Source organism: Triticum urartu, chromosome 7A (assembly GCF_056163025.1).
Source record: "Triticum urartu cultivar PI428250 chromosome 7A, HENAU_Tu73, whole genome shotgun sequence".
NCBI lineage: Eukaryota > Viridiplantae > Streptophyta > Magnoliopsida > Poales > Poaceae > Triticum > Triticum urartu.
Window position 1 is genome coordinate 154,992,715 of NC_141879.1, and position 72,089 is coordinate 155,064,803.

The 72,089-nt window shown below is 43.7% G+C and overlaps 1 protein-coding gene across 1 annotated transcript; it reads right to left on the minus strand.

Moving 5' to 3' along the window:
• Positions 1–20,843: 20,843 nt before the first annotated feature.
• On the minus strand, positions 20,844–23,421 carry LOC125521699 (putative trehalose-phosphate phosphatase 8). Its single transcript, XM_048686755.2, has 10 exons — positions 23,060–23,421; positions 22,789–22,929; positions 22,551–22,700; positions 22,378–22,431; positions 22,176–22,277; positions 21,979–22,056; positions 21,795–21,864; positions 21,628–21,698; positions 21,392–21,484; positions 20,844–21,293 (listed from the first exon to the last, which is right to left on the minus strand). Exons 1-10 carry the CDS (start codon positions 23,306–23,308, stop codon positions 21,216–21,218), a joined length of 1,086 nt encoding a protein of 361 aa, XP_048542712.2. The 5' UTR covers positions 23,309–23,421; the 3' UTR covers positions 20,844–21,215.
• Between the last annotated feature and the right edge of the window lie 48,668 nt (positions 23,422–72,089).

A 72,089-nucleotide genomic window follows, 5' to 3' on the forward strand; every position in this document is an offset into this window, starting at 1 on the left:
GATGGGCCTAAGGCCCACCTAGTGGTGCGCCCCCCCTCTCCCCCCTTGGCCGCCCCCTAGATGGGATCTAGGGCTGGCCGCCACCCCTAGGGGTGGAAACCTAGGTGGGGGCGCAGCCCCTCCCCTCCCCCTATATATACTTGAGGTATGGGGCTGCCCAACACGTGTGATTTGCTCTCCCTGTTGGGGCAGCCCTACCTCTCTCCCTCCTCGTCTCTCGTAGTGCTTGGTGAAGCCCTGCCGGAGGCCCGCGCTCCTCCACCACCACCACGCCGTCGTGCTGCTGCTGGATGGAGTCTTCCCCAACCTCTCCTTCTCCCCATGCTGGATCAAGGCGTAGGAGACATCACCGGGCTGTACGTGTGTTGAACACGGAGGTGCCGTCCGTTCGGCACTAGGATCATCGGTGATTTGGATCACGACGAGTACGACTCCATCAACCCCGTTCACTTGAACGCTTCCGCTTAGCGATCTACAAGGGTATGTAGATGCACTGTCCTTCCCCTCGTTGCTAGATTACTCCATAGATTGATCTTGGTGATGCGTAGAAAATTTCGAATTTCTGCTACGTTCCCCAACAGGCACATCCTCCGAAGCAGACGGCATCTCCCGGCACGTGACCACTGGGGGCGCGGGGGAGAGCGAAACCACCTAAGGCTCCACCACCCCTCCCCCCCTCCAAGGTCGTCGCCGAGTGCGTCCTCACCAAGCCTCCCACCACGGGACTATCAACATCATCAAAATCCAGCACCGGGAGCGAGCACTTAAAAACATCATTAGTGTTGGGGAACGTAGTAATTTCAAAAAATTTCCTACGCATAGGCAAGATCATGTGATGAATAGCAACGAGAGGGGAGAGTGTTGTCTACGTACCCACGCAGACCGACTGCGGAAGCGTTGACACAACATAGAGGAAGTAGTCGTACGTCTTCACGATCCAACCGATCAAGCACCGAAACTACGGCACCTCCGAGTTCGAGCACACGTTCAGCTCGATGACGATCCCCGGACTCCGATCCAGCAAAGTGTCGGGGAAGAGTTCCGTCAGCACGACGGCGTGGTGACGATCTTGATGTACTACAACAGCAGGGCTTCGCCTAAACTCCGCTACAGTATTATCGAGGACTATGGTGGCTGGGGGCACCGCACACGGCTAAGGAATAGATCACGTGGATCAACTTGTGTGTTCTAGGGTGCCTCTGCCTTAGTATATAAAGGACTAGAGGGGGGAGGCTGGCCGGCCAAGGTGTGGCGCGCCAGGAGAGTCCTACTCCCTCTAGGAGTAGGATTCCCCCCCCCCCCCAATCCTAGTTGGAATAGGACTCCTTGGGGGGGGGGGGAAGAGAGAGAGGGGGCCGGCCACCTTGGGCTGCTCCTTTCTCCTTTCCACTAAAGCCCACTAAGGCCCATATAGCTCCCGGGGGGTTCCGGTAACCTCCCGGTACTCCGGTAAAATCCCGATTTCACCCGGAACACTTCCGATATCCAAACATAGGCTTCCAATATATCAATCTTTATGTCTCGACCATTTCGAGACTCCTCGTCATGTCCGTGATCACATCCGGGACTCCGAACAACCTTCGGTACATCAAAATGCATAAACTCATAATATAACTGTCATCGTAACCTTAAGCGTGCGGACCCTACGGGTTCGAGAACAATGTAGACATGACCGAGACACGTCTCCGGTCAATAACCAATAGCGGGACCTGGATGCCCATATTGGCTCCTACATATTCTACGAAGATCTTTATCGGTCAGACCGCATAACAACATACGTTGTTCCCTTTGTCATCGGTATGTTACTTTCCCGAGATTCGATCGTCGGTATTCCAATACCTAGTTCAATCTCGTTACCGGCAAGTCTCTTTACTCGTTCTGTAATACATCATCTCGCAACTAACTCATTTAGTTGCAATGCTTGCAAGGCTTAAGTGATGTGCATTACCGAGAGGGCCCAGAGATACCTCTCCGACAATCGGAGTGACAAATCCTAATCTCGAAATACGCCAACCCAACATCTACCTTTGGAGACACCTGTAATGCTCCTTTATAATCACCCAGTAACATTGTGACGTTTGGTAGCACCCAAAGTGTTCCTCCGGCAAACGGGAGTTGCATAATCTCATAGTCATAGGAACATGTATAGGTCATGAAGAAAGCAATAGCAACATACTAAACGATCGGGTGCTAAGCTAATGGAATGGGTCATGTCAATCAGATCATTCAACTAATGATGTGATCCCGTTAATCAAATAACAACTCTTTGTCCATGGTTAGGAAACATAACCATCTTTGATTAATGAGCTAGTCAAGTAGAGGCATACTAGTGACACTTTGTTTGTCTATGTATTCACACAAGTATTATGTTTCCGGTTAATACAATTCTAGCATGAATAATAAACATTTATCATGATATAAGGAAATAAATAATAACTTTATTATTGCCTCTAGGGCATATTTCCTTCAGTCTCCCACTTGCACTAGAGTCAATAATCGAGTTCACATCGCCATGTGATTTAACAGCAATAGTTCACATCACCATGTGATTAACACCCATAGTTCACATCGATATGTGATCAACACCCAAAGGGTTTACTAGAGTCAGTAATCTAGTTCACATCGCTATGTGATTAACACCCAAAGAGTACTAAGGTGTGATCATGTTTTGCTTGTGAGATAATTTTAGTCAACGGGTCTGTCACATTCAGATCCGTAAGTATTTTGCGAATTTCTATGTCAACAATGCTCTGCACGGAGCTACTCTAGCTTATTGCTCCCACTTTCAATATGTATCTAGATCGAGACTTAGAGTCATCTAGATCTGTGTCAAAACTTGCATCGACGTAACTTTTTACGACGAACCTTTTTGTCACCTCCATAATTGAGAAATATTTCCTTATTCCACTAAGGATAATTTTGACCGCTGTCCAGTGACCTACTCTTAGATCACTATTGTATTCCCTTGCTTAACAAAGTGTAGGGTATACAATAGATCTGGTACACAGCATGGCATACTTTATAGAACCTATGACTGAGGCATAGGGAATGACTTTCATTCTCTTTCTATCTTCTGCCGTGGTCGGGCTTTGAGTCTTACTCAACTTCGCACCTTGTAACACAGGCAAGAAACTTTTTCTTTGACTGCTCCATTTTGAACTACATCAAAATCTTGTCAAGGTATGTACTCATTGAAAAACTTATCAAGCGTCTTGATCTATCTCTATAGATCTCGATACTCAATATGTAAGCAGCTTTACCGAGGTCTTTCTTTGAAAAACTCCTTTCAAACACTCCTTCATGCTTTGCAGAATAATTCTACATTATTTCCGATCAACAATATGTCATACACATATACTTATCAGAAATGATGTAGTGCTCCCACTCACTTTCTTGTAAATACAGGCTTCACCGCAAGTCTGTATAAAACTATATGCTTTGATCAACTTATCAAAGCGTATATTCCAACTCCGAGATTCTTGCACCAGTCCATAGATGGATCGCTGGAGCTTGCTTATTTAGTTAACACCTTTAGGATCGACAAAACCTTCTAGTTGCATTGTATACAACTCTTCTTTAGTAAATCCATTAAGGAATGCAGTTTTGTTTATCCATTTGCCAGATTTCATAAAATGCGGCAATTGCTAGCATGATTCGGACAGACTTAAGCATAGATACGAGTGAGAAAATCTCATCGTAGTCAACACCTTGAACTTGTCGAAAACCTTTTGCGACAATTCTAGCTTTGTAGATAGTAACACTACTATCAGCGTCCGTCTTCCTTTTGAAGATCCATTTATTTTCTATGGCTTGCCGATCATCGGGCAAATCCATCAAAGTCCATACTTTGTTCTCATACATGGATCATATCTCAGATTTCATGGCCTCAAACCATTTCGCGGAATCTGGGCTCATCATCGCTTCCTCATAGTTCGCAAGTTCGTCATGGTCTAGTAACATGACCTCCAGAACAGGATTACCGTACCACTCTGGTGCGGATCTCACTCTGGTTTACCTACGAGATTTGGTAGTAACTTGATCTGAAGTTACATGATCATCATCATTAGCTTCCTCACTAATTGGTGTAGTAGTCACAGGAACAGATTTCTGTGATGAACTACTTTCCAATAAGGGAGCAGGTACAGTTACCTCATCAAGTTCTACTTTCCTCCCACTCACTTCTTTCGAGAGAAACTCCTTCTCTAGAAAAACTCCGAATTTAGCAACAAAAGTCTTGCCTTCGGATCTGTGATAGAAGGTGTATCCAATAGTTTCCTTTGGATATCCTATGAAGATTTACTTCTCCGATTTGGGTTCGAGCTTATCATGTTGAAACCTTTTTCACATAAGCATCGCAGTCCCAAACTTTAAGAAATGACAGCTTAGGTTTCTTGCCAAACCATAGTTCATATGGTGTCGTCTCAATGGATTTAGATGGTGCCCTATTTAACGTGAATGCAGCTGTCTCTAATGCATAACCCCAAAACGATAGTGGTAGATCGGTAAGAGACATCATAGATTGCACTATATCCAATGAAGTACGGTTATGACGTTCGGACACACCATTATGCTGTGGTGTTCCATGTGGCATGAGTTTGTGAAACTATTCCACATTGTTTTAATTGAAGACCAAACTCGTAACTCAAATATTTGTCTCTGCGATCAGATCGTAGAAACTTTATTTTCTTGTCACGATGATTTTCCACTTCACTCTGAAATTCTTTGAACTTTTCAAATGTTTCAGACTTATGTTTCATCAAGTAGATATACCCATATCTGCTCAAATCATCTGTGAAGTTCAGAAAATAACGATACTTGCCGTGAGCCTTAACACTCATCGGACCGCATACATCAGTATGTATTATTTCCAATAAGTCAGTTGCTCGCTCCGGAGAACGGAGTCTTAGTCATCTTGCCCATGAGGCATGGTTCGCAAGCATCAAGTGATTCATAATCAAGTGATTCTAAAATCCCATCAGCATGGAGTTTCTTCATGCGCTTTACACCAATATGACCTAAACTGCAGTGCTACAAATAAGTTGCACTATCATTATTAACTTTGCATCTTTTGGTTTCAATATTATGATTATGTGTATCACTATGATCGAGATCCAACGAACTATTTTCATTGGGTGTGTAACCATATAAGGTTTTATTCATGTAAACAGAACAACAATTTATTCTCTTACTTAAATGAATAACCGTATTACAATAAACATGATCAAATCATATTCATGCTTAATGCAAACACCAAATAACACTTATTCAGGTTCAACACTAATCCCGAAAGTATAGGGAGTGTGCGATGATTATCATATCAATCTTGGAACCACTTCCATAACACATCGTCACTTCACCCTTAACTAGTCTCTGTTTATTCTGCAACTCCTGTTTCGAGTTACTAATCTTAGCAACTGAACTAGTATCAAATACTGAGGGGTTGCTATAAACACTAGTAAAGTACACATCAATAACATGTATATCAAATATACTTATGTTCACTTTGCCATCCTTCTTATCTGCCAATCACTTGGGGTAGTTTCGCTTCCAGTGACCAGTCCCTTTGCAGTAGAAACACTTAGTCTCAGGCTTAGGACCAGACTTGGGCTTCTTCACTTGAGCAGCAACTTGCTTGCTGTTCTTCTTGAAGTTCCCCTTCTTCCCTCCGCCCTTTTCTTGAAACTAGTGGTCTTGTCTACCATCAACACTTGATGTTTTTCTCGATTTCTACCTTCATCAATTTCCGCATTATGAAGAGCTTGGGAATCATTTCCGTTATCCCTTGCATATCATAGTTCATCATGAAGTTCTACTAACTTGGTGATGGTGACTAGAGAATTCTGTCAATCACTATCTTATCTGGAAGATTAACTCCCACTTGATTCAAGCGATTGTAGTACTCAGACAATCTGAGCACATGCTCACTAGTTGAGCGATTCTCCTCCATCTTTTGGCTATAGAACTTGTTGGAGACTTCATATCTCTCAACTCGGGTATTTGCTTGAAATATTAACTTCAACTCCTGGAACATCTCATATGCTCCATGACGTTCAAAACGTCTTTGAAGTCCCGATTCTAAGTCATTAAGCATGGTGCACTAAACTATCAAGTAGTCATCATATTGAGCTAGCCAAACGTTCATAACGTCTGCATCTGTTCCTGCAATAGGTCCGTCACCTAGAGGTGCATCAAGGACATAATTCTTCTATGCAGCAATGAGGATAAACCTCAGATCACGGATCCAATCCGCATCTTTGCTACTAACATTTTTCAACACAATTTTCTCTAGGAACATATCAAAATAAACACAGGGAAGCAACAACGCGAGCTATTGATCTACAACATGATTTGCAAAATACTACCAGGACTAAGTTCATGATAAATTTAAGTTCAATTTAATCATATTACTTCAGAACTCCCACTTAGATAGACATCCCTCTAATCCTCTAAGTGATCACGTGATCCAAATCAACTAAACCATGTCCGATCATCACGTGAGATGGAGTAGTTTCATTGGTGAACATCACTATGTTGATCATATCTACTATATGATTCACGCTCGACCTTTCGGTCTCCGTGTTCCGAGGCCATATCTGTATATGCTTGGCTCGTCAAGTATAACCTGAGTATTCCGCGTGTGCAACTGTTTTGCACCCGTTGTATTTGAACGTAGAGCCTATCACACCCGATCATCACGTGGTGTCTCAGCACGAAGAACTTTCGCAGCGGTGCATACTCAGGGAGAACACTTCTTGATAATTAGTGAGAGATCATCTTAAAATGCTACCGTCAAACTAAGCAAAATAAGATGTATAAAAGATAAACATCATATGCAATCAAAATATGTGACATGATATGGCCATCATCATCTTGCGCCTTTGATCTCCATCTCCAAAGTACTATCATGATCTCTATCGTTACCGGCATGACACCATGATCTCCATCATCTTGATCTATATCAATGTGTCGTCACATGGTCGTCTCGCCAACTATTGCTCTTGCAACTATTGCTATCGCATAGCGATAAAGTAAAGCAATTATTTGGCGCTTGCATCTTATGCAATAAAGAGACAACCATAAGGCTTTTGCCAGTTGCCGATAACTTTAACAAAACATGATCATCTCATACAACAACTTATATCTCATCACATTTTTGACCATATCACATCACAACATGCCCTGCAAAAACAAGTTAGACGTCCTCTACTTTGTTGTTGCAAGTTTTACGTGGCTGCTACGGGCTTAAGCAAGAACCAATCTTACCTACGCATCAAAACCACAACGATAGTTTGTCAAGTTGGTGCTGTTTTAACCTTCGCAAGGACCGGGCGTAGCCACACTCGGTTCAACTAAAGTTGGAGAAACTGTCACCCGCTAGCCACCTTTGTGCAAAGCACGTCGGGAGAACCGGTCTCGCGTAAGCGTACGCGTAATGTCGGTCCGGGCCGCTTCATCCAACAATACCGCCGAACCAAAGTATGACATGCTGGTAAGCAGTATGACTTATATCGCCCACAACTCACTTGTGTTCTACTCGTGCATATAACATCAACACATAAAAACCTAGGCTCGGATGCCACTGTTGGGGAACGTAGTAATTTCAAAAAATTTCCTACGCACACGCAAGATCATGTGATGAATAGCAATGAGAGGGGAGAGTGTTGTCTACGTACCCACGCAGACCGACTGCGGAAGCGTTGACACAACGTAGAGGAAGTAGTCGTACGTCTTCACGATCCAACCGATCAAGCACCGAAACTACGTCACCTCCGAGTTCGAGCACACGTTCAGCTCGATGACGATCCCCGGACTCTGATCCAGCAAAGTGTCGGGGAAGAGTTCCGTCAGCATGACGGCGTGGTGACAATCTTGATGTACTACAGCAGCAGGGCTTCTCCTAAACTCCGCTACAGTACTATCGAGGACTATGGTGGCTGGGGGCACCGCACACGGCTAAGGAATAGATCACGTGGATCAACTTGTGTGTTCTAGGGTGCCTCTGCCTCAGTATATAAAGGACTAGGGGGGGAGGCTGGCCGGCCAAGGTGTGGCGCGCCAGGAGAGTCCTACTCCCTCTAGGAGTAGGATTCCCCCCCCCCCAATCCTAGTTGGAATAGGACTCCTTGGGGGGGGGGAGAGAGAGGGGGCCGGCCACCTCTCCTAGTCCTAATAGGACTAGAGGAGGGGGGAGGCGCGCGGCCACCTTGGGCTGCTCCTTTCTCCTTTCCACTAAAGCCCACTAAGGCCCATATAGCTCCCGGGGGGTTCCGGTAACCTCCCGGTACTCCGGTAAAATCCCGATTTCACCCGGAACACTTCCGATATCCAAACATAGGCTTCCAATATATCAATCTTTATGTCTCGACCATTTCGAGACTCCTCGTCATGTCCGTGATCACATCCGGGACTCTGAACAACCTTCGGTACATCAAAATGCATAAACTCATAATATAACTGTCATCGTAACCTTAAGCGTGCGGACCCTACGGGTTCGAGAACAATGTAGACATGACTGAGACACATCTCCGGTCAATAACCAATAGCGGGACCTGGATGCCCATATTGGCTCCTACATATTCTACGAAGATCTTTATCGGTCAGACCGCATAACAACATACGTTGTTCCCTTTGTCATCGGTATGTTACTTGCCCGAGATTCGATCGTCGGTATTCCAATACCTAGTTCAATCTCGTTACCGGCAAGTCTCTTTACTCGTTCTGTAATACATCATCCCGCAACTAACTCATTTAGTTGCAATGCTTGCAAGGCTTAAGTGATGTGCATTACCGAGAGGGCCCAGAGATACCTCTCCGACAATCGGAGTGACAAATCCTAATCTCGAAATACCCAACCTAACATATACCTTTGGAGACACCTGTAATGCTCCTTTATAATCACCCAGTAACGTTGTGACGTTTGGTAGCACCCAAAGTGTTCCTCCGGCAAACGGGAGTTGCATAATCTCATAGTCATAGGAACATGTATAAGTCATGAAGAAAGCAATAGCAACATACTAAACGATCGGGTGCTAAGCTAATGGAATGGGTCATGTCAATCAGATCATTCAACTAATGATGTGATCCCGTTAATCAAATAACAACTCTTTGTCCATGGTTAGGAAACATAACCATCTTTGATTAATGAGCTAGTCAAGTAGAGGCATACTAGTGACACTTTGTTTGTCTATGTATTTACACAAGTATTATGTTTCCGGTTAATACAATTCTAGCATGAATAATAAACATTTATCATGATATAAGGAAATAAATAATAACTTTATTATTGCCTCTAGGGCATATTTCCTTCAATTAGAATCCACCCGATCACTCCAAAGTCTAGGAGGGGCAGACGCTGGCTCAAAGGAACCAAACCGCAAAGTACTCATCGGCACCGACGGAGATGGGGCCGGCTCTACCCCGGGCCCATCCCCGGGCAACTGAGCAACATGTCCCGGTCTGTTGGACCTCTCTCGTCCAGCCTCATCAGTCGGTTCCTCAATAGCACCCGCGTTGTCGTCACCCTCGTGCATATCCACATCAGCCCCATTAACCGCCTCAGCAAACAACTCTGTATCCTCAAACTGAATCTCAAGAGGAAACACCTCTCCCCTATAAGTCTAGTTGACCACATCCGGGATGAACTCAATGTCTAAAACACTCACTAGAAGTCGGGCCACCCCATGGGCGCAGGTGAATGCCATATCCACTTTCTCAGTTTTGCCAACCATAATACCCAGACTAGCCACAACTCGAGCATCCGTCAAAGACTCAGAGGGAGCCCCGGAAAACCGCAGCCATACCTGAGTGAGGGGCTTTCCCTTAGGCTCCACTTTCTTCCACTCATGAAACTCTAGAATGCATTTAGTGCCAGGGACCTTGCACAACCCAAAGCTTAGCAACCGCTTCAAATCCTCCACCGTTGGGAAGTCAACCCTGAACACATTGTCCTCGATATGGATAAGCTCCCACTGAAAATCACCTGGAGCTAGTTCCTGAAGTCTCTACACAATCTGAGCCTCAGAAACCGCTCCCTGGGTAGCTTTCACAATTCCAGTAGTCGAGCTCTGCGTCTCTATCGGAATCTCTCTCGCAGCCGGGGACTCAAAGAACATCAGCTCAGCACAATATACTCCATACATTGTAAGAGCCGAAGCCTGATCACGCAGAAGCGGGCAATCCCCCGCGGCATGGGCTGGTTTACCAGACGTATCGCACAACTCTGCCACGCACTCAGCAATGAAGTGACCCTTCTCACCACATCGATAGCATAACATCTTCTCCTTACGCGCCCACTTGGACGCCCTCTCAGACTCAGTCCCGTCGCTTACGTCAGCTGAAACACCAGTTCCAGGAACTTCTGCGTTGGCCAAAGCCGTCACTACCTCCATCGCCTAGCTAGGCAGTGCGGTCGCCTGAATGGGATCGACTGCCACATCAGTAGCATGATGGTCCACAACGGCCGGTGGCGGATGCTGTCTGTGGTATCGACCATGACCACCCCCACGACCACCACGGTGACCACGGTAGCCACCTCTCTTCCGGTAGTCCGGTCCTGAAGCTCCCTCGACAAAACCGCCCAGAGGGCCTAGAAACGGCCTCTCAGCGGAACCACCACTCTGCCAAGCATAACCACGGCCACCTCCCGTAGATGACGATCCACGGTGTTGACTATCCCCATAAGCATCATAGCCATCGTCCCCCACTGTCCTCGGGGTGGATCATTAGACTCTCCAGCCACCACGTTCTGTCTCGTCTACGTTGGGCCCGAGCGCTTTTGCGTCGGCCTCGCGACATAGTGAGGCGGCGGCGCGGCACGAGGCTGCACGCCGGCAGAGGTGGCCTGGACAACCTGCCGTGGGCCATTGGCTTGGACAACCGGCCGAGGGCCATTATGCACTGGCGGCCTCGGCGGAGCAGCTCCATGCCCCACAACTGTAGAGGTCGGTGGCCTCGGCGGAGCAGCGCCACGCCCCACAGCCGAAGGTACCGCCGAAGCCGCCGGCGGCGGCGGCCGTAGTCCCAGAGCGCCACGACCGGCAGCCGGAATCGCGCCCGCCGCCAGCGCCGGTCGCAGGCCGGGCGGGATGCCACGCCCTGCAGTGGCCGCAGGTCGCACCCCCGGCGACGCGCCACGCCTTGCCGGCAGGACCGGCCGCTGCCCTAGCGGACCACCACCACGTCCAGCCAGCGTCGCCCCGGCCCCCACATGGTTCTTTGGATCGGCGGAAGAAGCACTCCCCCGCCCAGCCATGGCGAGAGGAGGAATACGGGTTGCACGGCCAGGTCCGCAGCGAGGAAAACCAGGCACCACCGTGTGTTTGGCAACCCTAGGCGGCGGCAGGATAGATCGATCACGACGATCTTCGACCCTGCATGGCGCGATATGCAATGGAGGCGCGTCCAGGCTCTCCTGGGCCACATACCCAGTCGAAGCCGGTCCACAAAGCCCCTCGTCAGCTCCCCCATGTTGGGCCTCATACCCATGCACGGGCTCACAGCCGGCCCGCTCATCGACAACCCCTTCATGGCCCAAGAGGAAATTCAAACGAGCAGCTCTAGCCGCCCGGATCTCAGCCGCTGTTTGGCTCTCCAGCGCTGGCTCCGATCTCCCCTTCCTCTTCTTTTTCTTACGGACAACCCGAGTCCAAGCATCTCGCGGGAAAAATCTGACAAAGTTAGGGGTTGGATGCATACCTTAGGTAGAGGCCCTTTCCAAGGCCGGATCGCCGTCGCCGCCGTCCTCCGGTGAATGATTCGGCGAACAACCTCCACCCTATCCTCTGAACGCAGCCCGATCCGTGCCGGATCATCGCCCGACACAATGTCGTCGACCAACGCGGCCACCTCTTCCTCCGAGTATCCAGGGCTGAAGGCCTCGCAGATCACGTCGGATGGCGTCGGTGAGTGATCAGCCGGCGATCTGCCGGCGGGATCCCCGTCGTCGTCCTCCTCGTCTTCCGAGCCCACGAGAACCCAGAAACGCCCCCCTACACGCCTCGTAGAAGGGTCCGCAAGCACCGGCGGCCGGCTCGCGGCGTTCGCCGCGGGCGCCTCCCGAGTCGCCTCAGTCCCCATCTTACCCGTCGTAGTCAATGCTGATGATCAACTATTTCCCATCTTAATTAATGAATAAACTATTTCCCAAACCCAAACTATATGGAAAAATCAACCTCAAAAGTATTCCCATACACATATGCTTTTGATATAAACATTGAATTTTTTGAAAGATATATATGCATTCTCACTCGCTATACAAACTCTAGACCTAGAAAAATAGTATCATTAGAATAACAATCAAGAGAACAATTAGTCTCATAATACAAAATTGTTTTAGCTTCAAAAACGATCTTACATTGTGGGGCGAAGGGAGTATAATTTTGATGACATATAACTCATGAGCAGTTTTAACATGGTCCCTCTTACCCCCTCTTTTCACATGAAAGGTAAGAGTATAAAATAGATCTTAGCCGTTGATCTCATCAATGAATGGCTTGATTGACTCTTACCTTCTTACCTCACATGTAAAAAAGAAGGTAAGAGGGACCATGTTAAAATTTGCCATAACTCATATTTTGTTGATAAATTAATGAATTTTTTATTAAAGCAAGTGCGCGACTTATAAACCAAGTTAGAGGAAGTAGACATATTCCTCAGCATTATTAACGAGGTGTTACTGACAAGGCATCTCTTCCTGTGTGTTTTTCAAGCAGCATTCAATCTTGAGCCAGATACACTATTAGAGAGATCCTCAAATTGGATTGGGCAAAAAAGGATAGCACTACGTCAATACTACATGGCCAGATATGGGCTGTGTGTTGCACCACCGAAGATGGCTTTGTGTTAGATGGTGGGGTTATCCTTGCGCCGGTGGTGGTCAGGTGCGCTCCTTGGGCTAAGTCATGCAATCGTGGAAACATGGGGCGTATGCCGATCGTCTAGGATTGTTCTTGGCTCAGTAAGCCGTGATAAACATAATGGCTTGACCAACCAATATATATGGGCATCGCTAGAAAAAAAATCATCCTCCATAAGTATCACAGTTTGCTTGGTGTGGCATGATCTCCTGTCTAGTAGCTTAGACTTCATTCCGATTAGTGTTTCAAGAGTACAATATGACCTTGACAATCCACATTGGTGCGATTAGGGGTTTGGTTGGTGGTGCCTATGGTGGCCAGTGACACTGACACCGATGTAGATGCAAAACTATAAACCTCTAGGATAAGAATATCATCATCCTTGAATCAGATCAGAAGCGCATGGCACCAGATCCCTTCATGGCGCACGTGAGAAACCCTATTCTCGTTGTTCCAAGTAGATGGCAAGCGGAGCACCATTGATGGTTTGCCAAGAAGAGATGCTGAAATCCAAATGATGGTTTGCTTTGGCCCAATTCAGATATTTTGGAGCCATGCATGCAAGTGCAGCAACGAACAGTGCACTACCCACTCAATGATCAACGACGCACAGCTAGCTTCCTTCCATGATCCAATTATCCTCATGGACCATGATCCAATTCAGATATCTCATCACTAATGCGGAGGAATCTTTTTGTTTATTCATATTTTGGAAGCGAGAGGGATCTTTTCACTGGCATGACATGAATATATACATTACGATGATTCTTAGAATATACATGGTCCCAAAGAATCAACTATTGGCACATGATCTGTGATAGAAGAATCAAACATTTTTAAGCAATGTCTCTCTGTGCTAAACTGTTGAGAGAAGTGCCTAGGAAATGGGACAGCGCAGTAGTGTGCCAGGGTGGCTCGTTGAGATGCAGAACCACTTCCCAGGGAAGAGATCAAGAGAACACCGTTCGTTATGGAGGCTGGGAAAACAAATGGACACGAATATGAATAGAGTTGAGCGCGAACAAATGGAGCCTTAGTAACTTATGCTACACAAAATATATGGACCGTTCGGTTTGCACCGCCAGATTTTCAATTACATGCCCCCTTGTGTGATAAAACTTCCGAGTCTCTGACTGACATTAAATATGTTTTCCACACTAATCCTATACCCCCATCGTTTCTTTTTTACTTCGCATATAAGATTTGTTTGAAGACAAACTACGCAAAGTTTGTTCGAATTTATATTAAAAAATAATCAAGACCTACAATACTAAAGTTATATAATGCGAAAGTTAATTTCACGATGCATCTAATAATATTGATTTCATATTGTGGATGTTGATATTTTTTCTATAAAGTTGATCAAACTTTACAAAGAATGACTTCATACAAATTTTATATGCAGGCTAAAACAAAAGGAGGGAATCTGCTATATGTAAATAGGTGGTGGTGCCCATTAACTTATTTCTCTCAATATACACAGTACAACATGTCACCTCAACATGCAACCATATATGGGAAAGTGTAGAATAAATTACATAAATTAACTTATATATATATATATATATATATATATATATATATATATATAGTGATACTATTCATCACCCATGGTGTATGGTGTAGAATAAGTTATTCTTCACCCGAGGTAATTTTACAATCATTTCATAAATAAATTACATTTGAAATACAAAGTTACCTTCATATTGATTTAGTATGTAAAATTTGGCATAGGAAAATAAAAATATAGGTCATAAGACCAGAAAAATCGCATTTTATGCATATTTTACACTATATTTTGACGTTTGTAATTTCACATAGCATAAAATAATTTTTACCGCGAACATATATTTTCTTACATCCTCTTTTTACGTCTGAAATAAGATAAACTTTACGGAATGTAAAATTACAGTGTGTTGATGTTAAAAAAGAGGGGGTGAAGAATAACTATTCTTCACCCAGGATGACGAATAGTCAATCCCTATATATATCAACTGCATATAAAATTTTCATACAACAATATCCAATTGAAATATAAACCAACTGCTGCCTCAACGTGTGGCACGTATCATCTACCGTAAGCATAGCGAATGGTAGCAACAAAACTATTCCTTAAAAAAAGCATGGGAACAAAAACAGGTCCATTATGGATGCCATTGACTTTTCTCATGTTGCACTTTCCTATTCATTTTTTTATTTCTAAAACTGAAAAAAAACTCTATCTAATACTAGATGATATCTGTATGTTTTTGTGGAAATTGGGAGCAATGTATTTCAAAAAGATTTGGGCGTATGGACCATGACTATTTGGATTGATAATATTAGAACTGAAACCGAAGACACATATGATTTATAAGATTTAATTATCATATAGTTTTCAAATATTTATTATATGTCAATTACACAATAGAATAAAAACGGAAACAATAAAAATCTGATGGCATGGCAAATCAAACGGTTTTCATGGTAATTTATATTGGCGCAATAATGGCAAATTGCAAGCACAACAATTTCCTGGCAAAAAAATATTAAAATAAACTGAGACGGATTTGCCCTGCTCGTGAACTAAATTTGTCATTTCAGCAAACATAATTTGCCATGAAAATTGGTTCGATTTGCCATGTCTAAAAGTCTAACGTTCACTAGATATTCGGGTCATATTGACCAAGTCTTTTTTCCTCTATATGGTTGCACGTTATGGTGGACATGTTCACAAAAGTAAATTAGTGGGTATCATCTATTGAATTACATATGATATCTAAAGCAGAAAAAATAAAAAAAATACAGGATACTATATAACCAAAAGCGCAAAGTGGCGGCATCTTGGTTTACATGACACTCGTCAGGGAACAACTGTTCTCTCACGCGTTAAGGTCGTTCCAGATCTCACAAGAGGAGGGCATCCATTAGGAAGAGACCACTTCACCTAACTAATTAACGAACTTTAGAAAGGGCTGAGGACATCAACATTATTTATGCCACCCTATCACGCGTGCACTGGTTGATGTGTATGTATGCCCTTAATATGATATCGGATACATGATGCAACATATAGTTCTCATGCCGATGCGATAGGTTCAAGCACCCATCATGCATTTCAGTTTTTTAATGCAGCTTTAAGCCTTTAACTCAAAGCTTCCGTTAGAACACCAAGAACTAGTTAACAGAACCACACACAATGAGACAACTATCTTGCTGCAAATTAGAAAAGAAAAAGACATAGCTGATGAGACGATCAACGAGACTTTGGAAGCATGCATGATGTATCTCATCCGATGTAATCAATGTAGCTGGTTAATTAAATTATGTGTGTGTATGTATGACAGATCTTGTTGATGACACTTCGGCATGTTAATTAATGGATAAACTATTTCCCAAACCCAAACTATATGGCACAAATCAAACTCAAAAGTATTGACATACATATATGCTTTTGGCCTAAACAATGATTTTGGTGAAAGATATATATGAACTCTCACTCGCTATACAAACTCTAAACTTGACCCGGGCATGGACAGCCCGATCCAAAAGCCCAACATCCGGGCTGGGCTCTGGCGAAGCCTGCCCCAAAAGCCCAAAAAAGCCCAAAAGGGCATAAATCACTATTTTATTACAAATATAGGTATAATGTATTATTTAAGTATCCCAAACTATTTATTTTAATTTAAAAAGGGCACTGTGCACGTGTTTTTTGCTAGGATGGGCTGGGCTCGGGCTTGATAGAGCCTGGCCCGACGAATGCCCAGGTTTACTCTAGACCTAGAAAAATAGTATCATTTGAATCACAATCAAGAGAACAATTAATTGATACCCCCTCCGTCCCAAAATAAGTGTCTCAACTTTTTACTAATTTTAGTATAAAGTTGTACTAAAGTCCGGACACTTATTTTTGGAACAGATGGAGTATAATTGATACATATAACTCATATTTTGTTGATAAAATTAATGTTTTTTATTAAAACAAGTGCACCACTTATAAGCCAAGTTAGAGGAAGTAGATATTCCTCCGTCGCACACACGATGTGTTGTCTGGCCAGTGCAAGTGGCATTAAGGCGGTGGTACTGATAAGGCATCTCTTTGCATGTGTTTTTCAAGCAACATTCAATCTTGAGCCAGATACACTATTAGAGAGATTCTCAAATTGGATCGGGGCATGGAAGGATAGCACTATGTCAATACTGCATGTGCAATTGTGGGTTGTGTGTTGCATCGCAGGCCGACGAGGGATATGTGTTGGATGGTGGAGTCAGCCTTGCGTCGGTGATGGTCAGGTGTGCTTCTTGGGCTAGGCCATGCGGTCATGGAAACACGCGACATATGCCAATGGTCTAGGGACTGTTCTTGGCATATTAAGCCATGATAAACACAACAGCTTGACCAACAAATATAGGCATCGCTAGAAAAAAACCATCCTACATAAGTAGAGTAGAATATGACCTTGACAATTGACATGGGTGTGATTAGGGGTTTGGTTGGTGGTGCCTATGGTGGCCAATGATACTGATGTAGATGCAAAACTATAAACCTCCAGGATAAAAAAATCATCATCCAATAATTAGATGGATTCGTAAAGAATGTTGAATTTGTGTCATTCCCTTCCCAGAGGTGTTGTTATTTGTTCTCTAGGATGAAATACCAGTATGTGGTTTGGTGGATGTACCCGCTCTAGAATATGTGGGATGTATCCGGTGAGGCAACGTACAACCATCACTCCTTTATGGAGGCGTTGTTGTCTTATAGAGTTGTTCATTATCTATCTTTGTGTCATTTAGGTGGTTACTCTGGTTGTGGCCGATTTTCCTACCAGTGTTGGCTATAATGTAGTTATGTGCGCCAACTAGTGTTTCAAATATGTCGGAACTACCTAGGGGGGATGCTAGTCTACTTAACACTCAAACCTTGATATGTGTGTGTGTGTGTGTGTGTGTGTGTGTGTGTGTTGCATTATGTTAAAGATGGTTTTTATAGTCTTTATAGTGTTGTAGTGATTTAACAACAAACGAGTTCCTAATTTCTTGCATGTACTATCTCTTGTTTACTTATTGGTTCTGTACATGGTTCCTATGCAACGTGTGGAGGCATGAGAATCATTTGTCTTCGGGTGGAAGCACTTGAATAAAGTAGCTCGGGCTATATTCATCTGATTTGGTTAGTTTCCAGTAATAAATTTTGTGAGATGTGAGTTATAGGTGTAACATATAATTCCTTTTATTTCTATTTCTTTTGTTTGTATGACTTTTCAAATACTTAGCAAAAATTTGTCCAGGATAAATACGAGCACCAAGACTTGAACCCTGGTGGGCTGGGAATACCAGTGTCCACCTAACCAATCAACCATACTCCCTCCATCCGCGAATACGTGTACATCTAAATTTTGTCTTAAGTCAAAGTTTTAAAACTTTGACCATCTTTCTAGGAAAAAGTAAAAGCATTTATGGCACTAAATTAGTACCACTAGATTCGTTTTGAAATGCACTTTGATAATATATCAATTTGATGTCATATATGTTACTATTATTTTCTATAAAATTGGTCAAACTTTTAAATTTTTGACTTAGAAAAAAAACTAGATGTACACTTATTCACGGACGGAGGGAGGGTTGGTTCGCAATACACGTGTAATTTTAAAATGAAAAAATGCATGTCAATGCTATAGTCAACTCCAAACTCACCATAAATCATATAATTATTGATTACAACAATCAACTTGATTATATTTCCATGAGATTATTGATGAAAGCAAAGCAACAAACCAATTGACGTGGTAGATGTCGAATCCATTGCTGCAGGAGTTGACTCGGTGTCCAGCCGTGGGTGTTCATATCGATTTATATTGGCCATGCATGGGTGCTAGTTGATTGCATCAACACTTGAACATGCATGTATAGGCTGTATTCATCTATCACGTGTGACGTGCTCCCATGATCACGTCGGTGTTCGCTGTGCACGCCTATGCTTGCCAGTCTTGATGATGCATGTAGTGTGTGCCTCTGGCCGTGTGTGTGCGCGGTGCCTCCGGCCATCAGGGCCGGATATGCTCATCTCTGGCTGATTGAAAGACGCAGCGCATGGCATGGTGTGCGGCCGCCAGATTGCATCTAGGGAAATTCACATCCAACAATTAGGAGAGGATGGGTGGCGTTAGGTTAGAGGATGGCCCCTGATTTGGCTCTCAGCGAAGAGCCCGGCACTCGGCGTATACGAAAATTCCAGTAGTGTGGGTGGGAATTAGAGAATTGGTGGATAGGTTAGAGGATGTAGGAATTAGAGGAAGCAACGCTAGAATTATAGATTAGATGTCTTACAAAAATCATTTTTCTTTTATTAGTATCCACGAATCAGGAGAGAGGATGGTCGGCGTTAGGTTAGAGGATGTGGGAATACGATAAAGCAATGCAAGAAATTTAGATTAGATCTAAACTACTACAAAGGACCGATGAAATCAACTATTTCTATTTCTATATTTGTCTGATTAATATGAGTTAATCTACATCATTATAACTCAGACCCACCAGACGAGCTGCTCATATTTACTAATTAATGTGGTAATTTTTAGGGAGTCTCTAATTAGTATAAGCACAACTATTTCTATTTTATATTTGTATAATTAATATGGGTTAATCTACACCGTTATAACTCGGACCTACCGGATGAGCGGCTTGTATTTTCTAATTAATGTGGTAATTTCTAGGGAGTCTCTAATTAGTATAAGTATAGATATAGATATAGATAGATAGATATAGATATAGATATAGATATATAAGTACAACTATTTCTATTTTTATATTTGTATGATTAATATGAGTTAATCTACACGGTTATAACTCGGACCCACCGGATGAGCGGCTCGTATTTACTAATTAACATGGTAATTTCTAGGAAGTCTCTAATTAGTATAAGTATATAAGTATAGATATAGATATAGATAGATAGATATAGATAGAAGTATAGATAGAAGTATAGATAGATAGAAGTATAGATATAGATATAGATATAGACGTAGAGAAATATAGATTTCGAGAATGCATCATTTTACATGGCCGCCCAACGCATTCCTGTTGCATAAATATGCTTCAATTGAGCTTTCTTGCAAATGTTATTGTCCTCTCTCTTCTTCTATCATGGTTTTCGTGATTTTGTGTTGTAATTTGACATCTGTTTAATGGTATACGAAGTTTCTAAAAAAACAAATGCAGGCCACACCATCGATCCACCACAAGTCAAAGCAACCGACTACTCCAGCATGTCCACTACGCTACGGTTGCGGCACCTCTGTTCCCATGCTAGGATACACATCCTCCATTTGCTAGAAATGCCTGCCAAAATCCAGAAATTCAATTTGGCTCCCGGGAGCACATGCTCCTGGGCCCAAAACTATTTTTTCAAATGTCAAAAAAATCTAGACAAATTTTTTGCGATCTTAATCACATCCAAATGCTACTTGCAAATTTTGAGACAAAAAGATTAAACATTTTCTCTTGTGCAAAAAAAAAAGCAAATTGAAGACCAAATGTCATCCTAATTTGGGTTTTTTCACCGACAAAACACCGCTGCTCCATTTCGCACGAAATTTGTCAAGCATGCTTGCGAAACTAACACAGACATCTATTAAAACTTTCAGATTTTTCTGATTTGTTTTACATTTGTTTGGAATTTATTGTTCATCCGGGAGCATATGCTCCCGGGAGCCAAAGCGCCCCTCCGCCAAAATCACGCTAGTTTAATTATAGGAACATGTTTTTTCTTTCTTTCAAAAAGGAAGTTGAAACCCCAAGACTCTGCATGAGTGTGATGCACACAAACCATTTTTATTAAAGTTGTTGCAAGACGATGTGGTCAAAGTCATTAACAAGTGGAATACAAAACAGAGACAACTACCATAGAACCATTACAAGATATGAATTTTTTTGTCGAAAAAACAAGATATGAATTTAACACCTACGGCTAAGTCAAAATCTTCCGCAACAAATAGATGACATGAAGTAGCATTTGATCTTCAGCTCTTTTTATGGAGCACTTAAGTAAACAAGTTGATTAATCTGGCCATTATGATTCTTACATATGTTACATTTTACTGGTATGGCCAGGACTTATGAGTCATCATACAGGGGAATGTACCCATAGAAAGAAAAAAAGAAAGAAAAAATTGGTGAGGGGCAGCTTAACTTGCAGATGCAGTGCCTCCCAAACCCATGCAACAAAGGTAAACTAAAAGCGGGAACTAGATATAGGCGAGGGTTATTACATGCATGGAATATGATATAACCAAATTAGCTAACAAACTACTTAATTAATCATGCTGAAGCTTCTTGATAAATCAGTGCCAGGAGCAGCCGCTGATGTGGCAGTCTGTGACTGTGCTACACTCTTGCGCGCATCGCCGACGATGACGAACGCCGGCGCCTCCACTGCACCAAGCGGTGAAGGAACTCCATGACCTGCCGAAAACAAGGAGAAATTAATACTATGTAAGCTACAATCACTGATGACTAGACTTAGCAGGGATCTGCGTCATGATATATGTATGTATATACACCTCAGTGGGGTCCTGGAGAGAGTAGGAGGCGTCGGTCTCCCTAGGGCACTTGGAGACAAGGATGCCGAGGCCATGACCTCTCTTTCTCAGCATCTAGTTGACATCAACAAAATCAGAAAATAAAGAAGCAGCCAAAACAAATGAAATCACTAGGTTCGTAGCTAGCATGCATATATATGTACAAAACTACAAATGAAATCAGTTGGACGCGACGTGTGTTAGTTTAATCCGTGCACCTTGAAAGCATCCTCGTCAGTGCGGTCGTCCCCGAGGTACAGCGGCAGGACGTCGCTGCGTCCGTCGAATCCTAGAGACAGCACAGCAGCAGATTTTATATGCAACCCGTCATTTTATCCGACGAGGACGAAGACGACGCAGCGGGCAGGGTGGCAGTGGCACCTACCCAGGGATTGGAGCAAGAACTCCACGGCCTTGCCCTTGTCCCACATGATGGAAGGCCGGATCTCCAGGACCTACGCCCAGTAGATTCAATATTCACGGGCTCAGTGAGCAAATGTTAAATAACATGATTTAGTAAGCGCTGCTAGTAATTAACTCCATGATCGATCCATGGCCAATCAACCAACCTTTCTGCCTTCGTTGAGGCTGAGATCGGGGTAGTCCCGGAGCACCTCCTTGACTTGCTCGGCCAATGGACTCCATCTCTGCAGAGGGGATCGGAGCAGTTGAGATCGATGAGGATCTCTCTCATTAACTTAGAACCTTCTTGTTTGACTTAGCTAGATTGTTGCTGATTAATTTGATTGGTGAGCTCTCTGGTTACCTTTTCATCCACGCACCGGAAGTGCACGGAGAGGCAGAACTTGTTGTTCTCCACCCTGGCCCCCGGCGTGCTCTTGGTCTTCTCCACCAGAGCCTCGTAGACCTGGCACCCAAACCAAAATAAAACCAAGAAAAGCGAGAGATCAGTACATGCGCCGTTGGTAAGTTCCTCGTGGCTCAACTAACTAACAAAAGTCGTGTACCTCGGCGATGACCGGGAGGAACTCGCGAGCAGGTTGCAGGAGCACCTCCTCCGCCTGCAAATAGGGCGAGGAATAATTGATGGAATCAGGCACGAATGATTGGAGAGGGATGGGCCATGCATGGCCAGTTAGATTCTTGCGCGACGGAGAGATGCTTGAGAGAGATGGCGTACGTTAGAGCCTGGGCCTTTGATGTCCATGCCGTGGCTGCCCGCGTAGTAGAGCTCCGAGAGGCCTACGAAGCTGCACACCTTCTCCACGCACCGGCCGGTGACGATCGCCGCCGGGAAGTGCTTCGAAACGCCGCGCACTGCCTCCCGCATCTAGAACATCAAGGACAAAGCATGGTCGGCGATGTGAGCGTTGCTTGAAGTAGCTAGCCAGGCTGGTTATCGCGGTCTCTTATCTTACCTCTCCGCTGATGACCGCCGTGTCGGGGTCGGCGACGATGGGCGAGAGCGTGCCGTCGTAGTCCAGGAACACGACCACCTGCTTCCCCTTGGCGGCCGCCGCGATCTGCTCGAAGCTAGCAAGGGCCGACGGGTGCTTCCTCTGCGCGCGCCAACCAAGGAAAAAAGAAACGCAGATCAATCATCAGAATGGACGGAAAACAGCCCGGCCGGCGCGCTCTCACAGCAATGCGTGGGCACGCGCGCCTCACCAAACCAGCCGCCAAACTCACCGTCCACGCGGCGTACTCGTCGACGGCTGCGGAGCGGGCCGGCGAAGAAGCCCGCATGGCCTGGACTACCCAGCTTGTGGCGCAGGGTGACCCGGCGCGGAACTCGTCGTCGACGGCGGAGCGGCGCCGCAGGGAGGAGGACGCGGCGCCGCGGCACGCGAAGATCGCGCGGCTGGAGGAGCCCGGCATGGCCGCGGCCGCCGCTATGCCGCCCATGTCCGGGCGGAGCACCACGTCCTGGTTCGCCATGGCGCACGCAAACAACCACACGTGTGCTCACGACACGCGCCTCCCGCTGCGTGAGAGTGGTGCCCAGCAGTGACAGTGGGGAATAGTTCACGAGGAAGAGGGGACCAGACCGGTTTTCCCTGGGTGAAGAAGCCAATGGCGAAGTGTCGGTACTTATAAAGGCGGAGCGGCGTTGGGTCGGTACCCATACTAGTGGAACTACTGCGTTTTTTCTAACCGGAGTGGACATGTGTCGTTTTCTCATTCACAATTGCAGGGTGCACAATTATATGAACAGTTAACATTCTGAAAATTTAATTGACGACTATAGATTAAGATTCGAGAATAACATTGTTGTTTTTGTCCTGCAAAATACTTTCAAATTATATGTAGACCCTTTTACTATATTCATATTTCGAGTTCAAATCAAAGTGGTGCTCTGGAGGCTGTGGAAATTCAAATATTCTTCATTTTTGGATGAAATGTGTGGCCATTTCTCGATCAGTCACATATAGCCATCTGTTGCAAGGGGGAAAATCGACTCGAAGAATCAGAGGGACTCTGGCGGAAGGAGTGTCCTTTGACGTTGGGCGGGAGCCGCGCACATCCAATAAACCCAATGTCAAGAGAAAATAAAATACTAGAAGAAAAAATAAGATCAAATACGGTCAAAGGAGAAAGCAATCGATTAGTGGGGAGAGAGAAGCATGGTCCAACATGTATTATAGATGGACCAAGACTATGTTAGCCTTGTTTTATCGTGGCTGTGATGCATGCCAAAAGTAAGCTCTCATGCGAGCCGTTAGATCAGGTGCTGCGGAGTCGTCCGATTTGCCGCAAGCTGGACCACGCACAGCCTCCTCCCCCAACTTGACCGTTGCAATAGACGACGTGTTGGAACACAACAACCAGCCTCCAAACCGCATTCCCCCATGCGTGTGAATCGTGAGTGGCGGCCCCTTTTGCCCCGCGGTAAGGGATCCAGAATCTATGACCGGTGTCCGCCGCAACATCCCTACACCACCATTGCAACACTGGCACCCATAGTACCTCCCTTGCACCCCGCCCCTAATCTGGCCAGGTGGCGCACCATATCGTCATAGATATGCTCTCCTACGCCATGGCTCAAAGCTCTTAGGGGTTGACTATTCCCTGGCCGACGAATTAAGCTCTAGCAAGTGGGAGGCTGCCTAGCAACATTGGATTTGATATGTTGGTTTCTATGAACCTAGTTTTTTTTCCTGAGAAACAATTTCCTTGTTGCATCACTAATTGCATATATGAATTTACCGAATGTTAATGTTGAATTCAGTAAATAGTTGCATCCCAACAAAGATGATGTTGAATTCAGTAAGTTGCAAGACCTGAAATTTTATGAATGTTGATGAGCTAAAAAAATTGAATGTTGGTGAGCCGAATTAGCTGAATCTTAATGTTCAATTCAGCAATTTGCATCCCCATTGATGTAGAATTCATTGAAAGTTACAAAGTTCAATTTTCTATATGTTGATGTTGAATACCAGTAGCAGAGGGGGCTCCCATTCAAATTTATATGTTATGATTCAGGAAAGCGCAAAAACCCAATTCAAAAAAGTGCACCCAGAAAACATTTTTGTCTCCCTTCTCTAAACCTAGTATTTGTTTTGGAAAAAAGTGAGGATGCAAAAGTAACGATGATATATTTTGATGAATGGAAAATCCTTCAAAAACATGATGTTGCAGAAACAGACCTAGTCTTCAGAAAATGAGAATGTTGTAGCAAATGTTGTTTACTTTCATTGAGCATGGCTATCTAAAAATAGCAAATTGTGCACGCTCTACTAAAGAAATCCACCAATCTGGAATGTTCAATTGATAGTGTTGGTCTATAAATGTTTGTTGCCAAAATAGAGGGTTACTCTGGCCCTCTCTGATCTTATTGTTTCTACCTAAACAAAGTTTGCACCGAAAAAGGAATTATGTTCTACCTTTTGTTCTAAATGCCATTGATGAATGATGTTCTACTTTTGTTGCAATGTTAGTAGGATACCGAAGGTGGGATAGGAGGTGAGGAGAGCATTTTACAACTCATGGTGGCGTGGATTCAGATCCCATGCTCAATGCTACCGACACAATGCATGAAAAGGAAGAAGATGGCAATATTTGATCCCAACTGCTTGCACCATATGTTGGCATAGAGTTCGACTCGATTGATGATGCTAAAAAATTCTAAAATGACTACGCCTTCAAATTGGGATTCGCCACACACATAGCTGCTTCTAACAATGGCTAGAAGAAAGGTCCTCCGACACTTATCAAGAATGTTTTCCAGTGTGTCCACACAGGGAAGCCAACAAGTATAGGGTTGAGACTAGTAGTGCTTCAAAAGGGATCACAACATAAGGGAGCTCATCTAGCAAGAAGGATGAGGTTGAAATGGATGTGATAGACAAACGTCAAAAGATTAGGATGTTGTGTCATGATTGTAAAGCTCACATGATTGTTGGGCTTAGGGGCAATAGGTGGACTGCTACATTCATTGTTGCACAACATACACATTCTCTGATGAAGTAGGACACAATGTAAGATCATGAGGATAATGTGGCTTTCACTAGAGAGGCAACAACTACACCACTTTACTCATTGTATGTGCCACTAAAAAAAGAAAGACACATTTTGACATTTAGAAGTTCTTTTACGGTAATATCCGCGTGTGAGGGGGAAGGAGAGGGGGTGGCGGCCGTGCCGCCGCCACCGAAACCGCCTCCGATCATCACGCCGGCGCGTGGGGGTGAGGTTGTAGCGGCCTTGCCGCTGTCACCGGCGTCATCGTTGCCGCCGGAATGTGGTGCATCCGAGTCCGACTCGGATCTGGATTAGGATCCGGCCACCAGGCCTTTGGATCCAGTGCGATGGAGGACCCATTTCAAAGATGGCCAGAGGGCCGAGATTTGGCAGGTGATAACCCACAAGTATAGGGGATCGCAACAGCTTTCGAGGATAGAGTATTCAACCCAAATTTATTGATTCGACACAAGGGGAGCCAAAGAATATTCTCAAGTATTAGCAGCCGAGTTGTCAATTCAACCACACCTGGAAACTTAGTATCTGTAGCAAAGTGTTTAGTAGCAAAGTAATATGATAGTGATGGTAACGATAACAAAAGAGTAATGAAAGCAAAGTGATATTTTTGGTGTTTTGTAGTGATTGTAACAATAGCAACGGAAAAGTAAATAAGCGTAAACCAGTATATGGAAAGCTCGTAGGCATTGGATCAATGATGGATAATTATGCCGGATGCGGTTTATCATGTAACAGTCATAACATAGAGTGACACAGAACTAGCTCCAATTCGTCAATGTAATGTAGGCATGTATTCCGAATATAGTCACACGTGCTTATGGAAAAGAACTTGCATGACATCTTTTGTCCTACCCTCCCGTGGCAGCGGGGTCCTAATGGAAACTAAGGGATATTAAGGCCTCCTTTTAATAGAGAACCGGAACAAAGCATTAGCACATAGTGAATACATGAACTCCTCAAACTACGGTCATCACCGGTAAGTATCCCGATTATTGTCACTTCGGGGTTAACGGATCATAACACATAATAGGTGACTATAGACTTGCAAGATAGGATCTAGAACTCTCATATATTGCTGAAAACATAATAGGTTCAGATCTGAAATCATGGCACTCGGGCCCTAGTGACAAGCATTAAGCATAGCAAAGCCATAGCAACATCAATCTCAGAACACAGTGGATACTAGGGATCAAACCCTAACAAAACTAATTCGATTACATGGTGAATCTCATCCAACCCATCACCGTCCAGCAAGCCTACGATGGAATTACTCACGCACGGCGGTGAGCATCATGAAATTGGTGATGGAGGATGGTTGATGATGACGACGGCGATGAATCCCCCTCTCCGGAGCCCCGAACGGACTCCAGATCAGCCCTCCCAAGAGGTTTTAGGGTTTGGCGGCGGCTCCTATCATAAAACGCGATGATTTCTTCTCCTTTACTTTTTTCTCCCCGAAAGCAGTTATATAGAGTTGGAGTTGGAGTCGGGGGGTCTCCAGGGGGCCTACGAGGTAGGGGGCGCGGCCTAGGGGGGGAGGGCGCCCCCCACCCTCGTGAGAAGGGTGTAGCCCCCCTGGTCTTCATCTTTGGCGAGGATTTTTTATTATTTATTGTAAGATATCTCGTGGAGTTTCAGGTCATTCCGAGAACTTTTGTTTTCTGCACATAAAACAACATCATGGCAATTCTGCTGAAAACAGCGTCAGTCCGGGTTAGTTCCATTCAAATCATACAAGTTAGAGTCCAAAACAAGGGCAAAAGTGTTTGGAAAAGTAGATACGACGGAGACGTATCAACCCCCCAAGCTTAAACCCTTGCTTGTCCTCAAGCAATTCAGTTGACAATCTGAAAGAAATAAAGAAAAACTTTTACAAACTCTGTTTGCTCTTGTTGTTATAAATATGTCAAGCTAGCATTCAATTTTTTAGCAAAGATTATAACTAACCATATTTGCAATAATTCTCAGGTCTCATGTTTACTCATATCAATAGCATAATCAACTAGCGAGCCATAATAATAAATCTCGGATGACAACACTTTATCAAAACAATCATAATATGATATAACAAGGTGGTATCTCGCTAGCCCTTTTTGAGACCGCAAAACATAAATGCAGAGCACCTTTAAGGATCAAGGACTGACTAGACATTGTAATTCATGGTAAAAGAGATCCAATCATAGTCACACCCAATATAAATTAACAGTAATGAATGCAAATGCCAGCTGCGCTCTCCAGCTAGTGCTTTTTAATAAGAGGGTGATGACTCAACATAAAAGTAAATAGATAGGCCCTTCGCAGAGGGAAGCAGGGATTTGTAGAGGTGCCAGAGCTCGGTTTTGAAATAGAGGTGAACAATATTTTGAGCGGTATACTTTCATTGTCAACATAACAACCAAGAGATGGCGATATCTTCCATGCTACACACATTATAGGCAGTTCCCAAACAGAATGATAAAGTTTATACTCCCCCTCCATCAACAAACATCAATCCATGGCTTGCTCAAAACAACGAGTGCCTCCAACATACATCAGGTCCCAGGGGGAGTTTTGTGTGCAATTATTTTGATTTAGTTTGCATAAAGCATGGGACTGGGCATCCCGGTGACCAGCCCTTTATCTCGTGAGTGAGGAGCGGAGTCCACTCCTCTTGAGAATAACCCGCCTAACATGGAAGATACGGACAGTCCTAGTTGATACATGAGCTATTCGAGCATACAAAACATGATGATTATTTGAAGGTTTAGAGTTTGGCACATACAAATTTACTAGGAACGACAGGTTGATACCGCATATAGGAAGGTATAGTGGACTCATCTGGAATAACTTTGGGGTTTAAGGAGTTTGGATGCACAAGCAGTATTCCCTCTTAGTACAGGTGAAGGCTAGCAAAAGACTGGGAAGCGACCAACTAGAGAGCAACAACAACCATGTACATGCATTAAAATTAATAAACATTGGATGCAAGCATGAGTAGGATATAATCCACCATGAACATAAATATCGTGAAGGCTATGTTGATTTGTTTCAACTACATGCGTGAACATGTGCCAAGTCAAGTCACTTAAATCATTCATAGGAGGATACCACCCTATCATACCACATCATAACCATTTTAATAGCATGTTGGCACGCAAGGTAAATCATTATAACTCATAGCTAATCAAGCATGGCACAAGCAACTATGATCTCTAATTGTCATTGCAAACATGTTTATTGATAACAAGCTGAATCAAGAACCATGAACTCATCATATTTACAAAAACAAAAGAGGTCGAGTTCATACCAGCTTTTCTCATCTCAGTCAGTCCATCATATATCATCATAATTGCCTTTCACTTGCACGACCGAACGATGTGAATAATAATAATAAGAGTGCATGTGCATTGGACTAAGCTGGAATCTGCGAGCATTCAATAAACAGGAGAAGACAAGGCAATATGGGCTCTTTTGTCAGATAAACAATAATGCATATAAGAGCCACTTCAACAATTTAATCATGGTCTTCTCCTACTGACCCCCAAAGAAAAGAAAAGAAATAAAACTATTTACACGGGAAAGCTCCCAACAAGCAAAAGAAGAACGGGAAATATTTTTGGGTTTTCTTTTTAATTACTACTACAAGCATGGAAAGTAAATTAATTGAAAGCTACAACTAATTTTTTTGGTTTTTCTTAAGGTTTATCAAACACACAAGAAGAAAGCATAAAAGAAAATAAACTAGCATGGATGATACAATGAAAAAGTATGAGCACCGACATCTGGCAATGAGTGTGTGTGAACATAAATGTAATGTCGGTGAGAAATACGTACTCCCCCAAGCTTAGGCTTTTGGCCTAAGTTGGTCTATGGCAACGGCTGGCCTGGCTGATATCCATAATAATAGTTGTTGGGGTCGTACTATGATGCAGCAGCTATCGCCTCCTGAGCTGTAGCGTGGCAACGAGCGGCCTCCGCTCTCCTCTCGTACTCATCTGCCTCTTCTCTGGTAATAGTATATCCTCCTCTTGCCTGATAATCAAAGAAAGCAGGAGCAGGGAGAGTAATATGGACAACACGGCGTCTGTCAAAGATTAATCAGTACTGGAGAGGTGATTCGTTCCTCTCGACAAAATGGTGGGAAACCATAGAATCAAAATCTAAATAAGCAGGAGGCAACTCCATGTCTCCTTCACAAACGTCTATCTCAAAGAAATTTAGCTAAGCGGGTTGCATAAATTCCTCCAAAGAAATCTCCATTATGTCTATTATGATGCAACCTACGAGCTACACTGGCTCCCATATGATAAGATTAGTCTCCTGACATAGCACTCCGGAGAATGCTAAGGTCAGGGACACACATGTGACACGCTTCATCCTTAGCATTTATGCACCTACCTATGAAGAGAGCAAAATAGTGTATAGCAGGAAAGTGAATGCTCCCTATGGTAGCTTGCGTTATGTCTCTAGATTCCCCTACAGTTATACTAGCAAGAAAGTTTCTAAATTCACATTTAGGGGGATCCCTAACACTACCCCATCATGGAAGTTTGCAAGCAAAAGTGAAATCCTCTGAGTCCATGGTATAAGATTTGTTATAAAGATCAAACATGACTGAAGGAGAATTACGCGAAGATGAATACTCAAACCTCCTCACAAAAGAGCTTGTGAGCTCCTGATACCGGGGGCATTTGTCTGCCTCAAAGTCCTCAAGATCGGCATTACGCAAATATGCGTTAAATTCTTCTTTGATTCCCGCTCGGTCCATAAAATTTTCAGAAGGCCACTCACAAGGACGCACTGGAGCGTCTCTTGGTGGCTCTTCGTCAGCATCACACATTGCAAGCCTGGGTCCTTGCTTCTTTGAAGAACCACCTTGGAACATTTTCCTAAACATATTTCTTCCTCTGAAAAATTCTGAATTTTTTTTAGTAACTTCAAAATAAAAGTAAACCAAACTCAATAATATTGATAGCAACTACTCCTACAAGTGCCTAGAGCCTATATCATGCATCAAAACTACTTTTGACCATATAAATTTGACATGCAAGCTCAAGAACAGGGTCACCTAAGCAACACAAATTTGCAATGAATAAAGCACTAGAACAAAAACTAATTGGACCAATGGAGGAGTCACATACCAAGGAACAATCTCCCCAAGCAGTTTTAACATAGTTTCTTTTAATGGAGCATGACATAGTAGGTACTCCCGGATCTCCAAGTTTCTTTGGTATTCCACCCTTAAAAGTATAATTAGCAAGCATGGTTGAAATTTCAGCTTTCGGTATCTTTCTTTTATTTGTAATAATATCTTTCATGTACTTAGCATAAGGATTGGTTTTGAGTATATCAGTTAATCACATACGTAAAAAGATAGGTCTAATCATTTCAGCAAAGTGCTAAAAATCCTCATCATCCTTTTTCTTGGATGGTTTGGGAGGAAAAGGCATGGGTTTCTGAACCCAAGGTTCTCTTTCTTTACCATGTTTCCTAGCAACAAAATCTTTCTTATCATAACGTTGATTCTTTGATTGTGGGTTATGAAGATCAACAACAGGTTCAATTTCTACATCATTATCATTACTAGGTTGAGCATCATTATGAACATCATCATTTGCATTTTCATTAGGTTCATGTTCATTACTAGATTGAGTTTCAGCATCAGACATAGATATACCATTTGGATTATCAGGTGGTTCAGCAATAGGTTCACTAGAAGTTTGCACAGTTCTGTCATTTTTCTTCTTCTTCTTTTTAGAAGAACTAGGTACATCAATATTATTTTGCTGAGAATCTTGCTCAATTCTCTTAGAGTGGCCTTCAGGATACAAAGATTCCTGAGTCATTCTACCAATTCTAGTAGCCACTTTAACATCATAATTATTTTCTTACTATTCATCTCATTGAGCAATTCTTTTTGAGCTTTAAGTACTTGTTCTACTTGAGTGGTAACCATAGAAGCATGTTTGCTAACAAGTTTAAGTTCACCTCTAATATTAGCCATATAATCACCCAAGTATTTAATCATATTAGCATCTTGTTTTAATTGTCTACCAAAATAAGCATTGAAGTCTTCTTGCTTAAACATAAAATTATCAAACTCATCCAAGCATTGACTAGCAATTTTAGCAGGAGGGATTTCAGCTTTATCATATCTATAGAGAGAATTTACCTTTACTACCTGTGTCGGGTTATCGAGGTCTGGAGGTTCTTCAATAAATAAAGGATTAAGATCATATGTTTCTTTAACAGGCGGTAAATTAAGACCATGTATTTCTTCAATAGGAGGTAAATTATTAACATCTTCAGCTTTAATACCTTTTTCTTTCATAGATTTCTTTGCCTCTTGAATATCTTCGGGACTGAGAAATAGAATACCTCTCTTCTTCGGAGTTGGTTTAGGAATAGGATCATTAATTGGAGCAGGAGCTGGCTCAGGAGGTGCCCAATTATTTTCATTTGTCAACATATTATTCAATAAGATTTTAGCTTCATCCGGTGTTCTTTCCCTGAAAAAGAACCATCACAACTATCCAGGTAATCTCTGGAAGCATCGGTTAGTCCATTATAAAAGATATCAAGTATTTCATTTTTCGTAAGAGGATGATCAGGCAAAGCATTAAGTAACTTGAGAAGCCTCCCCCAAGCTTGTGGGAGACTCTCTTCTTTAATTTGCACAAATTTGTATATTTCCTTTAAACACTACTACAAAAACAGCTATAGCCAATATGGACACTAATGGCGCACTGTACATGTGGTGCGCCATTACTAAATACTAATGGCGCACCATGTGTTGGTGCGCCATTAGTGTGCAAATACTAATGGCGCACCACATCCACGGTGCGCCATTAGTAATTTTTTTAAATTTTTTCAAAACTACTAATGGCGCATCGTGGGATGGTGCGCCATTACTAGTTCAACTAGTAATGGCGCACCACTCCCGCGATGCGCCATTAGTAATTATGTTTCAATTTTTTTTCAAATTTTTTATTTTTATTTTTTTAGACTACTAATGGCGCACCGTGGGAGTGGTGCGCCATTACTACTTGAACTAGTAATGGCGCACCATCCCACGGTGCGCCATTAGTAACTTGGCCACCACTTCCACCGAATGCACCCCCCCGTGGACCGCCTTTTCAGTTTAAAAAAAATAAAAAAATGATGGAAATGTCAAAAAAAGAAAATAAGTTTCCCATGTGATATGTGGTCTAGTTGTTGTGAAAATTTACAAATATGAATTTCGACTTTATTTGCGAAGTCTCTCGAGAATTTGTAAAATGGGCATAACTTTTGCGTACGAACTCGGATGAAAAAGTTTTTTATATGAAAAATCATCTACTCGAAAAGTTACATCCGAATTTAACAGAAAAAAGATACGGGGCTTTTAAGATCTGGAGAGGCAAAAAAATTTAAAAAAATTCAAACTTACTAATGGCGCACCTGCCAATGGTGCGGCATTACTATCTTCCCGCCTTCAAAATTCAAAATAAGTCAAAAAAATAAAAAAAGTTACTAATGGCGCACCTGCCCATGGTGCGCCATTAGTATCTTCCTGCCTTCAAAATTCAAAATAAATAAAAAAATAAAAAAGTTAGTAATGGCTCACCTGCCCGCGGTGCATCATTACTATGCCGTATATATGGCTGGGCGTGGTCCTCTCCTCCTTACCTCTTCATTCTTCTCCTCCACTCCACCTTTCCTCCACTCCATCTCCTCCTCTCCTCCACTCCATCTTCCCTTCTCTCCTCCACCATACTACCCTCCTCCTCTCCGGCGACCTCCTCCTCCTCTCCGGCGACCTCCTCCTCCCTCCTCTCCTCCCCTCCCCTCCCCTCACGGTTTCTCCTCCCTCCTCTCCGGTGAGCTCCTCCTCCCTCCTCTCCGGTGAGCTCCTCCCCCCTCCTCTCCTCCCATCCCCTCATGGTTTCTCCTTCCTCCTCTCCGATGCTCCGGTGAACTCCTCTCCGGCGACCTCCTCCTCCTCTCCGGCGATGTAGGCAAGCGCCTCTCCGGTGACCTCCTCCTCTTTCTCTCTGGCGAACTCCTCTCCGGCAAAAGAACACGGCAAAAGAACGTACAAGATCCAAAAACAGGAACAAAATTTGAAATAATATCGTGCCAAAAAACAAGCAAAAAAACGAGCAAGAAATGGGCAAAAAAATCACGGTCCAGATCCAAATTCAAAATTCAAAAATAACAATGGCGCACGGTGGGGGTTAGACGGTGCGCCACTACTATTTTCCCGCCTTCAAAATTCAAAAATACAATGGCGCACCGTGGCCTATACTAATGGCGCACCAGTGGCCTATACTAATGGCGCACCGTGGCCTATACTAATGGCGCACCAGTGGTGCGCCATTAGTATACCAGATACTAATGGTGCGCCATTAGTAAAAAATACTAGTGGCGTGGTACTAGTGGCGCACCAGTAGTGCGCCATTAGTAGGAAAAACTGGTGCGCCACTAGTAGGCCTTTTCCTAGTAGTGAAAGCAGCTTGTTTCTTATGAGTAGGGGAATATTTAGCAGAGAAGTAATAAATCATATCCTGGGGACTACGCACACAATCAGGATCAAGAGAATTAAACCATATCTTAGCATCACCCTTTAATGAGAACGGAAATATTTTAAGGATATAAAAATAGCGAGATCTCTCATCATTAGTGAACAGGGTGGCTATATCATTTAATTTAGTAAGATGTGCTACAACAGTTTCAGATTCATAGCCATGAAAAGGATCAGATTCAACCAAAGTAATTATATCAGGATCAACAGAGAATTCATAATCCTTATCAGCAACACATATAGGTGAAGTAGCAAAAGCAGGGTCAGGTCTCATCCTAGCATTTGGAGATTGCTTATTCCATTTAGCTAATAACCTTTTGAGTTCATATCTATCTTTGCAGGCTAAAATAGCTAAAGAAGCATCTTGATCAAATAAATAACCCTCAGGAATAATAAGTGATTCTTCATCATCACTTTCATCTTCATAATCAGATTCAATATTTTCAATCTCTCTAGCCCTAGCAAGTCATTCCTCTAGAAAATCGCTAAGTGGCATAGTAGTATCAGGCATAGAGGTAGTTTCATCATAAGTATCATGCATAACAGAAGTAGCATCATCAATAACATGCGACATATCAGAACGAATAGCAGAAGCAGGTTTAGGTGTCGCAAGCTTACTCATAACAGAAGGTGAATCAAGTGCAGAGCTAGATGACAGTTCCTTACCTCCCCTCGTAGTTGAGGGATAGATCTTGGTTTTTGGATCTCTCAAGTTCTTCATAGTGTCCAGCAGATATAAATCCCAAGTGACTCAAAGAATAGAGCTATACTCCCCGTCAACGGCGCCAGAAATTAGTCTTGATAACCCACAAGTATAGGGGATCGCAAAAGCTTTTGAGGGTAGAGTATTCAACCCAAATTTATTGATTCGACACAAGGGGAGCCAAAGAATATTCTCAAGTATTAGCAGCTGAGTTGTCAATTCAACCACACCTGGAAACTTAGTATCTGCAGCAAAGTGTTTAGTAACAAAGTAATATGGTAGTGATGGTAATGATAACAAAATAGTAATGAAAGCAAAGTGATATTTTTGGTGTTTTGTAGTGATTGTAACAATAGCAACGGGAAAGTAAATAAGCATAAACCAGCATATGGAAAGCTCGTAGGCATTGGATCAATGATGGATAATTATGCTGGATGCGGTTCATCATGTAGCAGTCATAACATAGGGTGACACAGAACTAGCTCCAATTCGTCAATGTAATGTAGGCATGTATTCCGAATATAGTCATACGTGCTTATGGAAAAGAACTTGCATGACATCTTTTGTCCTACCCTCCCGTGGCAGCGGGGTCCTAATGGAAACTAAGGGATATTAAGGCCTCCTTTTAATAGAGAACCGGAACAAATTATTAGCACATAGTGAATACATGAACTCCTCAAACTACGGTCATCACCGGTAAGTATCCCGATTATTGTCACTTCAGGGTTAACGGATCATAACACATAATAGGTGACTATAGACTTGCAAGATAGGATCTAGAACTCTCATATATTGATGAAAACATAATAGGTTCAAATCTGAAATCATGGCACTCGGGCCCTAGTGACAAGCATTAAGCATAGCAAAGTCATAGCAACATCAATCTCAGAACATAGTGGATACTAGGGATCAAACCCTAACAAAACTAACTCAATTACATGGTGAATCTCATCCAACCCATCACCGTCCAGCAAGCCTACGATGGAATTACTCACGCACGGCGGCAAGCATCATGAAATTGGTGATGGAGGATGGTTGATGATGACGACATCGACGAATCCCCCTCTCCGGAGCCCTGAACGGACTCCAGATCAGCCCTCCCGAGAGGTTTTAGGGCTTGGCGGTGGCTCCATATTGTAAAACGCGATGATTTCTTCTCCTTTATTTTTTCTCCCCGAAAGAAGTTATATAGAGTTGGAGTTGGAGTCGGGGGGTCTCTAGGGGGCCCATGAGGTAGGGGGTCGCGCCCTAGGGGGGGGGCACCCTCGTGAGAATTGTGTGGGCCCCCTGGTCTTCATATTTGGCGAGGATTTTTTATTATTTATTGTAAGATATCCCGTGGAGTTCCAGGTCATTCCGAGAACTTTTGTTTTCTGCACATAAAACAACATCATGGCAATTCTGCTGAAAACAAGGTTAGTCCGGATTAGTTCCATTCAAATCATACAAGTTAGAGTCCAAAACAAGGGCAAAAGTGTTTGGAAAAGTAGATACGACGGAGACGTATCAGCAGGATGGCTTCGTGTACGCGCACTCGCCGTCGAGATGAACGATGGTGAGGGATGAGGATCACGACATTATAGCTGGGCGGTACCTGGACGATGGTGAAACAATTCAAACTGGTACACGGTTGCAAATTGATTTTTTCGAGATTATTGTGCTAGATTGCTTGCAGGTTTCTTCCAGCGGGGAGGAGCAGATCGAGATTGTTGATCTAACTACTTCAGAGCATCAAATCACGAGATCAGACCCGAGGATTGGAGGAAGGTTCTGGGTGCTTGTAGATGACAAAGAAGAGGAGTTTGAAGATCGTCACTCGACTGCGGCCAAAGGGTCAATGATGCACCTGTCATTGTCGACATCGGCGGCAGCTGCTGTTGCGCCTTCTTGCCAGATCATGCCGGGAGAGAGGCGCAAGAACAAGAGGAGCTCCGCACCAAGACCGGTGGCGGGCTGCAAATCTGCGGCGCTGGCAATCAAGTCGTGGAAAGGTCCCCTTCCCAAGGTAAGTTTGCCGCATGTCACCTTGTCGGATTATTTTCCGGCAGATGGGTGGACGAAGGTCACCTGAAAAAGAAGAAGAAAGTAATTCCGGCGGTGGTTCACACGCCGCCGGCGGCCGTCGGTCCAGGCGTGATCCGGGTGGTGCGTTGCATGAGTTTGAACCAGATGTGTGCCGAGGTTGGGCTAGAGTTTGTTGCGCTGAGTCTGGGGTAGGGGCGGACTGGGTATGAGGCCCAATTCGCAACCTAGAGGCCAGACGCGAGCCCCTTGGCCCAAGAGTCTTTGCATGTGCCGGTGTTGGACTCTGTGTCCCCCCATGCATGTAATGCAAAAGCGATCAGACGGATCGCTAGGCATGGGTTTCCTAAACTGCTTCGAGGTCATGCACGACTCGGGCGAATGCCCTTTGTTGCAGCCGATGCCGGTTGTCACTATATATGGGGTCTGTTGTGCAGAGTTGATGTTTTTTGAGCCTCCTGCCGCTATTCCGGATGTGCCGCAAAGTTTAACTACGGGTGTGGTTAAGGTCACTAAAGGTTTTTTGTCGAAGGCAAAGATTATCCAGAGGTTGACTGAGCTTGCTCTAGGGAATTTTCATTGGGAGCTTATTAGGCTTGAGGACAATTTGTACAAGGTTGATTTTCCTTCGGCCGATGAGCTGAAAAAACTGCTTAAGTTCGGTATTGCTCGTGTGCCCGGTATAGAGTGCTTCCTAGAGTTTGATGCTTGGAAGCAAAAAGAACCATAGGGCACACCTCTACCTCAGGTTTGGGTTCGTTTTTCTGGGGCACCATCTAAGCCTCTCAATGATGCTAGAGTGGTCTGCAACATTGGGACGCTTATTGGCAAGACTGAGCGAGTGGATATGCCTTTCACCTGTGCACATGGGATTGCTAGGATGCTCGTGAGCGTTGTGGATATTGAGCCTATACCAGATGTGGTTAGATGGACACATGCTGGTAAGATGTACAACCTGGAGATTGAGTTGGAGCACGCCGAAATGTTTCAGGAGGCTCTCAACAGAGGTGGGGATGTGTACATGTCAGACAAAGATGACGATACGGGTAATCAGGGAAAGAGTGATGACTCTAGTTCTCGGGATGATCCTCGTTCGGCGGGTGGAAAAGCCACCCCCAAGGCACCGGAGAAGGGTGCGGCGCCACAATCTTCGACTCCTATGCACTCATTGAGATTTGGTTCTTTCGGGTCGTCTTCTGCGCCTCCTCGTCTCTGGGGCAATAGGGTGGAGAGTGATGACGCTTCTGAGTTCGTGTTGCCTCCTCTCATTTTGGGCTCCATCTTGGTGGAGGCGTCCCCGGCTGCGGAGTTGGGGACCCTTCTGGCTCTGGGATGACGGTCGAGGAGGGGACGCAGCCGGACTTGTCCGGGCAGGAGGCCCAGGCGAGCCCGCCACTGCCAGTTGTGCTTCCGCGTACGACTCCAGTGAGGTGTCCGGAGAGATCCGTGGCGCGGATGGCGGACTTGACCGGGCAGGAGGCCCAGGCGAGCCCATTGCTGCCAGTTGTGCTTCCACGTACTACTCCGGTAAGGAGTCAGAGGAATCCGTGGCGCGGACGAGTCATGGGTAGGAGGCCCACGATTCACGCGCGCATAGCTTCGTGGCTTCTCTAACTCTCTTTGCACCGACTTCGACTGAGGTAATGGCTCATGGGCCGCCGGTGGGGATGGTGGGAGGAGGTTCTGGTGGACCCAGACCGTCATCCTTACCAACACCGGGGGCTACCACGATGGGCGCACCCGTGGCGACGGGCCAGTCGCCGCGGGTCTAGACTTCTGAGGAGGTGATCGCGTTCGGGGGGCACCAGGACCCGGTGACGTCTGGCAGGCGTGTCAGTAGCCGGGTCTAGGACCAGCCGGATGCTGACGACTTTCAGCTTGGACGAGCTATGAGGGCCGCTAAGCTTAGATACGTTGAGACCCAGACAGGTATGTCAGTTAACAAGCAATGTTCTATAATGCATTTTTCTGAAGATGAGATTATAGCTAAAGAAAATGACATAGGAGTCTCACTGGGGTCTAATGGTAAATAAATTGCTAAATCAGTTAATGACATTTTAGACTTAGAGGCTGAGAGAGCTTCAGAGTTAATCCAAGATTTAGCCGCCATTAAACCTATGTCTGATGCTGACATTAATATCATGGGTATTTCTTCACTAGAGAAATTTTGTGACGAAATGATGCCTACTTCGGATGCCGAAGGAGAGGCTGGTGATGAAGGGTCCGAGGGACTTGTTGGCCTATCGCCTCTAGTGGTGGAGGTACAACCGACCAATAATAGCGGAGACACGGTGTTGATTCTGGATAAACCTAAACGCTCCTGGAAGAGGAAGATATATCCAGTGTCGGCGGTCCGCAGAAGTGCGCGAGTCAAGCAGAAGAAAAAATTTCACGATGAAGTATGAGAGGAATATTTTGGAATAGCAGAGGTCTAGCAGACTTGGCTAAGATACGATTTCTGGCTGAATCAGCCATAGAAGATAAACTAGATTTCATCGCACTTCTTGAAAATGGTAGAGATAACCTCACTTCACAATTTCTTGGTTCGCTCACGGGTGGCATTGATTTTGACTAGCACTGCCTACCACCCAGAGGACGGTCGGGTGGGATTCTATTAGGGGTGAAGTGTGAAACACTGGAGGTTATTAATGTCGTAAGAGGAGATTATACGGTTAAATTCTAGGGAAGGTCTAAATTGGATGGATTTCGATGGGCCTTAGTGGCGGTATATGGTGTTGCCCAACCCGAGTTTAAACCTGACTTTTTTTGCAGATTTGGTTAGGATTTGCGGGGATGAGGAGTTACCAATACTAGTGGGAGGAGACTTCAATATCATTAGGAGGAAAGAAGAAAAGAATAATGATCACTTTGACGGGCGGTGGTCCTTTATGTTCAATATGATCATTGAGAGTCTCAACCTCATGGAGATAGAGCTCATGGGTAAACAGTTTATGTGGGCAAATTCTCTTCCAATTCCTACGTATGAGAAGCTTGACAGGGTGCTCGCAACTGTGGAATGGGAAAAGAAATATCCTCTGGTATCGATGCATGCGATGCAGAGGGGGATCTCCGATCACACACCCCTGTTAGTTAACTCAGGTGAAGCAACACATATTGGCAATAAGAATAACTTCTCTTTCGAACTAAGTTGGTTCCGAAAAGCAGATTTTCTAGAAATGATCGCAAGGGAATGGGCACGACTCGTCGCGGGTAGAACCAGTATGGAGCGCTGGCAGAACAAGATCCGGCATCTAAGGCAATTTTTGAGGGGTTGGGCCAGAAACGAGAGTGGGATTTATAAACAAGAGAAGGATAGACTTACCTAGTTGATATTGATGCTGGATTTGAAGGCGGAAACAACTCTACTGGATGCGACAGAGCAAGATGTTAAATCAGAAGCTGAGTTGAAATTACAGGTCTTGCTTAGGGAAAAGGAGATGAAATGGGCCTTACGCGCTAAAGTACTTAAAGTCGTCCAAGGGGATGATAACACTCAATTCTTTCATATGATTGTGAATGGAAAACATAGGAGAAAGAAAATTATCCAACTCAAGCAAGACGAGGGAACCATGGTGGGTCATGAGAATCTCAAGTTATATATATCCAACTATTACAAACAACTCTTTGGGCCCCCGGTGGATAACGCGGTGACCCTAGATGAGCAGGTAATCGAGGATATTCCTCAGCTAAGGTCAGATGAAAATGACATTTTATCTGCACCTTTTATTGAGAAGGAGGTTTTTGAGGCGATCGCTCAAATGAAACCCAATAAAGCTCCGGGACCGGATGGGTTCCCAGCAGAATGCTATAAGAAATGTTGGCATATTGTGAAAGATGATCTTATGCCTATGTTTCATGACTTCTTTTCTGGGCATATGCAATTGTTCCACTTGAATTTTGGTACAATAACACAGCTACCAAAGAAAGAGGAAGCAATTTGCATCAAGCAATTCCAACCTATATGTCTCTTTGAATGTTAGTTTCAAGATATTTACGAATGTAGCCACGAATAGGCTGACACGGATTGCTCATACGGTAGTGCAACCAAGTCAGGCTGCCTTTATGCCTGGAAGACATATCCTAGAAGGGGTTGTTGTCTTACACGAAACTCTACATGAAATCCATTCGAAGAAACTCGATGGGGTGATTTTCAAAGTAGATTTTGAGAAGGCATATGACAAGGCCAAATGGCCCTTTTTGCAACAGGCCATGCGCATGCAAGGTTTTAATGGGGCATGGAGGAATCAGGCGGATTCCTTTTTCCAGAAAGGTAGTGTGGGCATAAAGGTGAATGATGACATTAGTCATTACTTCCAAACGCATAAAGGCCTGAGACAAGGAGATCCTATATCTTCAATTATGTTCAACATTGTGGAAAACATGTTGGCTGTTCTCATAGGTCGAGCCAAGGAGAGAGGCTTCGTAGGTGGTCTTGTGCCCCATCTGGTGGATGGGGGCGTGTCTATCTTACAATATGCGGACGACACTATCATCTTCATGGAGCATGACCTTGCGAAGGCGAGGAATATGAAATTGCTCTTATGTTTATTTGAACAGCTGTCAGGTCTTAAGATCAACTTTCACAAGAGTGAGTTGTTCTGCTTTGGTAGGGCCAAAGATGACCAAGACAGTTACAAGCAACTGTTCGGCTGCGAACTAGGAGCATTACCATTCAGTTATCTAGGCATTCCAATTCATCATAGGAAACTAACTAATGAGGATCGTTTTGAGAAGAAACTAAGCTACCGGAAGGGTAAGCTTATGTCATATGGAGGAAGGCTGGTATTGATCAGCTCGGTGCTCATGAGTATGCCGATGTTCCTTCTGTCTTTCTTTGAGATACCTAAAGGGGTACGTAAGAGACTAGACTACTATCGATCCCGTTTTTTCTGGCAATCCGACGAGGTTAAGACAAAGTACCGTCTGGCAAGATGGGATATTATTTGTCGACCAAAAGATCAGGGGGTATTGGGATTAAGAACCTCGGGATTAAAAACAAATGTCTACTGAGCAAATGGTTGTTTAGGTTAGCACTTGAACCCGAGGGTATGTGGGCTCAAATCCTAAGAAATAAATACTTGCACTCTAAAACTCTTGCTCAAGTGACCGTAAGACCTAATGATTCATCATTTTGGAAGGGTCTCATGAGAGTGAAAGAAACTTTCTTCCATAGGGTGAAATCCATTGTTGGGGATAGAACAACAACAAGGTTTTGGGAGGATACTTGGTTAGGCGACACACCGCTAGCTCTCCAATATCCTTCCCTGTATCATATTGCTCAACGTAAAGAAGACTACGTAGCAACAATTTTGCAGACGGTCCCTTTGAATATCCAGTTCAGGAGGTCCCTGGTAGGGGAAAGATGGGCTTCTTGGTTACACCTAGTGAGGAGGTTGATGGATGTTAAACTCTATGATTAGGATGATACATTGAACTGGAAACTAACGAGTAATGGAGTGTTCACAGTTAAATCGATGTACTCTGATCTCATTAACTCTGGCCCAATCCCAAGATGGTTACACATTTGGAAAGTTAAGGTTCCCTTGCGTATTAAAATCTTTATGCGGTTTGTTCACAAGCAAGTGATCCTCACCAAAGATAACCTGCTAAAGCGGCGATGGGTAGGGAGTTCACGCTGTTGCTTTTGTGTTCACGATGAAACAATTCAACATTTATTTCTTGATTGCCCTCTCATGAAGTTACTTTGGCGGTCTGTCCATATAACATTTAATATTACGCCTCCGGTAAGCATAGATGCGTTGTTTGGGACGTGGCTAAATGGAGTGCCTCCTCATGTTGCGTCAAGTATTTGGATTGGAATATGCGCACTTATTTGGGCTATATGGAACTGCAGGAATGATTTGATTTTTAACAGAGTAGCTATTGTTAATTTCTTGCAGGTTATCTTCAGGGCTACGACATGGATCCGTACGTGGTCGTTACTCACTCCTATGGGCTCCAGGGAGCAGCTAGCTACTGGGTGCAACCGGTGGGAGATGGTAGCGTGGGCTATTTTCAACCGGTTTGGATGGCGGTCGCATAATAGGATATGTCCCTAGTATCTTTTCATCCAGCCAGTTGTGGCTTTGCGTTTATCTTGTTTTATTGTTTTAGCTCCTGCTATGAGCCGTACTTTGAAGACCAGATGATTTGTTTTTCTTGAACTTATTTTAATGAAGTGGCCGTATGCATCTCTCCGATGCAGAGGTCGGGGGATGACCCCCTTTTCGAAAAATGTTAGGGTGGGTACTAAAACATTTTTATTTTTATTTTGTTCTTCTGTGATGCCATCTGGAGGCCTTTTTCGGCACCCTGCCGGAGGGGGAATCGATAACGGAGGGCTTCTACATCAACCTTTCTACCCTTCCAATGACGTGTGAGTAGTTTACCACAGACCTAGGGGTCCATAGCTACTAGCTAGATGCCTTCTTCTCTTTCTTTGATCTTCATACAACATTCTCCTCGATGTTCTTGGAGATCTATTCGGTGTAATCTTCTTTTGTGGTGTGTTTGTTGGGATCCGATGATTTGTTGGTTTATGATTAGATTATTCATGAATATTAATTGAGTCTTCTCTGAATTATTTTATGCAATTATTATAGATTTGTATTTCTCTCCAATCTATCTGTTTAGTTTGGCCACCTAGATTGATTTTTCTTGCAATGGGAAAGGTGCTTTGTGATGGGTTCAATCTTGCGGAGCTCAATCCCAGTGACAGAAGGGGTCATGACACGTATTTTTATTGTTGCCATTAAGGGGGAAACGACGGGGTTTATTCATATTGCTTGGGTTTTCATTGTCTACATCATGTCATCTTGCTTAAGGTGTTACTCCGTTTTCATTAACTTAATACCCTAGATGCATGCTGGATAGCGATCGATGGGTGGAGTAATAGTAGTAAATGCAGGCAGGAGTCGGTCTACTTGTATCGGACGTGATGCCTATATACAGGATCATTGCCTTGAATGTCGTCATACCTATGGGGTTTTCTATCAATTGCCCAATAGTAATTTGTTTACCCACCGTATGTTTTTTGTTCGAGAGAGAAGCCTTTGGTGAAAACTATGGCCACCGGCTCTACTTTTATCATATATAAAATCCAAAAATATCTTTCTGCAACTTATTTACCGTTATTCTATTCTGTGTCTTATTTTATCTATCTACCAATACGAGATTTGATCCTTGCAAATAACCGCCGAGGGGATTGACAACCCCCTTGTTTGCGTTGGGTGCAAGTATATGCTTTTGTGTGTGCAGGTGCTGCTAACGAGGTTCTCCTACTAGATTGATAACCTTGATTCTTAACTGGGGGAAATACTTATCTGTACTATACTGCTTCATCCTCTCCTCTTTGAGGAAATCCCAACGCAGGTCACAAGTACAAGGTAGAATTTCTGGCACTGTTGTCGAGGAGACATCACTAAAATCTATCAAGTACCTTTGCATAAACTGTCATCTACTTGTTCTTAATTTAATTTTCCATTTGCCGCTCGTTTTCATCTCCCCCACTTCTAAGATGATTTTACAAAAAACACAAAAATATTTTCGTTTGCTTGTTTGTTTGCTTTAAGTTGCTAACATATCTGAGTTTGTTATCGAAAAAAGTGAGGATGGTAAAATTCCTAAAGTTGAAATTCCCGCAAATTTGGATTCTAAATTTTTTGTTGCGGGAAGTGGAAACATCATAGGAAAAAGTGTTATTCATGAATTCTTTAATTATACGGGGGCATTGGTTTGCGATGATATTCCTATTCTGGAAAGAACTAAGAGTTACGCCAAAGCTATTTCAGCACTTGTTCTTAAACTTGAGAGAAGATTTATGCGTACTCACCCCACTTTGCAGAGATTGCTATATGGATTACCTGTTATAAGTAACCCAAAGGCTTAAAAGATAGCTACTCTTGTCCTTATGAATGAATTTGATTATATAGTATGTGAGGCTAGGGAGATCTTTGATTTTTATAATATGTGCCAAGAACGTCCTTATATAGATGGAGATTATCTGTTAAGGTATTTGTTTCGTGATAATCATAATTTTCATGAGAATACTAAAAAAGAAATTCCTCCTACATATTATCCAACGAGTTTTCAGTAGTATTAATCAACAATATTCTTGGATAGAAAAGGGAACCAAAAAGGATTTGAGGAAAGTTGCCTTAACAATAATAAAATTTTGGTTAGTGATGTGTTCCCCATTATTTTTGAAAAGCCACCCGATGAACACGTATCCCATGATGCAAAAACAAAAGATGACAACACTTAAAACTATGCATTACGCCTAGCTAGGGGCGTAAAACAATAGCGCTTGTTGGGAGGCAACCCAATAGTTAACTTTATTTCCCATTTTTATTTTCTATTTTTGAGTGTGCACACAATTATGATACTGTTGTGGTTGTGTTTTTGGGTTTAAATCAGTGTTTGTGCCAAGTAAAGGCTTTCGAATGATTTGGTTGATAGTTGACTTGATTCTGTGAAAAACATAAACTGTTAGGCCTAGTAGCATAATTTTCTAAACGCACTAGAAGGCGATAAAATTCTGAAGTTTTTACATATGATTGTTATACAAATTTCCCACGTTTTCCTAAGTTTTCATATTTTTTGGAGTTACAGAAGTATAGTCATTTTTCAGATCATTACCGGATGTTCTGTTTTTCTGTTTTTGTTGCATAGTTTGCTTGTTTTAATGAATCTATGGATTGTATCGGGAGGGGGGGGTATAAGTCATGGTGAAGTTAGGATACAGTAGGTATTATGCAATAATAAAATACGAATGGGTTTACAACAGTACCTAAAGTTTATGATTTGCTTGTTATACTAACGGATAACACGAGTTTTCTGTGCTGAAGTTTTCAAGTTTTGGGTGAGATCGCAATGGATGAAGGAATAAGGAGTGGCATGACCCTAACATTGGGGATTCCCAAGGCACCCCAAGGTAATATTCAAGGGCATCCAAGCATCTAAGCTTGCGGATGCCCCGGATGGCATACCCTCTTTCTTCTACCAACCATCGGTATATTACTTGGAGCTATATTTTTATTCATCACATGATATAAGTTTCGCTTGGAGCATCGTGTATTATATGAGTATTTACTTTGTTTGATTTTTATTTTGACACAATCATCTTTGTTGGACACACCTTTTGGGAGGGAAACACATTTATTTATGATTTGTTAGTATACTCTATGTGCTTCACTTATATCTTTTGAGTTAGGCAGTTGCTCTAGTGCTTCACTTATAACTTTTAGAGCATGGCAGTGGTTATATTTTAAAGAAATAATTTCACTCTCATTCTTAACTTATACCATTTTGAGAGTTTAATAAATAGTAATGGCTATATGCACGGGTTATGAAATTGGTCCTAATATGATAGGTATTCAAGAGGGATATTGTTGGGAATATAGCTACCAGGTAAGACCCGCCCAGGAGGGGCCGGGTCAACCCCAACGACGGGTTACAAAAGAAGCCCAATAGTATTCAAGGCTACAGTTTATTAAGACTTGTAGAAGGCTTAAGCCCAGAGGCGGCTTAAGGCCCAATATTGTAAACCGCCGTATGTAAAGAAAGACTTGTAAAGAAAGGCATACAAAGAAGTCACCGAGCCGGACACATTTTATGAACCGGCCGGGACTCTGTTGGCCGCCAGACGTCAACCCATGTATATAAGGGGACGACCCGGTGGCGGCTTAGGGCAAGAAACAAGAGATCGATAACCAAGCCGGCGGATTAGCCTCTTGGTGATCGAAACCCCAGCAATTCCAACACAACTAGACGTAGGCTTTTACCTTCATCGTAAGGGGCCGAACTAGTATAAACCTCTTGTGTCCTTTGTCTAGTTTAAACCCCTTTAAGCTTCCTAGTTGCGATGGCCCCACGACTAAGTCCTTTTGCTAGGACATCTGCCATGACAATTCCACGACAGTTGGCGCCCACCGTGGGGCCAGCGCACGGTGGATTTGAGTTCTTGAAGGGAAACTTCGAAGTGCTCAAGGGATACGTTGTGGGCCGGATGACCAAGAGTCGTCGCGGCAAGCTCTACATCGACGACGAAGGCTGGGCCCTCGAGGCCGACTCAATTGAGTACGGGTATCGGGTCCCTTTCGGCAGAATTCATGTCTTCATCGGCCGGATCGGGGAATCGGGCCCTAAGCCAGACGTTTGCACCAACATCATCAAGACGGCTCAGCGCGCGAGACCCGCCCGGGCCCGACCCACCGTAAAGTGTGCCTTTATGGGTTGCATCCATGGAGGTGAATACTCGGAAGGATCAGTAGATGGCGGTGAGACGGCCATCTGTTCTGATGCTACGTCATCAACAGGCGAGATAGATTCTTTGTATTAGCTGCAGGATGGCATGCTTGGGGGCTGTTCCGATGGCAGCAGTATTCCGGACCCCTTTGAGCCGCTGAATCGAGCCGGAGTCTTCATGGCAGGCACTCAGCCCGGGCAGAACACGGCTGCAGCAGCAACAACCACCGGGTCGGCCGGGTCAGGAGACCCCGCGCGCCCCCCGGCTCAGATGCTAATGGACCTCATGGATAAACTGACGGCTCTATTGACTGCCGTGGTAGAGCCGGCGGATAAAGCTCAGCATGACGCGGAGGTGGCACGGGTACGCGAAGAGATTGCACAAGCCAAGGAAAATTTAGCAGCAAAAGAGGTCAGGATGGCCGTGGAATGGGCGGCTTTGGACGGTCGTGCTCAACAGCTTCAAGCGGAGACTTTCCAGCTCTCGGTGGATCTGAACGCGTCAAACGAGGTCATGAGGAGAAGGCATCAGAAAACTCAGTCACGTCCACCTCTGACGCTCGATCCTAGGAACCTTTTCCACACACCCGGGGCCGGTCCAAGTAACCCGCCGGAGGCAAATCGGATCACGACACCCGGAGCGCCGGTTCAGCCGCGGGCCATGGAACCACCTCGTATGAGTACCGCTCCGCCTCATTATGCGCCAACACCACCGGGTCACTTCTCCAATCCTTTGGAAAACCTCATTGCTGCGTCGGCTCGTTTGGCGGCTCTCCCCATGGAAGGCGACTCTCCGACAGCAATCGAAACACGAAGGGTGAGAGAACTTCTTCAGACGGCTCTGGTGCAGCAGGATGCGTACTCTTACAGTCAAGACAGAATCCATTCAACCCCTCGCCCGAGCCAGAGCCCGAGCTATAGCAGGCATATGGACTCAGCTGATATGTCAAGCAACACTCAACGCCGTAACCAACCACGCAGGCATGAGCCGGTGCATGCTGGAGCCCTTAACTTAGCGGATCAGGAGAGGATCCGTCAAGAGGCTGAGCGGGCGGTTCAACTGGCAGCTGAGCAGGCGGCTCATCAAACTTTTCCGGCTTATCCAGCAACCTCTGTTGAGGCAGGAGTAGCCACAAGAACAGGAGGTGTTCCTTGTCTGGTGCCGGCTATACGTAATGATGGCTTACCTAAAGACTTTAAGGGGCCTCGTAAAGTGCCTAATTACACGTCTGACTTGCAGCCTGGGGCATGGATTGAAAGTTATGAGATGGCAATGGAGCTGTTGGAAGTCAGCGATGCAGCGATGGCCAAGTATTTCACCATGATGTTCGATGGAACAGCTCGCCCTTGGTTTAAAGGGTTACCACCCAATTCCATCGGCTCATGGGCGGAGTTGAAGGCTCGGTTCATTCAGAACTTCAAAGACACATGTAAGCAACCTATGTCAATCGTGGACCTGACTAATTGTAAGCAAGAGGAAGGGGAGTCCACAACCCATTGGGTGCGCCGGGTCAAGGAGATAATACATTCATCTGATAAGATGGATGCTGGCTCGATAGTCTTAATGTTGGAGAAAAATTGCCGTTTTGAACTTTTGAAGCAGAAGCTGGGGCGGCTCAAGCGTGACTGCAATGACATAGGCCAGTTGATGGCGGCCCTGGTCAAATATGCTGATTCTGACAGTACCAAGGATCCCATGTCTGATGAAGAAAAAACAGGGAAGGGAAAGAAGAACGGCAACGGCAAGGGGCACCAGCATAACCCGGCGAATCAAGGAGGTAATAAACGTAAGTCCGACGAGTTTGTGGCGAACACCAATGCACAGGGAAACAACCAACGGCGCAATGGTAGGCAACCCCCTCGGTCAGGTGGGTCAGGTCCCACCCTCGAGCAACTACTGAATGAACCTTGTCCAAGGCACGACACCCGGGAGAAGCCAGCTACCCATCTGTGGAAGGACTGTATGATCATGAAGGCATTTAAAAATTCCAACATGTTTGATGGTAGCCACAAACCTGGCGGCGGTTCAGGCGGAGGCGACTTTCAGGGCTCGGGCGCCGGGTCAAGCGGAGGCAGTTTTCATGGTCAAGGCCATTCGGGTAACTAGGGCGGTTATAATCAGCAACCCTGCCAAAATAATCAGCAACAACAATCTGGGTATCATAGTAACCCAAAATAGTTGAATAGTGGGCAGTACCACGTGTTTACCACTAGTTTATGCAAGAGGGATCAGAAGCTTCATAAGAGGGCTGTCAATGCTGTTGAGCCGACAATCCCACGTTATTTGAGGTGGTCAGAACAACCTATTGTGTGGAGACGAGAAGATCACCCTCCCCGGGTTGATAATCCAGGCCACTTGGCCTTGGTGGTGGCACCCCAGGTTGGTGGATATAAGTTCACTAAGGTGCTCATGGATGGAGGCAGTAGCATCAACATCCTCTATTATGAGACGTTTCGTCGGATGGGGTTGACTGATAAAAGTCTTAAGCAATCCAACACTGTTTTTCATGGTGTTGTCCCTGGCAAGTCGGCATACCCAGTTGGTAAGATTGAACTGGAAGTGTCCTTTGGGGATGAATATGATTCCAGGGCTGAGAAGTGAACTTTTGAAGTGGTTAAGATCAAAAGCCCATATCATGCTCTGTTTGGATGGCCAGCTTACGCCAAATTCATGGCTCGGCCGTGTTATGTATATCTATAGCTCAAGATGTCGGGTTATAAAGGCACCATTACAGTACATGGAAGCCGGAAAATAGCCCTGGAATGTGAAGAAGGTGATGCCTCTTATGCTGAGTCTGTTTGCGCGACAGAGGTGTTGAAGTTTTATAAAGATAATGTTGACCCGGCGAACATGACGTCTTTAAAGAAGCCAACTACGGAGCATGAACCGGTACTGAAATTCAAGTCGGATGATGACACCAAAATGGTTGATTTTGTGCCAGGCGATTCATCGAAACAGTTCATGATCAGTGCCAACTTGGATCCAAAATAGGAAAGCGCTCTCATCGAGTTCATCCGTGAGAATCGGTACATCTTCGCATGGAAGCCTTCTGACATGCCGGGTGTCCCGAGAGAACTCGCTGAGCACACTCTTAACATTAATCCGAAGTTTAAGCCGGTCAGGCAGTTCCTTCGGCGGTTTAATGAGGAACAATGCAAAGCCATAGGAGAAGAGGTAGCCCGGCTATTAGCGGCCAGGTTCATTGTGGAAGTTTTTCACCTAGAGTGGTTGGCTAACCCGGTGCTTGTACTCAAGAAGAACGATACCTGGCGTATGTGTGTGGATTACACCGATTTAAAAAAAGCTTGTCCAGCTGACCCTTTTGCTCTCCCTCGTATTGATCAGATCATTGATGCTACGGTGGGTTGTGAGCGTTTGCGTTTTCTGGATGCTTATTCAGGTTATCATCAGATCAAGATGGCAGTTAAGGACCAGGAGAAGACAACTTTCATCACTCCGTTTGGAGCCTTCTGCTATGTGTCTGTGCCTTTTGGGCTTAAGAGTGCCTAGGTGACTTATCAATGGTGTGTGCAGAATTGCCTTCACAATCAGATTGGGCGTAATGTTCATGCTTATGTGGATGATATAGTGGTGAAGTCCATAAAAGAGGAAACCTTGGTAACAGATCTAAAGGAGACCTTTGATAACCTCCGGGTCTACAAGATGATGCTTAACCCAGCCAAGTGTGTTTTTGGAGTCCCAGCTGGCAAACTCTTGCAGTTTTTGGTGTCCAACAGAGGTATTGAAGCTAACCCGGAGAAAATTAAGGCAATCACATCCCTAGCCAAACCAGCGTGCATCAATGACATTCAACGGCTGGCGGGTCGTGTTGCTGCTCTGAGCCGGTTTATAAGCCGGTTAGGGGAGAAGGCGATGCCTTTGTATCAGATGATGAAAAAGACGGATGACTTTGTTTGGAGTGAAGCTGCAAATTTTGCCTTTGAGGATCTAAAGAAACAGATTGCTGAGCTGCCGGTTCTTGCTACTTCGATTGAGAAAGAGCCGTTATTGTTATATGTAGCTGCTAACTCACGAGCTGTTAGTGTGGCCATTGTGGTGGAACGCAAGGAGGCTGACAAGGAGCATCCGGTCCAACGGCTGGTTTACTACGTCAGTGAGGTGTTGATTGAATCTAAACAAAGATATCCACATTGGCAGAAGCTCATGTATGGGGTGTTCATGGCAAGCCGGAAGCTCAAACATTACTTTCAGGGTCACCCAATCACTGTGGTTAGCTCTTCTCCTTTGGGAGACATCATTCAAAATAGAGAAGCTACTGGACGAGTCGCCAAGTGGGCCATTGAACTTGGGTCTCATGGGTTGAAGTATGTGCCATGTACTACAATCAAATCTCAAGCGCTGGTTGACTTTATTAATGACTGGACAGAGATGCAGATGCCAGAGGAGAAACGAGACAACACATATTGGACGATTCACTTTGATGGGTCTAGACAATTGGAAGGCTCGGGGGCTGGAGTTGTGTTCACTTCCCCTCGAGGTGACAAGTTTTGTTATGTGTTGCGATTGATGTTTCCTTGTACTAACAACACAGCAGAATATGAAGCCTTGATCCATGGTCTTCAAATGGCTAAAGAAATGAGTCTGAGCCGGGTCCGGTGCCTTGGCGATTAGATTTGGTGGATCAACAGGTGTCAGGCAAGTGGGATTCCAAGGATCCTCTCATGGCGGCTTACCATCGTGAAGTTGACGCTGTTGCAGGACACTTTAAAGGTTATCAAGTGGAACACATTAACCGTAGAAAGAATGAAGCGGCCGATGCCTTAAGCCGGTTGGGATCTCAGCGTAAGCTGGTGCCACCTAACACCTTTTTGGATGTTTTGCATAACCCGTCTGTTAAGTTACCTACAGAGGAAGATTTGACCGTTCCTGACCCGGAGGCACAGTTGGTGGCGGCTCTTCACGTCATCCCAGATTGGACAGTACCGTTCTTTGCTTACATGACCCGGGGCGAGTTGCCAGAGGATGAGACCCTGGCTCGACAGATAACCCGGCGGTCCAAGTCAATGACGATTTCTAACAGAGAGTTATACCATCGCAGCGTCACTGGAGCGTTTCTCTTGAAGAAGGCCAAGAAATACTTCATGAGATCCATGAAGGGGATTGTGGTCATCATGCCGGGTCAAAATCTCTTGTGGCAAAAGCTTTTCGTCATGGTTTTTACTGCTTGACGACTCACGCTGATGCAGAGGATCTGGTCAGTAGATGTGATGGATGTCAAAAATTTGCACGACGAGCGCATGTGCTGGCTCAGGAATTGCGGATGATTTCAATCACTTGGCCGTTTGCAATCTGGGGGCTTGACATGGTTGGACCTTTCAGAAGGTCCAAGGATAAAAAGACACATTTTTTAGTGGCAGTTGACAAATTCACAAAATGGGTGGAGGCAGAGCTAGTGAGTAAGTGTGATGCAGCCACGGTTGTTCAGTTCATGAAAAAGGTGATTTTTTGCTTTGGTTTTCCACATAGCATTATCACTGACAATGGCACTAATTTGTCCCAAGGGGCTATGGAGGAGTTTTGTCAAAAAGAGCACATCCGGCTGGATGTTTCTTCTGTAGCCCACCCTCAATCTAATGGGAAGGCTGAGAGAGCAAATCAGGAAATCTTAAAAGGACTCAAACCCCGGCTCATGGTTCCCTTACAACGGACGCCGGGTTGCTGGGTAGAGGAGTTACCCTCGGTGCTGTGGAGAATCAACACCACTCCTAACAGGTCCACAGGTTATACACCCTTCTTCATGGGTTATGGAGCATAAGCGGTGCTGCCTAGTGACATCCGTCATGACTCGCCTCGTGTGGCGGCTTATGTTGAAGCTAATAACAAACAAGCCATATAGGATGCACTTGATTTGTTAGATGAGGAGAGATACTTAACAGCGGCTCGATCAACAATTTATCAACATGACCTGCGCCGTTAGCACAGCCGCCGGGTTAAGTCCAAGACTTTTCAAGAAGGTGACCTGGTGCTCCGGCTCATCCAGGATCTGTCAGATGCGCACAAGCTATCCCCACCTTGGGAAGGACCCTTTGTGGTCAGCAAGAACTTAAACAACGGGTCATATTACCTCATTGATGTTCGAGAGCACAAAGACTCACGTAAGTCGGAGGAGGAGACCCGCCGGCCGTGGAACATTGCTCAACTTCGGCCATACTACACCTGAGCCACCGGCTCTCGTCATGTACATACTTTGACGTTGTATATACTATGATAAGTAATAAAGAAGGACCTCTGTCCTTTTCCTCTTCCAAAGTCATATATCTTTACTATTTTTCATGACTATTAAGGAGCTGATCGTATCTGAATTTAGCTTAACCTTTTTGGTCCGGCTTATGATCGTATTCGAATCTAGCTGTAAACCTCATGATCACTTGGGGGCTTCCTTTTCAAACATAGGTCGTATTCGAACCAAAGAGAACATATCTGTCGTAACCCTCTTGATCGCCTCAAAGCCAAACTCACTAGGGGGCTTCTTGATCGTATCCGAATCATAGCTTAACCCCTTTTGGGTCCGACTTGGATCGTATTCGAATCAGGGTCGTTAAAAACCTCTCAAGGTCATTTGGGGGCTTCCTGTTCAAACATAGGTCCTATTCGAACCAAAGAGAATATAGCTGTCGGTACCCTCTTGATCTGTGCAACGCCAAAGCCACTGGGGGCTATATGATCGTATTCGAATCTTAGCTTAACCCCTTTGGTCCAGTTTACTGGTCGTATTCGAATCAGAAACCCCCTACTTTTAGTTACAAAGTCAATTTATATTGTTTGAAATCTGCTATTTGTCTTACTGGTCTTTGTTGTTTCAAATTTAAAAGATCAGCGCGGTTATTTCACCGGCTTGATTATTTGACAATAAGCCACTAATGCATGATAGTCATCGGACATACAGAAGCATTGACTTCTCAAAAGTACTGGATCATCAACCTCATCACCCGGGTCATATAAACCGGTGGTCCAGAGGTAAAAGATACAGGTATGACTGTTATTTATGAACTTTTCTTTCTGTGTTAATCAAAGGTTGTTTCAACCTTGCTTATTTGTGCGTCTGTTTCTGTTTCTTCTACTATGATAAACCATTGGTTATATACCGGGTGTTCTGACCCGTTCAGTGCTAAACCGCCAAGCCAGTTTTTTTCTTTTTCTACAGGAATAGAGCCGAAATATGATAGAGATAACCATAAATGTGACGCATATATTGACATCAGGAAGCAAAGAGTCACACACGGCATCTTATGCACGATGGCATAGGCAAAATATGTAGTTGTTTCAAGCTAAAATCTATTACAAGGCTTCAAAGAGCCCACAAGATGGTTATCACTCTTACCTTACTGGTTCACCTCCTACTGCTGATTGGAAGCTGGGTTTGGACCAGTCAAAACCGTTCATGGCAATGAACTCTGCTTCATCATAAATCAGGCCAGCTGGATCAACTCCCGGAGCAAACGTATGTTGACGAACCAACGGGATAAGATCTGTCACCTTGTAAGAGGGAGTCGCCATCTTCTTGTTCTCCAAATCAAAACCCGGCTGATATTTGTCAATATTGGTCTCATCTCCAAGAATAGTAGCTTGAGGTCGAATTGCCCTCACGCATGCAATGAAGTCATCTTGCTCAAATAGAGACCCGTCTTCCTTCACAGTCGGGTACCCCCTAGCTACATCCACCGGGTCTAGATCTAGCACCCAGGCTTTGGAGCGGCTCAGGGCAGTCAAGGCTCCGGCTCTAGCATAGGATCGTTTGACCTCTTGAAACCTGGCGGGTAAGATTGACAATTTTTCCAGAACATCGCTCAGCCGATTGGGTCCTTGGTTGGCAGGAGAGATAGTAGCAAGTGCTCGTTGAGCACCAGTATACAACTGCTCTACTAAGGTGTAAACCGCCTTTAGTTTGGTCACATTATCTTGGCTCAGATTTTTGCTTCACGGATGTGCACATATTTTTAAACAAGGGGTCAGCAGGCGGTTTACATTCCGGGTCAAAAGAAGGTATAAAGGACCAGTGCATATGGCTTACCAAAGATGGAAGAAACCATTTGAGACACCCGGTTCTTTAAACCGGTAAGCTCCGTGGCAACCTCCTCAAGAGCTGCTTCAGCTTTTTCAGCGTGTTGTGTCAGCAGCGTCTTTTCTTCGGCCCATGATTTCTTTTGGCAGTCAAGCTGGTTTTCAATTTTTCCGTCTCAGCAAGACTCAATTGAAGTTTAGAATCAGCAGACTTGATTTCTGCCTCTTGATCCGCCAGCCGGGTCTTTGCATCACTTAATTGGGAGCCCAGTTCAGCTAGGGCATTCTACAAAACATACGCAGGTGTGTCAAGGCTTAAACTAAAGTTCAAGATTCAAGTCTCAAGTACTTTGCACTGCAATACCATTTGACACTTGGGGGCTAATGTCTGCCAAAACAATTTCTTATGACTCTAATATATTTCAAGTCCCAAGTACCTTACAAAGTAACAACACTTGGCACTTGGGGGCTAATGCATGATATTCAGAAAGTCTCTCAAGATTAAGCCGGATTACAATATTTGTTGGGTTCAGCAAAAGACAACTATGAAGTTAAAGTACCGGTTCATTTATGGTAAATTGAGCCGGCACTTGGGGACTATAGGTGAAGTTTACACTATTTTATTGGACTTTTGAAAAACTTAGAGAGAAAATATCCATCTATATCATAAAGTCTCCAGATCATTTAGGATCATCATCTGAAGACTTGGGGGCTGGCAGAGTATAAGTAAATCAAAGAACATACCTCGTATTTCAGCTAAAGTTGCTTGACCATCTCAATCTCTGATTCATGGCTGGAATGAACATGGTTGAGATAGCCGGACAATATGTCTTTAGCATTCAGATGACTGTAGTGAGAGATATCAAAACACACTTTCTGTCTCTCCAGGGCTTCTTGTTTAGCAGTCTGCCAGGCTAACACAATAGGAGTCCCCGGTTCAACATAACGACTACCAGTGACCAAAACTTCATGATCAGAAGATGATGGCGGGTTAGCTGAACTGGATGGTCTGGCAGTAGGGGGGGGGGGTTAATAACAGTATCATGAGCTGACGGCACAGGAGGATCCAATCAAGCATTGGCAGCCGGGTCTTCTGGTGCTTCAGTTTGAGGGGGAGAAGTTGGCATGGTCGGTTCAGGTGCAAGGACTGACGGGTCTTCTACCGGTTTAGTCACCTTGGCCTTCTTGGACTTGGCTTGACCACTAAGAAAGAGGTTATGAGACAGTTAGTACAAATATGCAGTTGGAAAGACACAGAGGAAAGATGAATTTTTCCTTACCCAGGGGCAGTCTTGAAGGATGGAAATTGAGTCAGAGATGAGTCGCCAGAAGAGCGAGAAACCTCCTGCAAAGGTAAAATAAGGTTAGTAATGCAAGAGAATAGACTCATTAATAAAAGCAGTGGATAAAGATAAAAGAGACCTCATTCTGATGTTTTTGAGGAGTTTGTTGTACAATGGAAGGCGGTTCATCGTCGTTCTGGGCCTGTCGGCGGCTCTCATGTTGCTGTTTTCTTCAAAAGAAAATGAGAGTCCAAATAAGCTAAAGGATGCAAAAACCTTACTTTCCGGGTTACCAGTTGAACTTTGTGTCTTGGCAAATGGGCCGAGTCGGAGGAAATAGGTACCTCTTCTTCTACGGCCTGACTGGCCCCCGTGTCGTCCTGGCAATAGTCAGTGTTAATAAGGTTATTAAAAAACTGGCCAAGGGAGTCAAGGGCTACCTCTGAATCAGAATCATCTTCAAGTTTCAACAGGTCCTCAGCAGTGCTCTTTTTCTTCTTGGACCTCTGGGTCGTCTTCTTGGCGGCTATGGTGGCGGCTCTGGCCTTCTTGGCGGCTCCATGATCATACTTGTCTTTCCAGAAGTCAGATTTGGCCTGTAAACAAGTAAAACAAGATGGAAGGTCAGGCAAGCATTTAAAACTGCTGAGGAAAATACAAAGAGAAAGAGGTCAGGAATTTTTTTACCTCTGGCGCCGGGTTAAGTTTGCAGAAGGGGTTCAACCCAACTTTACTGCAGTCTTCATATTTGCCGTTCACCAGAAGGGTCAACATTGAAACAATATCTTCTTCAGTTAGTTGAATGGAGCTGTGACGAAGAGAGTCATCTAGGCCTCCACCATATTCATACATCAATTTGGATCGGCGGCTTAGAGGGATGACCCGCCAAGCGACCCAGCAATGAGTCAAAGCAACTCCGGTTAAGCCGTTCCCCAGTAAGGCGTTAATCCTTTTAATTGATGGAATAAGCTTTTTGCGTTTGGCGGCAGTAAGCTTGTCAGGGAGCGCAAACTTGGAATCTAGACGATCCGCGTGATAACCCGGCAGTGGTTTCTCATTGGCTGGTGAAGTATCTTGACAGTAGAACCAGGTCTGATTCTAGTCTTTGGGATGACTCGGCAAGACTATTAGGGGGAAGACGGCGCCCTGTCGGCGCTGAATTGAGATGCCTCCAAGTTCCGAGCTAGGGCCATTGGTACACTCGTTCTGGCGGGTCAGATAAATATACTCTCTAAAGAGTTCCACAGTCGGTTCTTCTTGAAGGTACACCTCACAGAGAACTTGGAAATTGCAGATATTGGATATGGAATTGGGCCCGAGATCTTGAGGGTGGAGTTTGAAAAAATGGAGAACATCTCTGAAGAACTTTGAGCCGGGTGGTGAAAAGCCTCGATTCATGTGGTCAGAAAAAGACAATGACTTCACCATCTTTGGGATTGGGCCATTCCTCGTCCGGGTCAGGTGCACGGTAAGACATAACATTCTTCCCTGGCAAAAATTCTTTGGTGAAGAATTCCTTCAAATTGTCCTCAGTTACTGTGGAAGGGACCCAGTTGCAGACGGTCGGTGCTTTTGACGGCATGATGATAAAAAGACGAACTGAAAAGAAAGTAACATGCCGGCTCAAATTCAATGGTGAAATTAAGAGTTAAATGATGATGGCGCAAATAAGTAATGGCGGCTTAAGTAAGGGCTAATGTCATATAAGGGAAAAGTAAGCCGGCATCCTAAGACGCCATGACTAAAGACATTTGAAGGAAACCAGAGACAGAGTTGGCTAAGTGTTGAAGCAAACAAGTTTCCTAATTTCTTGATATTATTCTGGATCAAAGGGTCATTCAAAATGGAAAATATTCCAGACCTAAAAATCTAGCACAGATGAGTTCATGAGCTCTAATGAGGCCTTTGAACCAGAGAAAGGGATCTGTTGGTATTGAGAATGGGCACAAAACAACTACCACATGAACACATGTTCTCTTTGGATCAAGAAGAAGCCGTAGTGGAAGAAATACAAGGAAACCGTGATGAACTACGAAGAACACGCAGAAACCTAGAAACTCTGATGCGGATCTGAGGAGCAGGAAGGTGAGCACTTACAACCATGGATCTTCTGTGGAGGTCGCCGCCGTTCTCTGGACCGATTCAGGTTGATGCAGCGGCCAAGGTCGACGGAGACACAGGTGAAGCGCGACGGCGGCGGAGCTCGAGCAGCGGGAGGGTTGCGAGAGGAAGAAGACAAAGAAGAGAGAAGAATGAGAAAGACCGGGGTGTGCCTATTTATAAGGGGATAAGCAAACAGGCGGGCGCAGAAATCGAGGAAGACCCAAATAATGACTATCCAACTAAACGGAGGCCTCGATTCTTGGAAGACATTAAAAGATGAAGATTCGTTGAGGATGGTGTCATAACAGTTTTTTGTGTTTTCAGAAGATGACGTCACGGCGGGTTACATAATTTTAACAGAGATAGGAAGATGGATTTCATCTAAGTATTGAAGATTGACAAGGAACAAAGTTCAAAGTCAACCTGGGGCCTAATGTTGGGAATATAGCTACCAGGTAAGACCCGCCCAGGAGGGGCTGGGTCAACCCCAACGACGGGTTACAAAAGAAGCCCAATAGTATTCAAGGCTACAGTTTATTAAGAATTGCAGAAGGCTTAAGCCCAGAGGCGGCTTAAGGCCCAATATTGTAAACCGTCGTATGTAAAGAAAGACTTGTAAAGAAAGGCATACAAAGAAGTCACCGAGCCGGACACGTTTTATGAACCGGCTGGGACTCTGTAGGCCGCCAGGCGTCAACCGTGTATATAAGGGGACGACCCAGTGGCGGCTTAGGGCAAGAAACAAGAGATCGATAACCAAGCCGGTGGATTAGACTCTTGGTGATTGAAACCCCAGCAATGCCAACACAACTAGACGTAGGCTTTTACCTTCATCGTAAGGGGCCGAACTAGTATAAACCTATCGTGTCCTTTGTCCCGATTAAACCCCTTTAAGCTTCCTAGTTTCCATGGCCCTACGACTAAGTCCTTTTGCTAGGACATCTGTCGTGACAATTCCACGACAGATATAATAAAAACTGTCATGTAGATCACTGAATATGGTAAATTTGATTCCTTGCAACAGTTTTGCGATATAGAGATGGTTATATATGGGAAGTACTAGTGAATGATTGTGGTCTAGTAAGAATATTGGTGTTAAGGTTTGTGATTCCCGAAGCATGCACGTATAGTCTCCCATTATGCTAAGAAGTTGGAGCATGATTTATTATTGTTTGTCTTCCTTATGAGTGGCGGTTGGGGACGAGCGATGGTCTTTTCCTACACATCTATCCCCTAGGGGCATGCATAGCAGTACTTTGCTTGGAGGGCTAATAAACTTTTGCAATAACTATGTGAGTTCGTTATGACTAATGTGAGTCCATGCATTATACACGCTCTCACCTTTCCACAATATGCTAGCCTCTTCGGTACCATGCATTGTGCTTTCTCACCTCGAGATGTGGTGCAAACTTCGCCGATGCATCCAAACTCTCTGATATGATACACTCTATCACACATAAGCCTCCTTATATCTTCATCAAAACAGCCACCACACCTACCTATTATGGCATTCAATGCCATTCCGGGATATATTGCCATGCAACTTCCACCGTTCTGTTATTATGACACACATCATCATTGGAATACTCCTTTTCATGATCATATAGCTCACATAGTATTTGTGGCTTAGCCACCATTCATCATTTTTATATGTGTTACGCTAGATCATTGCACATCCTGGTATACTGCCAGAGGCATTCATATAGAGTCATAATTTGTTCTAGTATCGAGCTATAATTTTGAGTTGTAAGTAAATTGAAGTGTGATGATCATCATTATTCATTATTAGAGCATTGTCCCAATGGGGAAATAAAATAAAGAAAAGAGGCCAAAATGAGCCCAGAAAAAAGAGAGGCCAAAAAGAGCCCACCAAAAAATGAGAGAAAAAGGGAGGAGGGGCAATGTTACTATCTTTTTCCACACTTGTGCTTCAAGGTAGCACCATGTTTTTCATATAGAGAGTCTCCAATGCAGTCACTTTCATATACTAGTGGGAATTTTTCATTATAGAACTTGGCTTGTATATTCCGATGATGGGCTTCTCAAATGCCTGAGGTCTTCTAGATCAAGCAAGTTGGATGCACACCCACTTAGTTTTCAGTTTGAGCTTTCATACACTTCTAGCTCCTAGTGCATCCGTTGCATGGCAATCCCAACTCCTTGCATTGACATCAATTGATGAGCATCTCCATAGCCCATAGATTAGCCTCGTCGATGTGAGACTTTCTCCTTTTTTGTCTTCTCCAAATTAATCTCTACCACCATATTCTATTCCACCCATAGTGCTATATCCATGGCTCGCGCTCATGTATTGTGTGGGGGTTGAAAAAGCTAAAGCGCGTTAAAAGGTATGAACCAATTGCTCGGCTTGTCATCGGGGCTGTGCCTGATAAATATTTTGTGTTAGGAAGATGGAGCATGACAAGGCTACATGATTTTGTAGGGATAGCGTTCTTTAGGATTTATATTTTGAAAGGCATGATTACTTGTTGGTATGCCTGAGTATTTATGTCTTTACATCAAATAATAGATTATTGCTTTGAATCATTTGGATCTAAATATTCATACCATAAAAGAAAGATTACATGATGAACAGATTAGGTAGCATTCCACATAAAAATTCTGTTTTTATCGTTTACCTACTCGAGGATGAGCATGAATTAAGCTTGGGGATGCTTGATATGTCTCCAACGCATCTATAATTTTTTATTGTTCCATGATATTATAGTATAAATCTTGGATGTTTTATATGCAATTATATATCATTTTTGGGACTAACCTATTAACTGCCTAGTGCCAGTTGCTGTTTTTTTGCTTGTTTTTGGCTTTTTAGAAAATCAATATCAAACAGAGTCCAAACGGAGAAAAAACTTTGGATTACTTTTTTCTGGACCAGAAGGGACCCTAGAAGGTTCAGGAGAACCTAGGGAGTCACAAGGAAGCGACAAGACCAGGGTCGCGCCCTCTAGGCTTGTGAGCCCCTCGCGGCACCTCTGACCTAATTCCGCCTCTATAAACTCCCAAATATTCCCAATACATTAGAGAGCCATCCGAAATACTTTTTCCGCTGCCGCAAGTTTCTGTTCTTTTGCAATCCCATCTAGAGGCCTTTTTCGGCACCCTGCCGGAGGGGGAATCGATCATGGTGGGCTTTTACATCAACCTTGCTGCCCTTTTGATGATGTGTGAGTAGTTTACCACATAACTACGGGTCCATTGCTAGTATCTAGATGGCTTCTTCTCTCTCTTTGATCTTCAATCCAATGTTCTCCTCGATGTTCTTAGAGATCAATTCGATGTAATCATCATTTGCGGTGTGTTTGTTGGGATCCGATGAATTGTGGGTTTATGATCAGATTATTCATGAATATTAATTATGTCTTGATACATCTCTAACGTATCTATAATTTTTATGTTCCATGCTATTATAGTATCAATATTGGATGCTTTATATGCAATTATATATCATTTTTGGGACTTACCTATTAACCTAGTGCCAAGTGCTAGTTTCTCTTTTTTGTCTGTTTTTGGTTTTCCAGGAGATCAATACCAGATGAAGTCCAAACTCTAAGAAACATTTTGATGATTTTTTATGGATTAGAGAGACCCTAGAAGCTTCGGGGGGAAACCAGAAGGCAAGCGAGGAGACGACAAGGCAATAGGGCGCGCCCTGATGCCTTGTGGGCCCCTCATGGCTCAGTTTGATCTAATTCCACCTCTATAAATTCTGTAAAATCGGGAAACCAACATAGAGCCACCCAAAATACTTTTTCCGCCGTCGGAAGTTTCTATTCTTATATGATCCCATTTGGAGACTTTTTCCGGTACTCTGTTGGAGGGGGAATTGATCACGAAGGGCTTCTACAGGCCTACGGGTGAGTATTTTACCACATGCCTACATGCCTTGTTCTGGTGTCGTTGTCGGGGAGACATCGTCAACATCTATCAGGTTCCTACGCACGAACTCTCATCTCCTTGCAATTACTTTATTTTCCATTTGCCTCTCGTTTTCATCTCCCCCACTTCTAAAACATTTTTAGGAAAACACAAAAACATTTTCTTTTTTATTTGCCTTCTTTTCGTTTGCCCTTTTGTTGTGGTCATCTCTTCAACATGACTACCCCTCCTTTGTCACCAGATTTTGAAGTTCTACACTTCAGCAGAAGCAAGGAGAAAAATCAAAAGATACTTGGTATAGGTTAATGGAATCCTATCGCATCAGCAATATAAAAGGAGATGCAAAGATTTTGCTTCATAATTTTTATATAGGTTTAACCATGCATCATAGACAACTCTTGGATTTAGCCACCAAAGGGAATTTTGTTGAGATTGATGCTAATGCTGCCTATGAAATAATAGAGGGAATATTGGGAGTTCCAACACCAAAAAAGGGATTTACTTTTACGCAAGAAGGTATTCAAATATTAGACAAATTGGATGATCTACATAAAAATTTGTTTGAGTTGCAACAATCTAAGGAACCCCTCAAACATATTAGTGGAAACCTCAATCGCATGAATACTTTCATTACTCTGTGTAATAAGCGATTGGATATTTTGATCTCAAGATGGTCTCTTTTTCTGAGAATAATGGGAAGTGTAAAGAGCCTCCCAGGTTTGAGAAAACTTGTCGGAGTAAATGACCACGAGTAGCCTCATCAGCCCCCATGGTATTTCAAGACATCGGGGCCGACTGCGCCCCTCACACCTCGCGGGCGAAAGACCAACTCTTCGGGCCGTCTGGTCCAACGGCCGGCTGCCAGAAGACGGCGCCCCCAACAGACGGCCCCCATGTGGTCGGCATCTAGCAGGCGGCCCTATGCCACCTGAAAGTTTGCACCCATTCACTTCAATGAGATGGGGCGTGGCTACAGTACAACCTGCCACCCCCGAATCTAGGGCTGTGCGTGGCCACAGTGCGAGCGTACCAAGCAGACACCCCTCACTCGGCAGGGCACTGTTGCCACGCAGGCCATGACATCACCTACGACATAGGGAGCCACACTCCATGATGGGCGGTCGGTACGGCCCGCAGGCGGCGGGCCCTACCTATCCGCGAGCCACCAGAAGGTGGCGAACCCCCAATAGGCGGCGTCAAGGGCTGGCCGACTCCTAGCAGGTAGCCCTCCCTCCCCTCAAAGTCTGCATGTCATTAACCAGATGAGACGGGGTGTGGCTACAGTGAGCACCCGCCAGGCGGGGGACTGTAGCCACGCACCCCCTGACAAAGCCTCCATCATCTGTTGCAAGGCTACAGTATAAAGCAACCAGCATGACCCGCAGACGGCGGCCCCTACCTGTCGGCCAAGTACATGACAGCTGGGGGGACCCACCAAGAGGCGGGCCCTAGCAGCCGGTGGAGAAGCCGGCACCCAGGGACATGATAACCCACAAGTATAGGGGATCACAACAGTTTTTGAGGGTAGAGTATTCAATCTAAATTTATAGATTCGACACAAGGGGAGCTAAAGAATATTTGAAGGTATTAGCAGCTTAGATGTCAATTCAACCACACCTGGAGATTAATTATCTGCAGCAAAGTGATCAGTAGCACAGTAGTTTGATAGTTTTGATAATAGTGACAACAGCAATAATAACAGTAATAGTGATGGCACTAATTTTGTAGCAAGTGTAACAGTGATGATAGCAGCGGTAACTTAGCAGTAACAATAATGAAAACTTCATAGGCTTTGGATCGGTGACTTGTTGGATGATATTCATCATGAGACAGTTATAACCTAGGGTGATACAACACTAGCTCTAGTTCATCGATAATATGTAGGCATGTATTTCGTAAATAGTCATACGTTCTTTATTAAAAGAACTTGCATCACATCTTTTGTCCTACCTCCCGTGGCAGTGGGGTCAATATTGGAAACTAAGGGATATTAAGGCCTCCTTTTAATAGAGAACTGGAACAAAGCATTAACACATAGTGAATAGATGAACTCCTCAAACTACGGTCATCACCGAGAGTGGGCCCGGTTGTTGTCACTCCGGGGTTGTCGGATCATAAGACGTAGTAGGTGACTATAACTTGCAAGATCGGATCTAAAACATGGATATAATGATGAATTCATAAACGGTTCAGATATGAAATCAAGGCACCCTGGCTCAAAGTGACAAGCATTAAGCATGGCAAAGTCATAGTAACATCAATCTAAGAACATAGTGGATACTAGGGATCAAGCCCTAACAAAATTAACTCGATTACATGATGAATCTCATCCAACTCCTCACCGACCAGCGAGCCTATGAAGGAATTACTCACTCCCGGCGGGGAGAATCATGGAATTGGCCATGGAGAAGGGTTGGTGATGACGAAGAACGAAGATCCCCCTCTCCGGAGCCCCAAACGGACTCTAGATCTGCCTTCCCGAGGAAGAACAGGGCTTGGCAGCGGCTCCGTCTCATGGATCACGATAATTCTTTCTCCCTGATTTTTCTGGAAACATGTGATTTTATAGTATCAGGGGGTCATCCGCGGGGCCACCAGGTGGGTACAACCCACCTGGGCATGCCAGGAGAGGGGGGTACGCCCTGGTGGGTTGTGCCCACCCAGGGGCCCCTCTCTGGTGGGTCTTGGCTCCAGTAATTCTTATTATTGATAAAAAACATCCTCGCAAAGTTTCGTTCCATTCCGAGAGCTTTTATTTCTGCACAAAAACATCATGGTAGTTCTGCTGAAAACAACATCAGTCCGGTGTTAGTTTCATTCAAATCATGGAAATTAGAGTCCAAAACAAGAGGCAAAACATGAGAAAAAGTAGATACGCTGGAGACGTATCAACTCCCCCAAGCTTAAACCTTTTCTTGTCCTCAAGCAATTCAGTTGATAAACTAAAAGCGAGAAAGAAAAACTTCTATGAACTATTTTTCTCTTGTTTGCATAAATAAGCTTAAACATCACCCGAGTTTTTAGCCAACATTATTACTAACCATGTCAACAGTAACACTTAAAGATTATAATGATTCATATCAATGACATAATCAGCTAGCGAGCAATAATAATATATCTCAAACGACAACACGTTGTCAAAACAACCATGATATAATATGACAATAATGGTATCTTGCTAGCCCTTTCTGAGACCGCAAAACATAAATGCAGAGCACCTCCAAAGTTCAAGCAGCGACTAAACATTGTAATTCATGGTAGAAAAGATCCAGTCATGATGCACCCAACATTAGCTACACACAATGCATAAATCATGACAGCCGTGCTCTACTCAGTTTCTGGTGCTTGTTTTTTAGAAGGTGATGACACAACATAAAAGTAAATAGAAAGTCCCTTCACAGAGGGAAGCAGTGATTTGCAAAGGTGCTAGAGCACAGTTTTTAAAACAGAGCTAAATGATATTTTGAGACATGCACCCTTCTTATTCACTGCACGACCATCAGTTATCAACATCTTCCATGCTAAGCACGCTAGTGGCAGTTCCCAAGCGGTAAAAGTAAAGGTTTTGACTCCATTGGGAGTTTTTGTTTGATTATTTAAGAGATGAACTCTTTTTGTATTTTGCAGTTTGGGACTAAGCATCCCTATTACTGCCCATTTTATCGTGCGATGGCGAGTGAATAAACGCTCGACCTGAGAATAACCCACTTAGCACGGAATATATCGACCACCTCCTGTCATTCCATGAACGATCCAGGCACACAAAATGGATACTTTTTTAGAAGTTTTTAGAGGTGGCACATGCAAATTTACTTAGGATGGCAGGGTAATACTGTATATAGGTAGGTATGGTGGACTCATCTGGAATAACTTTGGTTCAAGGTTTTTGATGTACAAGCAGAGTCCTCACTTAGTACAGGCGAAGGCTAGCAGTTTAGATTGAGAAGCGGCCAGCTAGAGAGCAAGAACGATCATAACCATGCATTATGCACAAGTAACATTGGACACTAGCATGAGTAGGATATGAGAACTATGAACATAAATATTATAGAGGCTATGTTGGTTTTGATTCAACTACATGCATGAACATGTACCAAGTCAAGCCACTCGAACATTCGGAGGAGGATATCATATCATCATACTACATCACAATCATTTTAACGCTATGTTGATATCCAAGATAAATCATTATGAACTCCCAGCTACTTATGCATGGCATGAGAAACTATAATATCTAATTGTCATAGCAAACATGTTTAATCATAATGGGCTGAATCATGGATGCTAGGTTAAACATATTTACACAGACAGGACAAGTCGAGTTCATACCAGTTTCTCTTTGCCACGGCCAGTTCATTGAATATCATCATTATTGCCTTTCACTTGCATGACCAAATGATATTAAAATAATAATAGTGCAAGAGTGCCATGGACTAAGCTGGAATCTGCAAACATTTTATTCAACAGGAGAAGACAAGGTACAATGGGCTCTTTATTAGTTCAACAATTATTCATATGAGAGCCACTCAAAATTTTCATCATGGTCTTCTCCTTGGTAAAACTCGAATAAAAAGAAAAGAAATTCAGAGAAACACACTGAAATATTTTTGGAGTTTTTGGTTTTCTTTAACAAGCAAATAAAGGAAAAACAAAAACAAGAAAAGCTATTTACACGGGAAAGCTCCCAACAAGCAAAAGAAGAACAAGGAAATCTTTTTGGATTTTCTTTTTAGTACTACTACTAAGCATGCATAGAATTAAACTAACTACAACTATTTTTTTGTTTTTCTAAAGTTTATCAAACACACAAAAAGAAAGCAAGAAAAATAAATCTAAGCATGGATGATACAATGAAAAAGTCTGAACACCGGCAAATGGAATAAGTGAACATGAATGTAAAGTCGGTGAGAGACACGTATTCCCCCAAGCTTAGGCTTTTGGCCTAACTTGATAGTAAATCAGTAGCCTGGAGGGTAGTAGGGATCTTGAGGAGCGGACATCCACTAGTCCCACTGCGGAGGTGCCTGGAGTGCTGCCTCAGCAGCAACCTGAGCGTTCCTATAGGCGATGATGCCTGCAGGCATAATCCTATATCCACCCTTGGCAACAGAATCAAACAAACTAGGAGCAGGCAGTGGAATAACATCACGATTTCTCACACTAAAAACCATGTTATACGGAATAGGGATGTGAGGGGATTCGATATCAGTAAAATGGTGGTGATCCATGGCTGCACGGTCTAGGAAAACAGTGGTAAGAGGGAAATCATGAGGGCATATCTCAACCTCGAAGTGAGCCTCCAAACGAGTAGCATAAATCCCACCATGTATTTTGCCCTGGGATTTATTAAGATGGAGGCGACGAGCCACAATAGCTCCCAATGTATATGTGTTGTCACCCTCTAATGCATGATGTAAAACAGCAAGGTCTGTTGAACTAAGTGCACCCACCTTCTCCCTAGCAGGCAAGCATTTGGCAATAAAAAGTGCAAAGTAACAAACATCGGGAAAATGTAAGCCAGCGGCAGTGACGGCTGACACTCCTCTCTCATCACCCACTGTCAGATTGCGATAAAAGGCCTCAAACTCGGCCGGCCTAGGCTCAGCCAAGCTTCCATCAGACGGGATCAAGCATATGTCACAAAACTCAGTAAGTGGTATCTGATGGCTTTCAGCATATAAATCAAAGCCCACTTCAGGAGGATTATTTCTAGGCAAGAAAGTAAAGCTTTGAACAAAGATGTTTGTGGGGATTTGGTGCTGGTCACACTCATCTGCGATGAAGTCGGTGAGACGGGCGATAGCAATATATTGCGTGAACTCCTCAAGAATTCCAGCCTCCTGCAGGAATGGGGTGTGCGGCCATTCGCATTGTCGTACCTCCGCGAACCTCCAGGGGTGGAGATCAGTGTCAGAAGACTCCCCAATAACACCCTTGGAGTTCTTCTTAGAACCAAACTTCCTGAAGATATTCATGTCCGTGTACAATTTTCTGAAAATAAAATTTTTTGTAGTGACAAAAATTCGTCAACAAAACTTTGTAAGATTGATAGTAACTACTCATAGGGATACATAGAGGCAATAGCAAGCAATCAAACTACTTAGAACACTAAGAATTCAACATGCAAGCACATCTACAACAACACCAAGAGTAGCTAATTATTCAAAGTATAAGCCAATATAACAAAAACTAATTGGACAAATGATGGAGTCACACACCAAGCAATAATCCCCCGAAACAGTATCGGAAACAGAGCTTCGAGCAAAGAGATCGAAATCTGCGGGTTTGAGCTCAAGAACACGGGAGAGAGAGCAATGGGGATTTTTTTTCTAGATGTAAGTGATGATGTGGTATGAAGAGGTAAGTGAGGGGGCCCATGTAGGGCCCACAACCCACCAGGGCACGCCTAGGGGTGCTGGCGTGCCCAGGTGGGTTGTGCCCACCTGGTGCACCTCCCTCTGATGTTTATTGCACCAAAATTCTCAAATATTCAGAAAAAATCATATTAAATTTTCAGGGCATTCCGAGAACTTTTATTTTTGGGCCATTTTTTTATTGCACAGAAAATCCAAAAAAAGAAAAAACATGGCATTTTATTTTTATTTAACTAATAAAAAATAGAGAATAAAAAGTAGGGACAAAAAGTAGTGCTTACTAAATTCATCAACTTCATACCGTTCAAAAATGATCCATTAATAAGGTTGATCAAGTCTTATTAAGAACCACTTTTGATTAGCATGAAACCGAAGAATTTTCGTAAATCACCAAGTTACCTCAATGGGGATTTGCATTTCCCCAACAATAAGTATTTCATATTTCTTTTTGACAGTTGGTAGAGGTATTTGAAAACTTCCAATAGTGATTGTCGGAGATATTTCAATAACATTAATACCACTCAATTGGAATTCTTTCTTCGGAAAGTGCACCGTATGCTCATTGCCATTAATATGAAAAGTGACCTTGCCTTTATTGCAATCAATAACAGACCCTGCAGTATTCAAGAAGGGTCTACCAAGGATAACCGACATGTTGTCGTCCTCGGGCATTTCAAGTATAACAAAGTCAGTCAAAATAGTAACATTAGCAACAACAACGGGGACATCCTCACATATACTGATAGGTATGGCAGTTGATTTGTCAGCCATTTGCAAAGATATTTCAGTAGGTGTGAGTTTATTCAAATAAAGTCTTTTATATAAAGAGAAAGGCATAACACTAACACCAGCTCCTAAAATCACACAAAGCAGTTTTCACACAATTCTTTTTGATAGAGCAAGGTATAGTTGGTATTCCCGGATCTCCAAGTTTTTAGGTACTTCATCTTTAAAAGTGTAATTAGCAAGCATAGTGGAGATTTCAGCTTCCCATATTTTTCTCTTATTTGTGATGATGTCTTTCATATATTTTGCATAAGGAGGCATTTTCAAGATATCAGTCAAGCAAGTACGCAAAAAGACTGGCCTCAGCATTTAAGCAAAGCGTTCAAATTCTTCATCGTCATTCTTTTTAGTTGACTTGGGTGGAAAAGGCATAGGTTTTTGAACCCACAGTTCTATTTCTTTACGTTGTTTTCTAGCAACAAAGTCTCTTTTGTCATATCTTTTATTTTTAGGTTGTGGGTTATCAAGATCAACAGGTGGTTCTACTCAACATCATTGGTTGGTTGAGAGTCATTTTAGGTTGTTGGTTTTTCTATTTCAGGTTCACTAGAAGTGTGCAAAGTCCTATCATTTTTCTTTCTAGAAGGACTAGGTGCACTAGTGTTGGCTCTTTGTGAATCATGTTCAATTGTTTTTGGGTGTCCCCCAGGATAAAGTGGTTGCTAAGTCATTTTACCTCCTCTAGTTGCAACTCTAACAGCAATGTCATTCATATTATTATTCATTTCATCAAGAAATTCTTTTTGAGATTTAGCAACTTGTTCTAACTGAGTTTGAACCATAGAAGCATGTTTTCCAACACCTCTAACATCATTTGATATTCTAAATAACAAGTCACTCAAGCAAGCAATCATATCAGAAATATATTTCAATTATTTCATAACATTTGCATTGAAATGATCTTGTTTTCTAATGTAGTTTTCAAACTCATAAAGGCATTGACTAGGATGCATATTGTGAGGATTATCATTATCATTGAACTTCATAAGAGAATTTACCTCTACCACCTTAGGCATTGGTGGTGTATTAAGCCCATGTATTTCTTCAATAGGAGGTAAAATTTTAACATCCTCAGCTTTAATACCTTTTCCTTCATATATTTCTTTGCCTCTTGCATATCTTCGGGACTGAGATATAATATACCCCTCTTCTTTGGAGTGGATTTAGGTGGTGGTTCACGAATAGTCCAATCATCATAATTTTTCAATATGTTATTCAATAATTCTCCAGCTTGTCCAACAGTTCGTTCCCTGAAAACACAACCAACAAAACTATCTAGGAAGTCCCTAGAAGCATCGGTTAGTCCATTATAAAAGATACCAAGTATTTCATTTTTCTTAAGAGGATGATCAGGCAAAGAATTAAGTAATTGGAAAAGCCTCCCCCAAGCTTGTGGGAGACCCCCTTCTTTAGTTTGAGCAAAGTTAAATATTTCCTGTAAGGCAGCTTGTTTTATATGAGCAGGAAAATATTTTTTAAAGAAGTAATAAATCATATCCTGGGGACTACGCACGCAACCAGGAGCAAGAGTATTGTACCAAGCTTTAGCATCACCCTTTAATGAGAAAGGAAATAATTTGAGAATAAAGTAATAGCGAGTTTTCTCATCATGAGTAAAAAGGGTGGCTATGTCATTCAACTTAGTAAGATGTGCCACAACAGTTTCAGTTTCATAACCATGGAAAGGATCATATTCAACCAAAGTAATTAACTCTGGGTCGATAGAGAATTCATAATCCTTATCATCAATAAAGATAGGTGAAGTAGGAAACTTAGGATCACACTTCATTCTAGCATTCCTAGATTTTTATTTATACTTGTGTAATACTTTTCTCTAGATCATCTCTATCATTGCAAGAAAGAATATCTCTAGTTGTTTCTTTACTCATAACATAACCTTTTGGTACCGTAGGCAATTCATATCTAGGAAGGCTAATTGTAGCAGGTGTATCAGGAGATTCTGTTTCAAGCTCATCATCAGATTCAACAACATCATGTTGTATAACTCTAGCAATTTGTTTATCAAGAAATTCACCAAGTGGCACATCATCATTATCAAGCAAGGTACTAGCATCATCATAAGCATCTTTCATAGTAGAAATAGCATCATCAATAAGTTGCGACATATCAGAATTAATAGCATGTGGGGGCGTTGCAAGTTTATTCGTAATACAAGGTGAATCTAAAGCAGAACTGGATGACAGTTCCTTCCTCCCCTCGTCCTTGAGGGAAATATCTTAGTCTTTGGATCCTTCAGATTCT

Excerpts from the sequence above, each read along its gene's own strand:
- LOC125521699 (XM_048686755.2), bottom strand. The coding sequence starts at position 23,308 with ATGGCGAACCAGGACGTGGTGCTCCGCCCGGACATGGGCGGCATAGCG. Across the intron at positions 22,930-23,059 it reads ACGAGTACGCCGCGTGGACG|AGGAAGCACCCGTCGGCCCT; the intron begins GTGAGTTTGGCG and ends TGGCGCGCGCAG. Across the intron at positions 21,699-21,794 it reads GTTCTTGCTCCAATCCCTGG|GATTCGACGGACGCAGCGAC; the intron begins GTAGGTGCCACT and ends TGCTGTCTCTAG.